Consider the following 70,710-nt stretch of genomic DNA (forward strand, 5'->3'; position numbering starts at 1 on the left):
CAAGGTAGACTCAGTAGTCTCAAGGTGGCCTCAAATTCACGTGATCCTCCTACCTCTGCCTCCTGAGTGCTGAGAAAAAGGTGTGTGCCACCACACCCGGCTCTATCTACCTCTTTCTCAGATTAAAAAAGAAAAATTAATGTGAGTTCAAGACTACAGAGTGAATTCCAGGTCAGCCTGGGCCAGAGTGAGACCTTACCTTGAAAAATAAAAAAATTAAAAATTAAAAAAAAGTTTATCCATCATAGTAAGCTTTACACTAGTATGAAAAATACACCCTGGTGTTAAGCCATTGAGCTATTTGGGTTGTTTGCTACCACAGCAGAGCCTAGCCAAATTCTGGTCATCATATAGACATTGATTGTTTTATAGCCAGGTAGCACCAAACGTACTTCTAGCTTGAGAATAAGCCTTCTTCCTTCATATTGGATTCTTTGGTATTGCCCAACCCCAATGTTCATTTCCCTGCTTTTTATCTCTCTTGATTTCTCAGCAGCATTTGTCACAATGACCACTCCCTCCTGGAAACAATTTATCTTGGTATCTGTGACATCATATCTGCTGGGTTTTCCTCTTAGGTCACTGTTGGTTTGCTTTACTGAATCTTCACGGAGTTTGTCGTCTTTAACCTCAAAAGTTTGAGGTTCTGAGCAATTTGGACTTTATTCAGGACATCCCTGGCAGATAGGGTCATCTCTTAATGTGGTGCCTCACACCTTGTTAGGTGCTCAGCGGATGAATATACATACTGTCTGCTAATTAAGGCTGTTTGCGTAATTAATGGCGTCTATAGAGATCAGTGGCAATCAAGGTCTGATCGAGCCCTGTGTGGGGGGGTCATCGGTCTATCTGTATGGAACCGACCGGGGGTAGGAGGTGACGGTTATAGACAGGAAGAGCAAGAAGCCTGAGATCAGAGGCGGCGGCTGCCGCGACTCTGTCTCTACCAACATGGCTGCGCTGAAAACCACGTGACCAGGAGCAGGAGGCGGAGCTCCGCCACAGCCTCAGGCCCCGCCCCCTCCAGGCCCCGCCCAGCTTCCTTCAGCCGGGGCCGCGCGGGTTATGAGGTGTCCGAGCCCGGCGCCTGCGCAGTGGGCTGCGGCGCGCGGGGCGGAGGCTTTATAACCACTTCGTAGCGACTGCTCAGCTTCTATCTCTAGGAGGGCTGCCGGGGCGGCGGCGGGGCCGGGGTGCCGGCTGAAGGGCGGGGGTTGGGGGGCGCTGAGGCGGGAGCTGTGGCGGCGCTGGGCGCCCCAAGCTCCTGAACCTCAGCGGAGGGCCATGGGCTCCGAAAAGGACTCCGAGTCGCCGCGCTCCACATCCCTACACGCGGCCGCGCCCGACCCCAAGTGCCGCAGCAGCAGCAGCGGCAGCGGCCGGCGCCGGCGCCTCACCTTCCACAGCGTCTTCTCCGCCTCGGCCCGGGCTCGCCGCGCTCGTACCAAACCTCAGGCCGAGCCTCCGCCCCCGGCCGTTCCACCCCCGCCGACCCCGGCTCCGACCGCGGCCCAGGCCCCTCCGCCCGACCTTCTGCCATCCGAACCAGCTGCCCAAGAGGCCGAGGTGGAGGCCGTGGCGGCGGCCGCGGGGCTCGGGTTGGAAGATGAGGAGGCGGCGGAGGGCGACGGCCCCGGAGCCGAGGAGGTGGAATGCCCGCTGTGCCTGGTACGGCTGCCGCCCGACAGGGCCCCGCGTCTCCTCAGCTGCCCGCATCGCTCGTGCCGGGACTGCCTCCGCCACTACCTGCGCCTGGAGATCAGCGAGAGCCGGGTACCCATCAGCTGCCCCGAGTGCAGCGAGCGACTCAACCCGCACGACATCCGCCTGCTGCTCGCCGACCCGCCGCTCATGCACAAGTACGAGGAGTTCATGCTGCGCCGATACCTGGCCTCCGACCCGGACTGCCGCTGGTGTCCAGCCCCGGACTGCGGGTGAGAGCCGGCGGGGGGCGTGGCCGGTGGGGGCACTTGGGGCTGCGGCCGAGGGGCGTGGTGGGGGTCTGCGGAGTCCCCGCGTGGTACTGGCCAGCCTGGAGGGCCAAGTCCTGAGCACAGCGAGGTGACCTCCCAGCCCCCAGGAGCAGGGGAGGATGAGCAGTGGAAGGGAAAGGAAGGTGGCGGGATGTTTTCGGGTACCTGAGCATCCTTACAAAGCCTAGCAGGTTGGTCTGGAGACACCCAGCATCATCTCATCCTGCTCAGGAGCTTGGGGTGGGGGCCTGAACGGAAGGGAACTGTCCATCTAGTCAGTTAACCTGGACAAGCAGTTTTTTTTTCTTGTGTGTGCGTGGGGGGGGGGGTTCCGGTTAAGGTCTCCAAACAGAGATGGGGAGTGTGTCTCGTAAGGAAAGGGGAGTGGGTACTTAGCAAAGGAGGGAATGAGAATGTCATCCTGAAGGGGCAGCGCTTCCGAGGGGTGTGTCCATTTGGCAAGGGGCGCCCTAGCAGCATTGCAGGAGAGGGGCGTGTCCTTCCTGACCACCGCTACTGAAAGTTGAGATGGAGATGATGAGAACACTAGGGCCGAGGGCAACTCACTGACTGGCAGAGAGGTCTTAGGGGCACTCTGGGCCCCGCGAGCAGTGCCATGCTATTGGGAAGCATCTTGTAACTTCACGCTGCTGCTTTGGGCAGGGTGAGAAGTGGACAGACTCTTTGTTCAGAGAATCAGTGGGGCACTGAGACGACGAATGCCCAGAGGTTGATGTGGTAGAGAAAATTAGTTCACCAGCCGTTTTGATCTGATGACAGTTTTTTCCATGTACTATGTATGCTTGATTTCAAAGGTCAGTGAGTTAAAATATGCTTACGTCTGCAGAACAGTAATACCAGATTTCCATATCTGAAGCGCTCAATGTTTCCTAAAGCCCTTCCCTTAAAATGTCTGATTGCCAGTTGTCAGCTCATCCAAGGTGCAGACAAGAGGGGGCTTCTCTAAGTGATTGAGAGCCAGACTGCCATCCCCTATTCTGTGGCCTTGGACAGATACATTTTATTCTTGTGTGTCATGTTTGGGGGCAGAAGATGCTAGGGACTCCTTGCAGTGCCGTGTGTAAATGCAATGCTAGTAAAAAGCTGTGTGATACTTTGCTTCAAAGGATTTAAGAGCTTTTAATTGTAGTCTCTGTGCTAAGGTGGTTTCGAGCTTTCCCTGATGCTGTTTTAGAGTGTCTGGGAATGCCAAACTTGTTGAGAAGTAGGGTATTTAATCTCAACACCTGAGATTGGATTTCTAAACTGCTTTAAGTGCTGTGGTCAGAGGTACCCAGTTTATGGTAAATCACTTTCACTTTCAGTTTAATATGTGCCAAGAACAACTTTGTAGGCTTTTGGAAAGGGTCTGCTCCAGGTTATTTTATACGGCATTCAAGTTGTCTGACATTGTTCATCTATTTTCTGAACAAAAGTAATATTAAGAAGAAAACATTAATTTTGAAGTTGTGTATTAAGTCCTATTTTATTTTATTTATTTATTTATTTATTATTGTTTGTTTGTTTTTTCGAGGTAGGATCTCACCCTAGCCCAGGCTGACCTGGAATTCACTGTGGAGTCTCAGAGTAGCCTCGAACTCACAGCGATCCTCCTACCCCTGCCTCCCGAGTGCTGGGATTAAAGGCGTGTGCCACCACACCCAGCCTAAGTTCTATTTTAGAGATGAGAGTTAACATGAATTTTTAAAATATTTTTTAAATTTTTATTTATTAGAGACACAAAGAGAATGGGTGCCCCAGGACCTCTAGCCACAGCAAATGAACTCCAAACACATGTGCCACCTTGTGCATCTGGTTTACATGTGACCTGGAGAATTGAACCTGGATCCTTAGGCTTCACAGGCAAGCGCCTTAACTGCTAAGCCATCTCTCCTGCCCTTAAAATGAATTTTAACAAATAAATATGGCTTCCCTGAACATCTTCCTGGGAAAGCCCCCCTCTTTTTTTAAATTGCTCTGAAGTCAGTCTGGTCTTCACTTGCACCAATAAAAATGGAGAGAAATTAATTTGGAAGCTTGGCGACAACTCTACACCATTACTGAGTTAAAAGTTATTAAAGAATTAGGCCATTTTCTTAATCTAGCCAAATATTGGGATAGTATGATTCAGATATAATGGTCAAAATAATTATATTATATATATGCTTTTTTTCTTTTTATCTGTGGCTCGGGTATGTCCTTAAAGAAGGTAAAGTTCAGAGCTGGGCGTGGGTGGCACACGCTTTTAATCCCAGCCACTCCGGAGGCAGAAGTAGGAGGATTGCCGTGAGTTCGAGGCCACCCTGAGACTACATAGTGAATTCCAGGTTAGCCTGGGCTAGAGTAAGACTCTACCTTGTAAAACCAAAACAAAGAAAAAGTAAAGTTTGGGGACAATGCAAAATGGCATTGGAAAGCCTATATGCCAGCCATACATAATTTGATCTTTACAACATTGTGAAATTGATTTGATATAGTTTCATAGATAAGAAAATTGGACTTTTAAGGAAGAAATTCATTGATTTGTTCAGGGTCATATAATAATTTTGCATATGGTGAAACTAGTCTTGGAACTCTGGTCTTAACTCCAAGGCCAATAATTCTTTCTAATTGTTCTTTGTTCTAAAACCATTACTTTTCAACATAGCCCCAGTATTGGGAATGCTACTGTTCAGGGCATGTTCTAAGTGTGGCTTAAGAACATTAAGAGAGCCAGGGATGCTAGACTCTAGTTTGTTTTCTGAGCCTCTTACCTACTTTATTTTTCTTAACTGAGATAGGCCTAATCCTTTCCTGACTTCAGAGGCTTAATTAGTTAATGTTTCCAAAGAGTTTTGAAATATTCCACTGAAGGTAGTTAGGTAAACCAAGGAGTTGCTTTAAACTTCATGTAGGTTCAAATGATTGCCTGAGTCCATCCACCATGACAGATTTGCCCTTTTTCTTTAATAAAAATGGAAAAATAGCTTCTTGCCGGGTGTGGTGGCACACACCCTTTAATTCCAGTACTTGGGAGGCAGAGGTAGGAGGATCGCCGTGAGTTCGAGGCCACCGTGAGATTCCATAGTGAATTCCATGTCAGCCTGAGCTAGAGTGAGACCCTACCTCGAAAAGAAAAGAAAAAGAAAAAGAAAAATAGCTTCTGTTTTCTTAATAGATCTTGTGGTTCCCTATTTTGTTCTTGTTTTGTTGAGACAGTTTTTCATAGCTCAGGCTGGTCTCAGATTCCTATGTAGCTAAGGATGACTTTGAACTCTTGATCCTCCTGCCTCTACTTTTGAGTTCTGGGACTCCAGGTGTGGGCCAGTCACATAGTTAATGAGGTGCAGGAGTTCAAACCTAGGGCATCATGCATGCATCCTACTAAGCTGACATCTCCAGCCCTGGTTTGGTTTAAACTGTCCTGTTTTTCTGGGTCTGGTTAAAAAACACATTGGAAAAGCAGCCCTAAGTCCCTGTTATCTTTCCCACACCTGCTCATGTGTACTGCCTACAGATTGTTCTTGACAGCCAGATTTATCAAGTCTTTCCCATGTCTGTACATATGTGTATGCATACTTTTCAGGATGAGGGATCATGTAAGTAATCTTACAGAGTTTTTTTTTTTTTTTTTTTTTTTTGAGGTAGGGTCTCACTCTGGTCCAGGCTGACCTGGAATTAACTCTGTCATCTCAGGGTGGCCTTGAACTCATGGCGATCCTCCTACCTCTGCCTCCCGAGTGCTGGGAGTAAAGGCGTGCGCCACCACGCCCGGCTTTTTTTTTTTTTTTTTTTTTTTTTTTGAGGTAGGGTCTCACTCTATCCCAGGCTGACCTGGAGTTCACTCTGTAGTCCCAGGCTGGCCTTGAACTTACAACAGTCCTCCTACCTCTGCCGCCCAAGTGCTGGGATTAAAGGCATGTGCCACCATGCCTGGTTTTATAGAGGTCTGATTTTATTTTTTTAATTTTTTTTTTTTTTTTTTTGAGGTAGGGTCTCTAGCTCAGCCTGACCTGGAATTCATTCTGTATTCTCAGGGTGGCCTTGAGCTCATGGTGGTCCTCCTACTTCTGCCTCCCAAGTGCTGGGATTAAAGGCATGTTGGCGCCACACTGGACAAGAATGATTTTTTAAAATATTTTTACAAAATATTTGTAGGACAAAACAGAGCTTGAATAATTCTTTTCTCTTATTTGAGCATGATTTTATTCATAAATAAAATAATTTCAATGGAAAAATACACATTATTTGATATACTAACTACTGCATTAACAAGTCCAATTTATTTTAATTTTTTGTTTATTTATTTATTTGGGAGTGACAGACACACAGAGAGAAAGAGGTCAATAGATAGAGAATGGGTGTGACAGGGCCTCCAGCCACTGCAAATGAACTCCAGATGCATGTGCCCCCTTGTTCATCTGGCTTATGTGAGACCTGAGTAATCAAGCTTCAAACTGGGGTATTTAGGCTTCACAGGCAAGCACTTAACAGCTAAGCCATCTCTCCAGCCCCCAATTTATTTAAAAACATTTTTATTTTTATTTATTTGACAGAGAGAGAGATAGAGATTGGGTACACCAGGGCCTCCAGCCACTGCAAATGTGCTCCAAACGCATGCACCCCCTTGTGCATCTGGCTAACCTGGGTCCATTGGCTTTGCAGGCAAACACCTTGACCTCTAAGCCATCCCTCCAGCCCAAACAAGTCCAATCCTTTTAAAAATATTTTATTTATTTATTTTGGTTTTTTGAGGTAGGGTCTCACTCTAGCTCAGGCTGACCTGGAATTCACTGTGTAGTCTCATGGTAGCCTCAAATTCATGGCAATCCTTCTACCTCTGCCCCCCAAGCACAGGGATTAAAGGTGTGTGCCACCACGCACGGCCTTTATTTATTTATTTGAGAGACAGAATGGGCGTACCAGGGCTTACAGCCACTGTAAATGAACTCCAGACGCATGCACCACCTTGTACATCTTGCTTTACATGGGTACTAGGGAATCAAACCTGGGTCCTTTGGCTTTGCAGGCAAGTGCCTTAGCCACTAAGCCATCTCTCCAGCCCAACAAGTAGGAAGAGGAAGAGAAAATGGACACATTTAGGGCCTCTTGCCATGACAAATGAACACCAGATGTGTGTGATCCTTTTTGCATCTGACTTATATGGATGGCTTGGGAATTGATCATGGGTTGGCAGGCTTTGTAAGCACCTTTAACCTCTGAGTCATCTTCCTAGCCCTAAGAGTGTGCCTTTCTGAAGCCTACCTCAACCTCCCTCCCTCCCCTCCCACTGGTGCTGGGTTCTGAACTCAGGTTCTCAGTACATGCTAGGTAAGAGCTTTTACCACTGAGCTGCATCCCTGAAGTCCTCAACCTTTTAATTAGGTCCTTCCCTTTTCTATAATTTTCTCTTCATCTATCCAAGTTCCCCATGCCCTCCCAATCTATTGATTAAGTATTTTTCTAGTAGAATTTTTCAAGTTTTTTGAGGTAGGGTCTCACTCTAGTCCAGGTTAACCTGGAATTCATTCACTATGTAATCTCAGGGTGGCCTCAAACTCATGGTGATCCTCCTACCTCTGCCTCTGAGGGCTGGAATTAGAGGCGTGTACCCTAGGTGCTTGGCCTAGTAAGAATATTTCTATTATTACCCTGCTTAAAACTATTCAGCCAAGCCGGCTGTGGTGGCGCACACCTTTAATCCCAGCACTCAGAAGGCAGGTAGGATTGCTGTGAGTTTGAGGCCACCCTGAGAATGCATAGTGAATGAATTCCAGGTCAGCCTGAGCTAGAGTGAGACCCTACCTCAGAAGACAAAAAACAAAACCAACTATTCATTGATTACTGACCTATAAGATGACTTTTTGTGCCTTTCAAAATTCACTTATTTTTCAGGCATGGTGGTACATGCCTTTAATCCTAGCACTCAGGAGGCAGAGGCAGAAGCAGAAGGATCACCACAAGTTTAAGGCTAGCCTATTGTACATAGCAAGTTCCAGGCCAGTCCGGACTACATAGTGAGACCTTATTTTCAAAAACAAAGCAACAAAAAATTTACTTATTTGGTCAATTCATTTTTTTTTTTTTTAGCTGACAATGATTTATTTCCTTATGTGTATGTTGTATAGATTAGTTTATTATTATTATTTTGTTGTTGTTGTTACTGGGTGTTAAACCCAGGGCCCATGGGCCCTTCCACCCCCACCACCTCCTTGCTGCCCCCCCCTCAGTTCACACTACAGAAAGAGAGAGCCCTAACCTATTATTTGGTCAATTATTATTTTAGGCTCTTTTATAGTCTCCAACCCTTCAATCATCATTTTTTTTTTCAAGGTAGTATCTCACTGTAGCCTAGACAGACTTGGAACTCACTGTGTAGTCCCAGGCTGGCCTTGGACTATTACAGAGATCCTCGTACCTCTGCCTTCTGATCGCAGGGATTAAAGTCATGTACCACCATGCTTGGTTCTTTCTTCTTGAGATAGGGTCTTATTATGTAGTCTAGACTGACCTCAAACTTGAGATCCTCCTGCTTCAGCCTCTCAAGTGCTAGGGTTACAGGCATGTGCCACCACATCCAGCTCAGACCGGCTTTGAACTCTTGATCTTCCTGCCTGCACCTCCCAAGTGCTGGGATTATAGTTGTGTGCGCACACACACACAGACACTTGTATTTATTAGGGAGAGAGAATGAGGGCACGGGGGCCTTCAGCCATTGCGCACGAATTCCAGATGCATGCACCATCTCATGAGTGCTATGAGCAAATGTGTGGAGGCATGGAAATAATGGAAGTGTGGTTTGATTAGTTTCTAAGCATATTGTAGGGATTGGGATCTGAAAAGTGGTAAGAGATCAGCTTGAAAATGTAGACTAGATTCAAGTTAGTAGATACAGTGTAGCTAAGTGTAAATAAGGTTAGGGTTGGAGGTGGATTTTTTTTTTTGTTGTTGTTGTTTCTTTCCCAGAAGTAGGATCTTACTGTAGCCCAGGCTGACCTGGCACTCACTCTGAAATTTACAGTGATCCTTTTACCTCTGCCTTCCCGAGTGCTGGGATTAAAAGCATACCACTATGCCCGAGGTTTTATGGTTTTTGTTTTTTGTTTTTTTTTTTTTTGAGACAGGATATTAACTATGTAGCCCAGGATAGTCTTAAATTCATAATTCTCTTATTTGAATGCTGTGTTTATAGGAATACATCATCATGCTTAGCTTCTGTTTCTCTGCTTAAAAATTTTTTTGGCTTATTTTTATTTATTTGAGAGTGGCAGAGAGAGAGAGAGAATGGGTGCATCAGGGCCCCCAGCCACTGCAGACGAATTCCAGATGCATGTGCCATCTTGTGCATCTGGCTTACATGGGTACTGGGGAATCAAGCTTCAAACTCGTGTCCTTAGGCTTTGATTAACCACTAAGCCATCTCTCCAGGCCTCCTTTGTTTTTTGAGGCAAGCCTAGCAGACAGTCCTTTTTTTAAAACGAGAGAGAGAATATGAGTTGGTATTCCAGGGCCTCCAACCACTGCAATCAAATTCCAGATGTGTGTGCCACTTTGTGCACATGTGTGACTTTGCACCTTGCATACTTAATCACTTAATCACTTTGTGCATCTGGCTTATGTGGGATCTGAAGAGTCGAACATTGGTCCTTAGGCTTAGCAGGTAAGGGTCTTAATCGCTAAGCCATCTCTTCAGCCCTTTTCCTTTTTTATTAATTTTTATTTTTTTTAACTTTTTAAAAATTTTCATTCATTTATTTATTTGAAAGAGAAAGGAAGAGGCAGAGAGAGAGAATGGGCAAGCCAATGCCTCCAGACACTGCAAAGAACTCCAGACACATATACTTCCTTTTGCATTTGGCTTATGTGGGTCTTGGGGAACTGAACCAGGGTCCTTAGGTTTCACAGGCAAACGACTGAACCACTAATCCATTTCCCCACCCTTTTTAAAACTTTTTAAAGATTTTTTTTCTCAATTTTATTAAACATTTTCCATGATTATAAAAATTATTCCATGGTAATGCCCTCCCTCTCCCCCCTTTTCCCTTTGAAATTCCATTCTCCATCACATCCACTCCCCATCTCAATAAGTCTCTCCTCTATTTGGATGCCATGATCCTTCCCTCCTCTTATGATGGTCTTGTGTAGGTACTGTCAGGCACTATGAGGTCATGGCTATCGAGACCAGTTTTTTGTCTGGAGGGAGCCGTTTGTAAGAAGCCCAACCCTTCCTTTGGCTCTTACATTCTTTCCGCCACCTCTTCCACATTAGACCCTGAGCCTTGGAAGGTGTGATTGAGATGTTACTCAGTACTCTAGTTACTTCTTTCCAGCACCATGATACCTTCTGAGTCGTCCTAAGGTCACTGCCATCTGAAAAGAGAAGATTCTCTATCCAAAGTGAGAGTAGCATTAAGATAAGGGTATGAATATTAAGAGAAGTGCTTACTGGGCAGTTTGATAAGCATAGTATATACACTTATCCAGACAGCAGAAGATGTTACAACCGTAGGGCTCATGACTACCCCTGTTTTAAGTTTTCAGTATCAGGGATGTATTCCCTCCCTTGGAGCGGGCCTCCAGTCGAGACGTGCCAATATTGCACCCGTTGGCTCATTTGGCCTGGCTGGCCAATTATAAGGCTTGCAGTGTCCACTGTTGAGTATCTTCACTGGTGGTGTATCTTTCCCCCATTGAACTGCATGTAGAATGGCTTCTCTTCTTTAAAAAATATATTTTTTTAATTTATTTATTTGATAGAGAAAGGGAGAAAGAATATGTATGGGTGCACCAGGGCCTCTTTGTGCATCTGGCTTTACATGCAAACTAGGGAACTGAACCCAGGTAGGCAGTCTTTGCATACAAACACCTTTAACCACTGAGCCATCTCCCCAGTCCTCTTTTTCTTTTTTATTTATTTGAGAGTGACAGAAAGAGGCAGAGAGAGGGGGAGAGAATGGGTACACCAGGGCCTCCAGCTACTGCAAAGGAACTCCAAATGCGTGCGCCCCCTATTGCATCTGGACATGGGTCCTGGGGATCCAGCCTCTAACTGGGTCCTTAGGCTTCACAGGCAAGCACTTAACCGCTAAGCCATCTCTCCAGCCTCTTTTTTTCTTTTTTATTGAAGGATGTTGAACAAAAGGGTAACCTCATGGTAGTCTACCTTCTGGAATGAAAATTGGATAAGAGTAAAGAATAGGGAGTCCAGATAAGGAGGCTCTTACAGTTATCTAAGCTTAGAAATGGATCCCAAATGGGGTGGGGGGCGGAGAAGGAAAATAAAGGATATGGCTATTTTTATCATTTTGGCCCATGTTTACAACCCTTAAACATTCTCAAGGTCCATTTGTAAGTGGATAATCTTGTTAAAGTTACATGACTTGGAGAATGGAAACACAGACATAGGCATATTTTTTTAACCACTGGGGTCTGTTGCAGCATAATTACATTTATACTAATGGAAGATTTCTTTCCAGGGCTAAAATTAAAGTAGCATGTGAACTGTGATGTTTCTGAAGATTTAGGAAATTATTAAGATGAAGTAAAAATTATATGAACTTGTGGGGCATGTTCATGTTTGAGGCAGAATGTAACTTATACCCTCCTTTTAGTTTCTAATTTCTAATTAGCACACCTGAGGGCATGTTTAAACTAAAATAGCATAATTGAAAGGAAGCTCCTCCCTCCCATGTAGAGTTTGGGACAAAGAACAACACGCTCATGTCAGATCTGGTCCCATGAGTGAGGTTTTCTCACAGTGTGGGAAGACTTTCCTTTTTAGAAATTAGGTGCTTTACCCTTAACATGGATTTGTATGAAATACAATAAAACAAACACAAAAGGATAAGTTTGAGGCCGGGTGTGGTGGCATGCACCTTTAATCCCAGCACTTGGGAGGCAGATGTAGGAGGATTGCTGTGAGTATGAGGTCAACCTGAGACTACATGGTGAAGAGCTAGAAGCCCTGGGAAAAGCCAAAGTACCAGAGTAAAAGAAGTTCCAAGCTGGGCGTGGTGGCACACGCCTTTTATCTCAGCACTTGGGAGGCAGAGGCAGGACTATCACCATGAGTTCAAGGCCACCCTGAGACTACAGAGCTGTTACAGTCCAGTTTGTATTACTGGTAGAAATCACCCAACCAAGAGCAGCTTTTGGAAAAAAGAAATTTATTTTGGCTTACAGGCTCAAAGGGAAGCTCCATGATGTCAGGGAAAATGATGGCATGAGCAGAGAGTGGACATCACCCCCTGGCCAACATAAGGTGGACAATAGCAACAGGAGAGTGTGCCAAACACTGGCATGGGAAACTGGCTATAACGCCCATAAGCCCACTCCCAACAATACACTCCCTCCGGGAGGCATTACTTCCCAAATATCTATCAGCTAAGCTAGGAACCTAGCATTCAGAACACCTAACTTTATGGGGGACACCTGAATCAAACCACCAGAGGAGTGAAGTCCAGGTCAGCCTGAGCTATAGTGAGACAAAACAAAACAAAACAAAACAAAAGTTCCTTATCATGCATTCACCACAGGTCTGTTGAGCATGAGTCCAGGGTGGGACAGGCAAGCACATAAACAAGTGACCATCTGTGCTATAACTGCATTAGCTCAGATAGGCAACCAGCCACCTGGAAAAGGGAAATAGGTCTTCAGAGAAGATGACATTTGATCTGGTTCTTTTTGTTCTGTTTTTTTTGTTGTTGTTTTTAAGATAGGGTCTTGCTCTTAACTCAGGCTGACCTGAATTGACTATGTAGTCTCAGGGTGGTCTCAAACTTATGATGATCCTCCTATTTCTGCCTCCCAAGTGCTGGGATTCAAGGCCTGCATCACCACACCCAGCTTGTTTAGCTATCTTGAATGTGGCAAGCACCTATACCTTCACTAGAAGCTAAGAGATAGAGATTTTTTAATTTTTCTATTAAGTAAAAACTTTATGAATACATCATATGTTGGTACCATCATTTCCCTCCTCTGAGAGTCCTTCTTAGTGGGATTGCTGGTATTCGTGGGGTTGTTGGTTATTTGTTGTGAGAACAGGAGTCAATCATTGTGGGGATGGGAGGGCAATGCCTCTGGATATTATCTCCTACCCTGTGGTTCTTAACATTCTTTTTGCCCCCTCTTCAAAATTCCCTGAGCCTTAGTGGGTGTGCTTTAAGTCTACTTCAGTGTTGAGCTCTCAACAGCTTCTGGATTTCTGCTTTGGTGCATTTTGAGTATCCTCAGTGTCTGCTGTGGAAGCAGTACTCCTGCTGTTCACCAGTTCCTCTGGGCCCTAGCTGCTGTACTAGGGGTAGTTCATCTCCTGCCAGAGTCAACTCTGTTGTCTTGTTGACAGATTTTGCTTGTTGTCATTTTACTGTTTTCTGCCTGCCTGAGTACACAGACCCCAAACATGCTGACGCCCCCTGCATTTAGAGATTTTCTTTTTTCTTTTTTTTTTTTTCGTTTTGGTTTTTCGAGATAGGGTTTCAATCTAGCCCAGGCTGACCTGGAATTCACTATGTAGTCTCAGGGTGGCCTTGAACTCACAGCGATCCTTCTACCTCTGCCTCCCGAGTGCTGAGATTAAAGGCGTGCACCACCATGCCGTCTTCATTTAGAGATTTTCATACTGTGTCATATGGTATGAATCAGAACCCAGCCTGGGCACCCCAAAACAGGAATTCCAAGTCTCGTGCTCTGAGTAATTCTGTGTCATAGTAATAGAATGCTGTGAATTCATGAATATTTGGGGTTATTTTACTTTCTTAGGACTAAATTGGCTCTCCTAAAATTGGCTTCTTGTTGTTTGCTGTGCCAATTCATGCATGCTGTATCACCATACCTTTAAAATTAAGGAAGTCAAGGGCTGTCTGCTCACAGTTAGGTAAAGGATATATACCATATCTGTCAGAATAAAGAAAAATAAGGATAATGTGAAGTTTAAAGTTCAGTGCAGAAGAAACTTATACCTTGTTCAGCATACACAAGGAGTAGGCAGGGAAACTGAAGCCAGTCTTTGCTCCAGGCACAACAGTGTGGAAACTGAAATGAACCAGAAATACTAATGAGAACAGTATTAATTTTTTTCTTTTTTTAGATTTTCAAAAAGATGGAAAGTGGGTGATCTGGCTCAGTGGTGTTATATGAACTTGGGTTTGTTTCCCAGAATCCCTTCAAAAAATATACATATTATGTATATATATATTTGGTTGTTTGAGGTAGGGTCTTTAGCCCAGACTGGTCTGGAATTCATTATGTAGCTTTAGGGTTGCCTTGAACTCCCATTGATCCTCCTATTTCAGCCTCCTGAGTGCTGGAATTAAAGTTGTGCTCTACCATGCTCAGCAAGCAGAGTAGTAAATATTTGCACTATGTGAGTAGAGAATATTTAATTTTTATTTATTTTATTTTTGAGAGAGAGAAAGGCAGATAGACAGAGTGAATGGGCATAATAGGGCATCCAGCCACTTCAAACGTGTGCGCCCCCTTGTGCCTCTGCCTTAGGTGGAATTCCTGGGGAATCTAACCTGGTCCTTAGGCTTTGCAGGCAAAACCTAAGCCATCTCTCCAGCCCGTATTTAATTTTTGTGTTTTCAAGGTAGGGTTTCACTCTAGCCCAGGCTGACCTGGAATTCACTATGTAGTCTCAGGCTGGCCTTGAACTCCAGGTGACCATCTACCTCTGCCTCCCCAGTGCTGGGATTAAAGGCACGTACCACCTCATTTGGCTGGTATTTAATTTATATCTTCAGAATGTGGCCTGTTATTTTTCAGAGGTCATCTACCACCTTCCCCATTTAACACAAAATAGCAAACGAGTCACTTTCTTCAGAGGTACATGTTTAGTAGCTGTTTTGCAGGTAGGTGGGGTAAATTTGCTCAGAGCTCCTGCAGGATATGAATCATTTGCATTCACACATTGACCTATTCTCACTTTGTTCTTTTTTTCCTTTTTTGTCTTCATTTTTTATTGACAATTTCCATGATTGTAAACAATATCCCATGGTAATTCCCTCCCTATCCCCACTGTCCCTTTTGAAACTCCACTCTTCAACAAATCCCCTCCCCCTCTCAATCAATCTTTTATTTTGAAGTTATTATCTTTTCCTTCTATTATGATGGTGTTGTGTAGGTAGTGTCAGGCACTGTGAGGGTATGAATATCCAGGCCATTTTGTGTTCTAAGGAGTTCTACCCTTCCTTTGGCTGTTACATTCTTTCTGCTACCTCTTCTGCATTAGACCCTGGGCCTTGGAAGGTGTGATAGAGATATTGCCGTGCTGAGCAGTCCTCTGTCACTTCTTCTCAGCACCATGTTGCCTTCTGAGTCATCCCAGGGTCACTGCCATCTGAAGAGAAGGCCAAATATAAGGCTTGCAGTGCCCACTGTGGAGTATCTTCACTGGTGATTTCTCTCTCCCATTGAACTGCATGCAGCGTGACTTTGTCCAGCTTTCTGTCAGCTGGTGTACATGGAGGAGATTTTTCAGCTCAGTTCCAGCAGGATTTCTCAGTGACCTTGTAGCCCAAATATGTGGAGTCTTCAGCAATAGGGTCTTACCATCTATTCTGGGTGGAAAACCAAGTGCTTTGGCAAGGCCTGTAATGTTTTGGGGGCATCAGGGACCTCCCTGGCCAACAATTCACTGGAAGGTATCCCATCTCTGGCACTGAAAATTTTCTTGTAACAATCTATGGCAGTATTCTCAAATCAATTTGCACAATCTATGGTAAACTTGAGAATTCAAGCTATTATGAACACTGAGTAAATATTCAAATAAACAAGCAGACTATAAAAATAACCCAGAAAACCTTATTAGACATTTACAAAGTTGTTTGAGGTCTTTTTGATATTGGGTGAGTATAGACTAGGGGATACCAAAGCACAGATGGCTACATGTAAACTTGCATTCATTGGTCTGTTTAAAAATTATGGTGGGCTGGAGAGAAGCCCAGGAACTCAGGTTCGATTCCCAGAACCCATGTAAGCCAGATGCACATGGTGGCACAAGTGTTTGGAGTTCGTTTGCAGTGTCTAGAGGCCCTGGTGTGTCCATCCCCTCCTACCTCTCACATAAATAAAAATAAATTTAAAAAAATTTTGTGGTTATGAACCAGGCAGGTGGAGGCAGGAGGATCAGCAGTTCAAGGTCATCCTACAAAGAATGGGCGTGCCTAGACTTCCACATGTGCCACTTTGTGCATCTGGCTTGAATCTGGTCCTTGGGCTTCTCAGACAAATGCCTTAAGTACTGAGCTGTCTCTAGTATACTGTTATTTATTTATTTACTTACTCACTTATTTTTTTTAGAGGTAGGGCCTCACTCTAGCACAGGCTGACCTGGAATTCTCTATGTAGTCTCAGGGTGGCCTTAAACTCATGGCAATCCTACCTCTGCTTACCAAGTGCCGAGATTAAAGGCATGTGCCACCATGCCTGGCTAGCCTACTTTTTGAATTTTAATTTGATTTGTTTTGCAGTGAGAGTGATCAGACTTTGCACCTTCTACATGGTAGGCAAATGCTCTACTGCTGTGCTGTATCTCTAAGCTCCTTAATTTAATTTTTGTTTTGTTTTGTTTTTTTGAGGTAGGGTTTCACTGCAGCTCAGGCTGACCTGGAATTCACCATGTAGTCTCAGTGTCAGGATGGTCTCAAATTCATGGCTATCTATCTCTGCCTCCCAAGTGCTGGGATTAAAGGTGTGCACCACCACGCCTGGCTCAATTTAATTTTTTAAAGTCAATTAATTAATTTTTTTCTTTATTTTGGTTTTTCGAGGTAGCTTCAGGGTGGCCTTGAACTCGTGGTGATCCTCCTACCTCTGCCTCCTGAGAGCTGGGATTAAAGGCATGCACCACCATGCCTGGCCTTTTTTTTTTTTTAAGGCACTATTTTACTGTAGCCCAGACTGACCTGAAACTCACTTTGCAGCCACAGACTGGCCTCAAACTCACACTAATCCTATCTCAGCCTTCTGAGTGCTGGGACTAAAGGTATGAGCTGCCATACCTGGCTTCCTTTCATTTTATTTTAAACAAATGTCTAGTTGTCAGAGAAGTCCCAGCATTCAGTTGGCATATTTAGAATTAATCAGAACAGCTAATAGTTATAGATAATTAAATTGCTTACAGGAGACTAATTCTTGGGAAACTGACAAAAATTACAAGAAATGGTTGATGCTAGTGCTAGGAAAGTCTGAATTGAGTTCTTTGTAGCATATATGTCTGTAGAAAGAAAGATGAGGCTTTATGCTGCCTTAAGGAAAGATAGTACTGGGTTTTTTGAGACAGTTAAGCAGAAGGACCCTAAAAGATACAGAATTAAATTTGGAAAATGAAAAGAGACATAGAAAGATAAAAATGAGCTTTCAGCATATCTGTCACACCTTCCAAGGCTCAGGGTCCATTGCGGAAGAGGTGTTGGAAAGAACATGAGAGCCAAAAAAGAATAGGACTATTTACAGTGCAATTGTCCAGACAGAAATTGGCTTTGATATTCACAACATCACCGTGCCTAGCACTACCTTCACAAAACCCTCATAATAGGAGGCAAAGATAATGACATCAAAATAAAAGAGAGAGTATTGAAGAGAGGGAGGGTATATGATGGAGTATGGATTTGTGAAGGGGAATGTCGGGGAGAAGAGGGAATTATCATAGTTTATTGACTGTAAGTATGGAAACTGTCAATAACAAATAAAATAAAACAAGGGGGGGGGGAAGCTTTCTATAGGAGAAGCTGACTACAGTCCCTTTCAGACTGCTGTCTCAAGCTGTGGCTGACCAGCTCTACTATGGAACTTGATAAAAAAGTATAGTTGCTTTAATTTTTGCTATAGCTCTTTATTTTACAACTCCTCTGTCCTTCCATGTAAACAAATTCTAATCTTTCTAAACGTAGCAAACCATCGAAAGGAAATTGTTTTGTACCCTATTATTTATGAAACCAGCTGTGGCAAACCACTCTTAAAGCAGCTTAAACTATGATTGAATAAATGCTTGGAATTCAAGCTGGGTACATTTTCTTCTTCTTCTTCTTTTTTTTTTTTTCCCAGGAAATAAGCTATTTTTGTTTTTGAAATATCCAAAAGAAATCTACTTGTTCACACAGAGGTTACAGTTAGTCTGGCCTTTGTATTTATGTGTGTGTGTGCATGCACACACGCGCACAAGTGCACATAGACTTTGCGTCATAAGTTGTGATGCCAAGCAGCATGTAAGCGCTGATGAATAATGTCTGTCTCGGTTAATTTATTCTTACCTTACTGGGATCTTTTCCTGTTTCCTTATCCAGTTATGCTGTTATTGCTTATGGTTGTGCCAGCTGTCCAAAGCTAACCTGTGAGAGGGAAGGCTGCCAGACTGAGTTTTGCTACCACTGCAAACAGATATGGCACCCAAATCAGACCTGCGATATGGCTCGTCAGCAGAGGGCACAAACTTTACGAGTTCGGACCAAGCACACTTCAGGTCTCAGTTATGGACAAGAATCTGGACCAGGTATAAGTTGGCATTATCTCATCTCTAGTTGGTATCTCGTAATGTGAGCCTAGAAGTGGAAAGGGCTATCTTACTATATAAAACTGGTATTCCTGAGGTCAGAGAGTAGAAAATATCACTTAGCATTTTTCTGAGTAGCTGGGAGTACAGGCACATGCCACTATGTCTGATTTACTTATACTTGCTATATGGCCTCCTGCTGACCATTATAGGTTATTCAAGCCATGAATACAATAATTGAATTTTCTTTTTTTGAGGCACAGTCTAAGGCCCAGGATGGTCCGGAACTCATTATGTGTTGCCCAGACTGGCGTGGAACTCACAGTGATCCTCCTACTTCAGCCTCCCTAAAGACATATATCACCACACCCTGCCTAACAACTGAATTCTCAAGTTACTGTCTTAATATTTGTCTTAAGTTGAAGAGCAGTTATATCCTTTCACTCGGGGCAGAAGTATATCTCATTAGCTTTAAACCTGTACTTCTTACATTCTAGCTTTAAGAGCATTACTGCTTTTGGAAATGGGATTTAAGAAAAGGAAATGATAATAATGTGGATTAACGATTAACCTTAAAAGGAGAAATGTCAGATAGTCAGTTTCAAACTTGATTGTTAAAGGAAATCAATTTTAAAATGTCAGTGGATTTATTGCCTCTTATACTGTATTTCACTAGTGCCATTTGGGAGAGGTTTAGTAGGAAAGAAATTTTGTCATTTACTTGGCCCTGGCACATCTCCTAAATTGTTATCTTGATAGGATAGTTTGTAAATTTCTGTGAAAATTGCCAGGTGCATGCTACATAACATACACAGTTGGTTTTACATTTTTGATTTTTAAAAAAATTTGTTTATTTTTATTTACTTATTTGAGAGCAAGAGAGAGAGAGAATTGGTGTACCAGGGCCTCCAGCCACTGCAAACGAACTCCAGATGCATGCACCACCTTGTACATCTGGCTTATGTGGATCCTGGGGAATTGAGCCTCGAATCCAGGGTCCTTAGGCTTCACAGGCAAGCGCTTAACTACAGCCCACATTTTTCATTTTGAAAGAAACATGGGAAGGGATTATCAATTGTTTTAAAAGTAAATCAAACTAATATTTGTTGAATTTGAGAAAATAATTTCCTGAGTAATAGTTATCAAAATTTAACACTGACTTCAGGCTTCATTCTTGTTGCTGTAGGATTCTGATTTTAATCTCAGTGTGTTGGCTGTTGGAAATTCATTTTTCTTGGAGCTTTCATTATTTAGGGAAGTCTTGCTCAGAGTATGACTCAAGTGCTGTACGAGATGCCAGTTACGAGACTGGGCAGCTTAGTGTGAAACAGGATCCATTTTATGAAAATTCCTGAGGTCTAGACATTGCCAGCCTTCCAGTAAAGTGTTGTGCAATTTGGAATTCTCAGTCAAAATCTCTTGACTGCCTCTTTCTCATTTCTTATATATAACTTAGGAATAATGAGGTTAAACTCAATTAACTTGGGTTATTTTTCAACCCATCTTTCTACTTTTGTTAGCAGATGACATCAAGCCATGCCCACGATGCAGTGCTTACATTATCAAAATGAATGATGGAAGCTGTAATCACATGACCTGTGCAGTGTGTGGCTGTGAATTCTGCTGGCTTTGCATGAAAGAAATCTCAGACTTGCATTACCTCAGGTAAGCTGGGAAATATATCTGTTGCTTTTGGAGTGTTAGTCTGTTACAGAAAAGGATGTCAACATTGCTGAGCTTTATTTACTGAACAAAGAAACTGTAAAAGATTCCTTTAGAAGGAGCTTTAAATTAAAGGCATGGTGGCCTTTAATCCCAGTGCTCAGGAGGCAGGGGTAAGAGAATTGCCATGAGTTTAAGGCCATCCTGAGACTACAAAGTGAATTCCAAGTCTGCCTAGGCTAGAGTGAGACCATACTTCAAAAAGAATAAAATACATAAATAAATAAAATGAAAGTTCCTTTGAAGCATTCTTTTGGGCTGGAGAGATGGCTTAGCAGGTAAGGCAATTGCCTGTGAAGCCTAAGTACCTATGTTTGACTCCCCAGATGCCACATAAGCCAGATGCACAAGGTCGCACATGCGTACAAGGTGACACACATGTCTGGAGTTCGATTACTGGGGCTTGAGGTCCTGACACACCAGTTCTCTCTCTTTGATCATGTTTTCTTCAGATCAGAAACTTCCAATGACTCTCTTCATTACTGTCTCAATCATGTCTTACTCCACAGTGTGGTCCTAGTGTACTTTCCTAATCATACTACAGTGCACATAGTCTGAGCTTGCTGTTCCCTGTCTCTTTAAATACTATTTTGCTTTCATACTTGTCCATATTATTTTCTTTGCTTGAAATATTTTCTAATCACCTAAACCTCCCAGTATCCTCCTTTTAAAATTTTAGTTATTTATGTGTGGGTGTGCATGTGTGTGCACACACCCTAGGGTCTCTTGCCACTGAAAAAAAATGCCAGATGCTTCTTTCACTTTTTCCCCCCCCCTCTGAGATAAGGTCTCACTCTAGCCCAGGCTGACCTGAAATTCACTATGTAGTCTCAGAGTGGCCTCAAACTCACATAGATCCTCTTACCTCTGCCACCTGAGTGCTGTGATTAAAAGCATGGACCACCACACCCAGCTTGTTTTGTTTTTGAGACAAAGTTCATCTGTAACCCAGCCTGGCCTCAAACTTGACATCCTACTACTTCATCCTCCCAAATGCTGAGATTATAGGCATGTGCCACCAAGTCTAACTTGTACAGTTCTTGCTTACACTTTAAGGGCAACTTAGATGCCATTTCATCCATCTTGCCTTCTCATTTTCTGCCTCATTCTTCATGATATTCCTTTGTTGCTTTCATTAAAAGCATCACTGCTTAGTGTATCATGTACATGTCTGATTTTACTACACTGTGACTTTTCATAGTTTCTGTCGTGTATGTAGTATATTTCTAAATAATTGAGTAAATAAAAAAATTGTCCTAAGAGTTAATATTTACCAATAAACTTCAATGTATAGCATGCATTCATTGTGAAAATAAAACATCTTTTTCCCAATATAGTGAGCCTTTGAGTACTTACATAGAATAGTCAGGAACTGGAGACACAAGGTAGAGTAAGACATGATGCCTACTTTTAAAATTGCTAATCATGTTGAGTTGAGATGATTGCACAAAGAAAATGAGGGAAAAGGATTACGCACAGTAGAGTCAAGGGTCAGAGTAGCCAAACTCAGACTAACAAATGGATTTAAAAGATGTAATGAAGTCTCTTTATATCTTTTCCAGGAATGTGGTTTGTGGTAACTATTAGATATGGCAGGACTTAGGCGTGGAGACTGTACAATTGGCATGTGCATGAGCTGCAGGGCACAGTACATTTAGGTGAGATGTCAAGTAGTCAAGCTGTGCAGGGTCCCAAGTAGTTGTCTCACTAAGTTGGATCTGTGCTGGAAAGTCAGGGCAGAACACACCTTCGCAGAGCTTTTAAAGCCGGTGCGGTGGTGCACACTCTTAATCCCAGCACTCGGGAGGCAGAGGTAGGAGGATTGCTGTGAGTTCAAGGCCACCCTGAGACTACATAGTAAATTCCAGTGAAACCCTACCTCAAGGAAAAAAAAAAAAAGCCTTGACCAACCTTGTCCTTTGTGTAATGTTCATGTTCTGCAACCTCTCATAACTAATGGACGAGAAGGTTGTTGCCCCTTACTTATCAAGCCCTGTGGTAACAATATCTGTGTCTATAGTATTGACATTAACTTCAGATGCTTTTCTTGTAGCCCCTCTGGCTGTACATTTTGGGGCAAGAAGCCATGGAGTCGTAAGAAGAAAATTCTTTGGCAGCTGGGCACTTTGATCGGTGCTCCAGTGGGGATTTCTCTCATTGCTGGCATTGCCATCCCTGCCATGGTCATTGGCATTCCTGTTTACGTTGGAAGAAAGGTAAGTAAGACATGCTGGGTTCTGTGCTGGTTTCAACATTAGCTTTGTGGGCAAAGATTTGAAGGAAAAGGAAAGGAACTTACTTTTCAGAGCTGCCTAAAAACAGCTAGTTCTTAGATAAAAATAACTTTAATTTCTTTAATGGATTTTTACAAACTCCCATGAGACCTAAAAGTCATTAACATCCTCGGTCTGGCTTGTCTCCGTGACTTAAAGTGAAATGCCTAGTTTCATTCTCCTGAGCTATTTTGTCTCTTGGGTTAACTTTTTCTGCATTCCTTTATATTTTCCGGGTCTGAGTTAGGTTAAAATTTGAGGAAGATAACTCTTTAGGGTCTAGGATATATTTTAATTTAAGTAACTTACAAGTGTATATTTTTGCCTCTTTTCCTCCGGAAAAATACTGATGTCCTAACCTGATGACCTGGACCTGGATTTTCTTCTTATTCTTAGATTCACAGCAGGTATGAGGGAAGGAAAACCTCCAAACACAAGAGGAATTTGGCCATCACAGGAGGAGTGACTTTGTCAGTCATCGCATCCCCAGTGATTGCTGCTGTTAGCGTTGGTAAGCTTTTCAGGACTTGAGCTCCACTTTTAGCTGACCATAGCAGTTTAGCTAGCTAGCCATATGCTTTATCATGGAAACACTCATATTTTTTGCTAACTCCATCTTGATAGCTAACTTACAGGCACATTACTATGATGATTTTTCAGCTGTACTAAATTCTTAGAATGTATGTTAAGCTAGTACCTACAACTCAGAAAAGAGAATTAAAGAAAACTAAGTTTTTGCCTTCATCTTCCTTCATTTACCACTGGACTCACGACCATTTTTTCTGTTTATTTACAGTATTCACAATAATTTGGGAGGCATGAGAGTTTGTTTCAGAAAAATAGTGTTAACCAAGTGTGGTGTATTCCTGTAATCCCAGGACTTGGGGAGATGTAGATAAGGAGGATCAGCAGCCCAAAGCTGGCCTTAACTACATAACAAGATGAGGCCATCCCGGGATGATACATGAGACTCCTTCTCAAAAAGAGGATGGGGTGGAGACTAGGAATGCAGTTCCGTTATCAGAGTATTTGCCTTACATACATTAAGCTATGGGTTTGATCCTCCAGCATGACAAAAATTGGGTGTGGTGGTATATACCTGTAATCCCAGCACTCAGGAGGTGGAGGAAAGAGATCAGAAGTTCAAGATCATCTTTGACTAGCTAGCAAGTTTGAGGCCATACTGGGCTACATGTGATACCCTGTTTCAAAACAAAACTCCCAACTCCCCCTTCTGAAAAAAAAAAAAGAGAAATAATATGTAGTCAACATGTCATGAGTTTCCATGTGCAGGGATGATTCTGAGTGTTTCACATATTTTATTTCATTTATTCACAGTTCTCACAAAAATAGCATAATTAAAGAAAGGTACAGTGATTATTTCAGGGTCACTTCACAAGGCCATAAATCAAGGCAGTCTTACTTCAGATCTTATGCTGTAAGCAACTAAGTCACTTTGCTGCACACAACAGTGTGACTTTTTCCCTTTTTAAAAATATTTTAAGCTGGGCCTCGTGGTGAACACCTTTAATCCCAGCACTCAGGAGGCAGAGGTAGGAGTGCCATGAGTTCAAGGCCACGCTAAGACTACATAGTGAATTACAGGTCAGCCTGGGCTAGAGTGAAACCCTACCTCGAAAAACAAAACAAAAAACAAACACAATTATTTATTTATTTGAGAGAGAGAGGCAGGTAGAGAGAATGGGCATACTGGGGCCTCCACCGACCACAAACAAACTCCAAATGTATGCACCACTTTGTGTATCTGGCTTTATATGGGTACTGGGGAAATGAATCTAGATCCCTTGGCTTTGCCAGCAAGTGCCTTAACCATTAAACCATCACTCCAGCCCTTTTTTCTTTTTTCTAGGATCTCACTGTATGCTGACCTAGAATTCACTATGTAGTCTCAGGCTGGTCTCATACTCACAGTGATCCTCCTACTTCTGCCTCCTGAGGGCATGTACCAGCAGAGAGAGAATGGGTACACAAGGGCCTCTAACCAAATGCAATGAATTCCAGATGCATGTGCCACTCAGTGCATATGGGTACTGGGGAATCAAACTGGTCATTAGGCTTGGCAAGCAAGTGCCTTAACTGCTGAGCTCTCTCTCTAGTCCCGATTTTTGAATTAATAGTCTGGGAGACCCTAAACCCCTATAGTCACTTATGTAATGTTTGATTCTTGATTGGTTCTTTTTTGAGGTAAGGTCTTACTCTAGCCCAGGTTGACCTGGAAATCATTATGTAGTCTCTGGCTGGCCTAGAACTCACAGTGACCCTCCTACCTTGGCCTTCCCAATTGATGGGACTAAATGGGTGGTACCACCACACCCGACCTGAATTAGTTCTTGAGTTAGCACTTCAGCAGTGAATAGTGTAGGGTGAGGAATGCCCAAGAAAGCAACATACATTCACTGTGTTAGACATTACACATAGATTCTCACTCCTGAGAGGATTCCATGATCAGACTTAGAGGCAAGATTCTAATCCAAACCTTTCTGAGTGCATCTAATCATCATTTAGTTACATCAGGCAGCCTCTTTGGGATAGTCCAGTCTGTCTGTCTTTGGCCTTTATGAAGTACTTTGTCCATGCCCAGTCTGGAAAGGACAGATCAAGATAGGAAGGAGAATTCAGGGCAACTGCAACCTGCTGACCTGCTGACATGTTTCCATCTCTTCACTCAGGTATTGGTGTCCCCATTATGCTGGCATATGTCTATGGGGTTGTGCCCATTTCTCTCTGTCGTGGAGGTGGCTGTGGAGTTAGCACAGCCAATGGAAAGGGAGTCAAAATTGAGTTTGATGAAGATGATGGTCCAATCACAGGTAAAGGAAGGAATTTTCTTTTCATTTGAGTTACTGGGACATAAGATAGAAATCAGTAAAATTTAGCACAATTTTCAGAGAGGTTGTTACTGAATTACTTTGGCTAATTACTTTGTTATGGGGTAAAGTATTTTTAGCCTTTTTATTCCAGATTATTAGGTTAATTCCTCTGATAGTTGCTTACGTGTGGCAGGACAAACTAGTAGGATTCCAAGTAACTCCAAGTATGCTAGTGGTTGTAGTGATGGTAATGAGGCCTTGTATCTATCTGCTTAGTACTTTATAATTTTCAAAGGACTTTACACAGTTATTATCTCCCTTGCTTTTTATAACAGCTCTCCAAAGAGGGAGGGCAGGGGCTGTTATTATCCATTTAAATAGGAACTTTTTCTTTAAGTTTCAAGAGCTTTTGAAGAATAGTCTTCTGACTGCTACTTGAACATTGCTTCTATTCCACCATCTTTTTTTTTTTTCTTTTTTCTTTCTTTTTTTTCGGTGAGGTGGGGTCTCACTCTAGTCCAAGCTGACCTGGAATTCATTATTTGGTCTCAAGGTGACCTCGAACTCATGGCGATCCTCCTACCTTCACCTCCCAAGTGCTGGGATTAAAGGCGTGTGCCACCACACCCGGCTTCACTCTATCTACCATCTTAACTGACCTGGGCACAAAGCTTCCCAGAGCTTTAAAAACTTTTAAAACTAGAGTCTGTACATGCATTTTGAAATTTTTAAGCTAAGTGTGGTAGCACATGTCTATGATCCCAGCATTGTGAAGGCTGAGACAGGAGGATCAACTTCAAGGCCAGCCTTAGCTACATGAGACCATGCCATGCCTCTCCTCCTCATTCCCTCAGCCCCCCCAAAAAAGAGTTGGGCCTGGTGACACACACCTTTAATCCCAGCACTGGGGTGGCAGAGGTAGGAGGATCGCCATGAATTCAAGGCCACCCTGAGACTACAGAGTGAATTCTAGTTCAGCCTGAACTACAGTGAGACCCTACCTTGAAAAAAAAAAGACAAAAAAGCAGCCACAGCGTAATGGAACCAATAGAGGACTTGGAATCACTTACTTGGACAAGTCCTTTAGTTTTATATTCTAATTTCTACATTTAAAATAATAGATAGCTGGAGAGATGGCTTAGCAGTTTAACGTTTGCCTATGGAGCCTAAGGACACTGGTTCGAGGCTTGATTCCCCAAGACCCACATAAGTCAGATGTACAAGGTGGCACATGCATCTGGAGTTCGTTTGTAGTGGCTGGAGGCCCTGGTGCACCCATTCTTTCTGTCTTCCCCTCTTTCTCTGCCTCCTTCTCTCTGTCTGTCTGTCACTCAAATAAATAAATAAAAATAAACAAAAAAATTTAAATAACAGATATAGGAGAAGAACAAAAAAAATGTGACAAAAAAAAAAAAAAAAACCCAGGAAGAGCTACCATGGAAGAGGAGGGTCTTCAGTGAAAGGGAGTGGAAAAGAGAGGACAAAAGACAGTAACATGTAGGGAACATGACCATTTTACAGTGTGTTCATGTTAAAGCACCCAATAATTTTATTTACATTTTAAAAAATTGCCGGGCGTGGTGGCGCATGCCTTTAATCCCACCACTCGGGAGGCAGAGGTAGGAGGATCGCCATGAGTTCAAGGCCACCCTGAGACTATATAGTGAGTTCCAGGTCAGCCTGGGCTAGATTGACACCCTACCTCAAAAAACAAAAACAAACAAACAAACAAAAATATTTGTAAGCACAAAGAGAGAGACAGACAGAGAGAGAATGGGCACACCGGGCCTCTGGTTACTGTAAACAAACTCCAGATGCATGTGTCCCTTGTGCATCTAGCTTATGATGGTCCTAGGGAATCGATCCTGGGTCTTTTGCCTTCATAGGCAAATGCCTTAACCACTAAGCCATCTCCCCAGCCCAATTTATTTTTTTTTTGTTGTTGTTTTTTTTTTTGAGGTAGGGTCTCACTCTAGGCCAGGCTGACCTGGAAGTCACTATGTAGTCTCAGGCTGGACTCAAACTCACTGCGCTCCTCCTACCTCAGCATCCTGAGTACTGGGAGTAAAGGTGTGTGCCACCATGCCCAGCTCGTTTATATATTTTTTTTAATATTTATTTGGAGAGAGAAAGAGGCAGATCAAGAATAGGCATGCCATGCCAGGTGTGGTGGCGCATGCCTTTAATCCCAGCACCTGGGAGGCAGAGGTAGGAGGATCGCCATGAGTTCAAGACCACCCTGAGACTACATGGTGAATTCCAGGTCAGCCTAAGCTAGAGTGAGACCCTACCTCGAAGAAAAACAACAACAAAAAAATTGTTCTATGGTGGCTGCACATAGTAGCTATTCATTAAATGAAGACTGGTACTTTTCTACATGACCATCCACTGTTCCAAAAAGTTGTTGAGGAGAATGCATGTTTACAAGACAGTTTTGATGCTGTACTGTCTCACATGGAGATGTTCGGTTTCTCCCACAGTGGCAGATGCCTGGCGAGCCCTCAAGAATCCCAGCATTGGGGAAAGCAGTATTGAAGGCTTGACTAGTGTGTTAAGCACCAGTGGAAGCCCTACAGATGGACTCAGTGTTGTGCAAGGCCCTTATAGTGAAACAGCCAGTTTTGCAGCCCTCTCAGGAGGCACATTGAGTGGTGGTATCCTTTCCAGCGGCAAGGGAAAATACAGCAGGTAAGCAAATACTCAGTTTCTCCAGACACATGCACCACCTTGTGCATCTGGCTTTTTACGTGGGTACTAGGGAATCAAACCTGGGTCCTTTGGCTTTGCTGGCAAGCACCTTAACTGCTAAGCCCCCAAATACACAATTTCTGATAAGCAGTTGGAATCATAAGAAAAGTAGCACATTGAGCTGTCTGTACCAGGGGTGTCCCGCATATCATCTTTCTTTATTTTAATCATGAGTGATATTTTTCTTTTGTCAAAATTTTAGGCTCTTTTCACTTCACCTTAGCAGTTTCCTTATAATGAATAATCTTGACTTCAGACCTTTCCTCTTCTACATTATGTTGTCTGCTCCAGGGAGGACAGCAGAAGGCACTCTCCATTTTGTCATTGGCTTTTAGTTGAACAGCATTAATCTCTATTATATTACTTTATTGGTACTATGAGCTTGATAACCTTCCTGTTCCCACTGGATAGATCAAAAAATCAATTCTGTGAATTTGTATGGATAATATGTAAAGTTTTGTGACCAAAAAAGACTTGCTTGGTCATTTCACAGGTTAGACATATCATAATACTATAATATTAACCTAACTGATGTTAGAAGAGAAGCAATTAAAGCTGGGCATGGTGGAGCACACCTTTAATCCCAGCACTTGGGAGGCAGAGGTAGGAGGATTGCCATGAGTTTGAGGCCACCTTGAGACTACATAGTGAATTCCAGGTCAGCCTGGGCTAGAGTGATACCCTACTGTGAAAAAAAAAAAAAAGAAGAAGAAGAAGAAGAAAAGCAATTAGTTGACTCCCATGGAGAAGAACAGCCTGGTGGAGCAAATCAGGCAGGGTGGTAGGGGACATATCTGCCTTCAGACGCCTGAGTAGCCCGCACCTGGGAGAAGGATTAGTCTTCTGTGACTCAAAAGGAAGATGAATATGACCAGGAGACAAAAGTCTATACTGACTTTGGTGCAACGGAGAGAGTACAGGGTAAAGTTACAGAATGCCCAAGAAGGAAAGCGACCTTCCCAGATCTTGAGCTGCTTTTCCCTGCAGTAGTTTAATGTGAGACCAGATGGCCATTTGGCTATTAAAAGGATTCAGGCCACAGATGGCAAGTAGACTGGATCTGTCACCTTTGTGCTCATCTGTCGCCTGGAAGCATTTTAAAAATAGATTTTAGGAGCTGATTTCCACAATTAATAACTTGTACTCTCCAGGGGTGGCACCTAAGGATGATCTATGTTTAGAAAAGCTCCCCAGGTGATTCCAATGCAGCCACTGCATAAGCCAATATCTGGCAACCACCAAAGTAAGTAGCCTGGTGGTCTTTGAGCAAGGCTCTGCTCACCAGAAGTGATCCTGCAGCAGAGCTGGAGACACAGGCGAGATCTATTACTTGGAGCACTTTCCTTGCACTGTCCTCATTTTGCTAGGCCTCGGCACACCCTTAAAGGGTATCTAAGGCAGAGCAGAGCAAAGCAAAGGCACTGGTGGCAGGATGGAGGCTCCTGCTGACCTGGCTGTGTCTCATGACTGGTGTCTCTTGTTTGGGGATCCCTGCCCCCACATGCTAGAGTATTCACTGCTGTGCTCTCAAAGCCACCTCCCCTGAAATGAGCCGACAGACATAATTGGAGAGTGACTTGCTGAAACTGCAGCTTAGCCAGTCCAGCTGTTCCAGTTCTGTGAAAGCCTTTCTTTTATAGGAAGTGAATGAGTCAGATGGGTTTGACTGTGAAACCCATTATGAGGAAATACTAAAGTGTGTATAACAAAATGGTGTTGGAGCCAAGAAAGGAAATAGTAATGGGTTCTCAGCTTTGAGACACCACTGGGAAAGTGCTGCTATACAGGGAGGGAGGAGGTTGCCTCCTATATGTTCTTCATTCTTAATAGCCTAGAGGTACTCTGACTGCTATGTGTTTTAAGTTCTTCCTACTTCTAAGGCAGGAAGGATAAAGCGTGAATGAGATGTGGTCTCTCCTTTTGTGGAGCTCACAGAGGAGTGAGAGATGTATGAATTGATGAAAGGTAGGGTGCTTAGTTGAAAGTAACTGAGCTGCCAGAGGATAATGAGAGGAAATACTATTTCCATTGTTGTTGGGTATAAGTTTGTCAAACAGAGGAAGGGAAACTTCCAGCAAGGCCATAGCATGCAGTCATAGAGGCATATAGTGTTAATTCAGAATGATTATGGTTTTGGATCCACAGAGAGCTTGTAGATCAGGAAGACCACAAGTGCCTGTTAGCAGGAAAGGAGGCAAGAGTTAGAGGATTGTAGGGTGATTGGGCTTTGTCCACATTGGCACTGCTCTGGAGGTGTTTGACTCGAACTTAGAGACTACTGCAGAGGGAGCCCAGTGGCAATTAATTATCCAGACAGGAGATGTTGAGGGCTTGAAGTAGAAATGGTGGGGATAGAAAGGAGGGGACGATGTCAACAGACATTTAAGCGAGAAGCTGTGTGGGCATGGATTTGAGTTGTTTGACAACTAGGTATGATCCAACAGATCATCACAGTTCACAAGACAGTAATGGAAGAGATGTGTACCAGGAAGCAGTCTGTCTCAGAACACCCAGGTCTCATATTAACTTGAACGTCCCCTCTTTACACAGGTTAGAAGTCCAAGCCGATGTCCAAAAGGAAATTTTCCCCAAAGACACAGCCAGTCTTGGTGCAATTAGTGACAACGCAAGCACTCGTGCTATGGCCGGTTCCATAATCAGTTCCTACAACCCACAGGACAGGTATGTGAACAGTCAGATGTCTAGGAGAGGTGTTACTGTTCAGTTGGGGACTAGGTTTTCAGAAGTTCAATGCCTCATATTAGAGGTCTAGAGGCCATCTTGTGGAACATGTGGTATGCTCAGTGAATTCACTGGGCAAGTTCATAGTACCGAACATAGTGTTTCACATCTCTTGAGTCTTGTTAGCTCTTGGTACCTGGAGATTCCCTTCTTCTCTTTTTCTTTCCCCCCTTCCCACCTCTTAGAGATAGAGTAACAGTGTGTATTGCTCATGTGGAACTTACAGAGCTAGTTGCTGGGGTTGTGTGAACGTAGGGTTCTGTTTGCTTTTGCTTGATCTGGTTCCCAGAGCCTGTTTCTCTTTGATTTTTTAATGTATCTGGTATGCACGATTGTGGGTACTCCTTACTGTAGAGAGTTAGGGGTTTTAAAATAGTGGCACAGTAGTAAACACTAAAAATCTTTACTTTCATATCTGGAGTAAGATAGTATCAGATTCATAGTTGAATTTTTGGAAGGTCTTTTTAAGATGCTTTAAGGAGATTGAGGGTATGTGTGTTTATATGCTGGAAAAATTAAGCTCTACTCCATCTTTACCTTTTTTGCATGTGTATTTGATGTTTGTATATTTGTGTATGCATATGTCTGGGTATGCATGCATGTGGATGCCAGAGTTCAATGTTTGCTCTCCACCTTACTTTTTGAAAAAAGATTTATTTTTGTTTATTTATTTATTAGAGACAGACAATGGGGAGAGAGAATGGGTGCACCAAGGCCTCTAGCCACTGCAAACAAACTCCAGACACACGTGCCACTATGTGTTTCTGGCTTATCTGAAGCCTGGAGAATTGAACCTGAGTCCTTAGACTTTACAGGCATGCACCTCAACTGCTAGGCCATCTCTCCAGCCCTCCACCTTATTATTATTTTGTTTGTTTGTTTTTTTGTTTTTCGAGGTAGGGTCTCACTCTGGTCCAGGCTGACCTGGAATTAACTCTGTCATCTCAGGGTGGCCTTGAACTCATGGCAATCCTCCTACCTCTGCCTCCCGAGTGCTGGGATTAAAGGTGTGCGCCACCACGCCCGGCTCCACCTTATTTTTTTGAGATAGCTGTCTCTCACTGAATCCATAACTTACCAATTTAGCTATACTAGCTAGCCAGCAAACCCCAGGGATCTTTCTGTCCACCTCAGCATTAGGATTAAGGTTTATACCACTATACCCTGCTTTTACTGAGTGCTGAGTATCCGAACTCAGCTCCTCATGCTTGTTTAGCAAGTACCTTTTTTTGTTTGTTTGTTTTTTATTTATTTGTTTGAGAGCAACTGACAGAGAGAGAAAGAGGCAGATAGATAGATAGAGAATGGGCACACCAGGCTTCTAGCCACTGCACCCCTTGTGCATCTGGCTAACGTGGGTCCTGGGGAATTGAGCCTTGAACCGGGGTCCTTAGGCCTGACAGGCAAGTGCTTAACCACTAAGCCATCTCTTCAGCCCACAAGTGCCTTTTTTGTGTGTATGGTTTTTTGAGGTAGGGTCTCACTCTAGCCCAGGCTGACCTGAAATTCACTAGGTAGTCTCAGGGTGGCCTTGAACTCATGGCAGTCCTCCTACCTTGCCTCCCAAGTGCTGAGATTAAAAGCCTGCACCACCACACCCAGCTACCTATCTTTTTTAACTATCTAAGGTTGAACCCAAACTGCTTTTACCAATAGGTATAGCAGGACCCATGTGTGCATGACTCAGCCTGATGGATTTTGTCTCCACAGGGAATGCAACAATATGGAAATCCAAGTGGACATTGAAGCCAAACCAAGCCACTACCAGCTGGTGAGTGGAAGCAGCACAGAGGACTCACTCCATGTCCATGCACAGATGGCAGAGAATGAAGAAGGTAGTGGTGGTGGTGGTGGCAGTGGAGGTGGCACTGGCAGTGAAGAGGAACCTCCCTGCAGACACCAAAGCTGTGAACAGAAAGACTGCCTGGCCAGCAAAGCTTGGGACATCAGCCTGGCCCAGCCTGAGAGCATCCGCAGTGACCTGGAGAGCTCTGACACGCAGTCAGATGACGTGCCAGATATCACCTCAGATGAGTGTGGCTCCCCCCGCTCCCATACTGCAGCCTGCCCCTCCACCCCTAGAGCCCAAGGTGCACCGAGCCCAAGTGCCCATGTGACCCCCTCTGCCCCCACGGAGGGACAGACTGTCTTGAGGCCAGAAGGTGCAGAAGCCAGAGTGTGAAGTGGAATGAGCGCTCCTGTTCTGAGAAGCACACCTGTAACTGCATCTTTTGGAATCTCTTTTTTTTTTTTTTTGGAGAAGGGTGGGGGGGAGAGGATGGGAATTTATGTATTTTATTTCAAAGATTTTCTGGTCAGGGTTCCCCAGGGAAATTCTGAGAAATTTGCAATTTCTTACCAGATAAAACATGAAAATTTGCCCTCAGTCTCCCTCCCCTTACCCCTTCACTTTTAGTTTTAATTTATTGGTCAAACTGATGTTGGCAATCTGTGAGGTGTGTCAAAGAATGTACATATGTATGTGTGTATATTGTATGTATGCTAACATATTGATGGACACATTTTAATAAAGATTTCTGTTGTAATTCACCTCATCTCATTTTCCTTGGCTTGAATAGTCCTACAGAGCCAAGTGTTTGATTAAAAAAGAACATTGTCTTGGATAGTCTCTGGACCTGAAGTTTTCTAACTCTAGGGAAGGATTCTGTTCAGTTCCTACTGCAGTGGAGTCATCTGTAAACCAGTGACTCTCCTAGCTTGACAGGAAGCAGAGCCAGGCTTACTTTGGATTGTAGTCTGACTGAGGAATTACTGGCTGAGTCAGCTGGATAGGCAGCAGTAGATTGATGTGAACTTTGTTTGCCCTCTAGAGGCAGCCGCACAGTCTTCTGTTAAAACTTGGCCTTTTCTGCATTACAGTGACTGTTAGTCCATATGTCAGAGAAAGGAAGGGGAGGGAGCAGGCTCAGTAGAGGTGTTGGTGAACATTGCCCAATTACAAGTTGGGGAACAGAGTATTCTTTCTCTTTTCTGTCTTCAATCGGTGCTGGGGACCAAACCCAGGACCTTGTGCATGCTGTGCAGGTTCTCTACCTCTGAGCCCCACCTCAGCCCCAGGAGCAGAGGAGTCTCACTGGAGGAAGACTCTGCATGATCACCAGGCAGTAGCACCAGTGCTTGCTGTGCTCTCAGGTACATGCTTCCTGTTCCAGAAACCTTTCTCTTTTACCAGGCTAGTTTAATAAGAAGTATGTTATCTAGGCATATAATGAAAGGGGATGTCACCAAAATCATTGACTATGTCTAATTCACCTAACTGTAAAAATTCTTCAGAATTGAGCTGTTAGTACTAGAATTTGGGCACTACCAAGAATAATGGAGTGTGTGCCACTAATCCCAGCACTCGGGAGGCAGAGGTAGGTGGATCACTGGGAGTTTGAGGCCACCCTGAGACTACATAGTGAATTACAGGTCAGCCTGGGCTACTGCAAGACCCTACCTCAAAACACCAAAAAAAAAAAAAAAAAAAGAAAATTATAAAACAATAATTTCAGGCTGGAGAGATGGCTCAGCAGTTAAGGGGACTTGCATGCAAAGTCTAAGGGCCCAAGTTCGATTTCCCAGTACCCACTTAAAGCTAGATGCACAAGGTGATGCGTACATTTGGAGTTCATCTGCAGTGGCTGGAGGGCCTGGTGCTCTCATTTTCTTTCTTTCTCCCTCTGCCTCTTTCTCTCTCTAAATAAATAAATGTATATTAAATAAAAGAATCATATATGTCCTTACCAGGAATGTAGTTCGGTGCTGGGTAGAGCACTTGCCTGGGTTCATTGCTAGTAGCACCTTAGGAATGCAAGCTCATGCAAAGACTAGGAAAGTCAACAACAGCTCCTGAGACTTGCAAGATTCCAAGTCTGACAGTAACTTGCTTCATTTGTTGACCTTGTGAGTCAGTTACTCCACATGCCCCTACTTTGCCTCAACTCTCAGACTGTTCAGGCAGCTTGTGGTACCAGATTTCTCCTTCACCTTAGCCCCTTAGTCCAGCGGAAGTAAGCATGTCTCCCAGAGCTCTGAGCGCCAGCCGGCTTTCTGTTTACTTTCACAGATGCGTCTGCTCTCTGGCTTTGGGCCCTGTGCTGGACTGCAATGAGGAGGAGTCCAGACAACAGCCAACGTGGAAGATAATTAGTGCTTGGGCATTGCAGTCCAACTTACATCTCCTTTTACCTGGGACAGGAAGTGCTCTTTGTGGATTTGGGGGAGGTCTCTGAAAGAAAGTACCCAGAGGGTTGTCCCTGTGTGACTAAAGGAACCTGTTGGAAAAAGGGCAGACCACTTGGAGACCTCTGAAATGCAAATTATTCACTCAAGATTTGCGATTCTCTTGAAGCCTCATCAAGAAAGCAATTAACTTGGATAAAAATCAAAGAAATCTGTTGAAGGAGTGTAGTTTACAGGCAAACCTGTATTTGTTATCTGGGTTGACTTCAATGCTATGGAATTGGGCAGCTCACTCTCCTGAGTCTGTTTTCACTTAGCTAAAGTGGGATAATGAGCCTAATTATGAGTCTTCAAAGATTAAGTGAGATGTATACTGGAAATTTCTTGGGGGGGGCCGCTGGGGATGTAGTTTAGTTGGTAGAGTGTTTGCTTAGCATACATCCACAAGGCCCTTGGGCTTGATGAGCACTGCATGAACCATGCATGGTGGTACATGCCTGTAATTTCAGCACTCAGAAGGGATTTGAGACAAGAGGTCAGAAGTTCACGGTCATCATCCTCAGATACATAGGCCATCTTGGGCTAGAGACCCTGTCTCAAAAATAAAAAGAAGCCAGATGTGGTGGCACACGCCTTTAATCCCAGCATTTGGGAGGCAGAGGTAGGAAGATCACTGTGAGTTCAGGGCCACCCTGAGACCACATAGTGAATTCCAGGTCATCCTGGGCTAGAGTAAGACTCTACCTCCAAAAACCCCTTAAAAAAAAAAAAAAAAGGAAAAACGATTCTGGTAAAGGCCCACGTCTTTACCTCCTATAGTCATAAGAACTAGCAAAAGGAGATCTTGGTAACACCTACGAAGGGAATCCTGGAACTCTACCAAAGTCTTATCCCTTGTTCTTAAATCCTGTGTAGCCCTTTTCCAGAACTGATGAGGTCCATTAGCACCACCTGGAGGATTAAATAAGTAACAATTGAGGGAATTCATTCAGCACTCATTCATTGTGAAATGCCAAGTATGGGATACAGCACTGACGAGAACACAAAATGCAATACATATCCTGTGGAGGTTGCACTCCAGTAAAGCAGACAGATCTCTCCATGAGAGACTGCTGCTTTTGTGGCCAGTGTGTTACTCTACAATCACTGTGACAAAACATTGTTCAGCTTATAAAGAGAGAATGTCTATTCTGACTCATGAGTCAGAGATTTCAGTTCATGATCCTCTGGTTCCATTGCTGTGAGGCCTGTGAGGTGGAACATCATGGCTGGGAATAGAAGATGGTGGGCCCAGAATATCCCATTCAAGGGCATCCTTCAGTGACCTAATTTCTTCCAACAAGGCACCACTTCTTAAAGGTTCTGCCATTTCCCAATTACCACTAGCCTGAGGACCAAACCTTTAACACCTTTGAGAGACATTCCAAATCCAAACCACATAGTTCTCTGGTAGGGTACATTTTATGAAACCTGTGAGGAAAAGAACTGTATGACTAGGGGTGGCTCACTAGGTGAGGAAGCACAAAGGCCTTTAGATGCAGTGCCTTTGGTGTGCTTTTCAAAATGAAAAACCACCAAGCATGGTGGTGCACACCTTTAATCCCAACACTCAGGAGGCAGAGGTAGGAGGATCACCATGAGTTCCAGGTCAGCCTGGACTAGAGTGAGACCCTACCTCAAAACAACAACAACAAAAAAGAAGGATTTGGCCAGTCAAGGTGCAGGTTTTTGTTTTCCTATAGGCTTTTTTTTTTTGTACTTTTTTTGAGGTAGGGTCTCACTGTAGCCCAGGCTGACCTAGAATTTGCTATGTAGTCTCAGGGTGGACTTGAACTCACAGTAATCCTCCTACCTCTGCCTCCTGAGTGCTGGGATGTGCCACCACACCCAGTTTTAGGCAGTTTTTTGTTATGAAAGTGGCAACAAGCAACAAATCCCCTTTAGATTAATTATAACTAAATTGGGTTTGAAGGAAATGAAGATCCCATTGCCTTTGGATATGGTAAACTGGTAGGCAAAGGTTGATAATGTCAGTCACCTGAAATGCAGTGTCTTTTGGAGGAAATACTGGTAAATCGAGTGGCTACAATAATAGACCACTACATAAAAAATGATAGAGCTTGAGAGATGGCTTAGCTGTTAAGGTGCTTGCCTGTGAAGCCTAAGGACCAAGATTTGGTTCCCCAGCAAGCCAGATGCACATGGTGACACTTGTGTCTGGAGTTCATATGCAGTAGCTAGAGGCCCTGGAGCACCATTCTCTCTATCTGTATCTTCCTCTCCCTCAAATAAATAAATAAAAATAAATTAAAAACTAAAGGTTTAGGGGCCAGGCAGGGTAACACACATCTTTAATCCCAGCACTCAGGAGGATCGAAGTGAGTTCGAGGCTACCCTGAGACTACATAGTGAATTCCAGGTCAGCTTTGGCTAGAATGAGACTCTACTTCGAAAAAAAAAAACCTGAAGGTTTAAGCCAAACGTAGTGGCACGTGCCTTTAATCCCAGCATTTGAGAGGGAGAGGTAGGAGGATGGCCACAAGTCCAAGGCCACCCTGAATTCACATAGTGAATTCCAGGTCAGCCTGGACCCTACCTCAAAAACCCCCCAAAAAAGCTAGGGCTGGAAAGATGGCTTAGCAGTTAAGGTGCTTGCCTGTGAAGCCTAAGGACCCATGTTTGGCTCCCCAGATCTCATGTAATCCAGATGCAATTTTACCTTCTGTATCTGCAAGGCTGATGTATGTGAAATGGGGTCTCATGTGAAAATCAAGGGATAATTTTACCAGAGCGAGGGGACCCTGAGATAAGAAACGGGGTTATTTGCTTGAAGTTGGACTAATCCTATGTAGACCCACTGACTCCACTTAGCTTTTCTTGCCATCAGGATCAGCCCTTCTGCTCTGGAGACCATGGGGTAACTGTCTTGGAAGGGAATGGCCATCCCCATGGCCTCGTCACAGCCAGCGCCTCAGCTAGGCTGAGTCCTATGCTGCTGGAAGGCAACAGACTGAGCTGAGAGATTTGCAGAAGGACTGTAGCATTTTGCCAGTGGAGAAACCTAGGGACTGTGTGTGGATTTGATTCTAAGGCACAAAGAAGAAAGGATTTGTAAATTTATTTGCATTTTGGTTGAATTATGTGGGCATACTAGAGATTTTGTTGTTGTTGTTCTTTTTTTTTTTTGAGGCAGGCTGACCTGGAATTTATTATATAGTCTCAGGGTGGCCTTGAACTCACTGCGCTCCTCCTACCTCTGCCTCCTGAGTACTGGGATTAAAGGTGTGTGCCATCACCCCTGGTTTATGCTAGAGATTTTGGATTTAATATATTTACTGGTTTGAGCACCTAAATTGTCTGGAGCTTAGTTGGTTGGAAGAAACCTGGACTTAAAGAGGCTTTTATTCAAAGAAATTGAGATGCCAAAATTTCCTTAGTGTAAGAAGAACCCAAAACACAATGATAGAAGCATTGATTATTTACTTATACGTGTGACCTCTTTATCCTGGTTTTGTCCACCAAAGTTACCTAGTGCTATTCCTTTCATCGTGGAATTGGAATACACAGAAATAAAGGAAACACTTCTTTTTCTTTTCAGTGCTGGGGATTACTCTCAGAGCTTCAGGCCATGGAAGGCAAGCACTTGCCCACTAAATTACATCCGCACAACTCCTGATCTTGTACACAAGTGCAGGGTCGGTCTGGAGGGATGGCTTAGCGCACAAGGTGCTTGCCTGCAAACCCAAAGGACACAGGTTCGATTCCCCAGGACCCACATAAGCCAGATACACAAGGTGCTACATGCATCTGGAGTTCCTTTGCAGCAGCGGGAAGGCCCTGGTGTGCCCATTCTCTTTCTGCCCCTATTTCCCTCTCTCTCTCTCAAATAAATACATATTTGTTTTTTTTTTTAAAGTGCAGGGCTGAAGAGATGGCTCAGTGGTCAAAGGCGCTTGCTTGCAAGGCTGGAAATAAAGCTAAGAAATGTGACCATTGAAACGAAATCTCTGATTTCAGTAGGGTTGGTGGGAACCTAAAGGGATAGTACCAAGTTAGCAAGCTAAACTTCTCCTTGGTTTACATAACAAAACAAAACCAATTAGAAGCTGTTTTAAGCCACCAAAATGAAGTTATAGGCATTCAGTTTTCAGAGCTGAGGCCCTTAAATAACAAGTACCCTGGAGGAAGCACTCAGTAATACCACCAAAAATGCATCAGAAACCACGCCTTTAGTTCCAGCATTTGGGAGGCTGAGATAGGAGGATCACCAAAGCCACCTTGAGACAACATAGTGAATTCCAAGTCAGCCTGGGCTAGAGCAAAAAGCCTCCCCCCCCCAAAAAAAAAAACACTAAAGAAATCTAGTTTTCCCAAATGAATCTTAAGGCATTAATCTGTGCTCCTATTCTTAGGGAGATAGAAATATTTGGGTCTTTAGGGATTACCTGGAGTCTGACCCTAAGATAACACAAATTACAAGAGATCTAGAAAGATTTGAGGGGCTGGGGAGATGGCACAAGTGTTTAAAAGCATTTGCTACACAAGCCTGAGTTCCTATCTCCAGAGCCCACGCAAAGCCATATGCAAGTAGTGTGAGCATCTGTAATCCCAAGGTGCCTATGGCAATTGGAGCTGGAGTCAGGAGAAACTCTACCTTGAGAAACCCAAAAAAGAAAAAAGAAAAAGAAAAGAAAAGAAAAACAAAAAGACCTGTCTCAAGGTAGAAGGACCCAAAGTTGTCTCTGAGCTCCATATGTGTATAGTGGCACATGTGTGCCTGTCTATACACAAACATAAACATACACCACACACACACACAGGACAAGAATATTTTTGTGGGGCTGGAGTGATGGCTTAGCAGTTAAGGCACTTGCCTATGAAGCCTAAGAACCTAGGTTCAATTCCCCATACGCCTGTGCCAGTACATTTGTAGTGGCTGGAGGTCCTGGCATGCCCATTCTCTCTCTCCCTCCCTCCCTCTCTATCTCTCATAAAAAAATAAAATTAAAAAATATTTTTGTGGTGGCTAATGCCTTTAATCCCAGGACTTGGGAGGCAGAGGTAGGATTACTGTAAATTTGAGGCTAGCTTGAGACTACATAGCGAATTCCAGGTCAGCCTGGCCTAGAGTGAGACCCTACCTCGAAAAATCAAAAATCAATACATTTTTTTTTTAAATTTTTATTTTTGTGGCCTGTCACAGTGGCATGTGCCTTTCTCTGTCCCAGTGCTTGGGAGGCAGAGATAGGATTGTCGTGAGTTTGAGACTGAGACTACATAGCGCCAGATCAGCCTGGATGAGAGCAACACCCTACCTCAAAAAAAAAAAAAAAAAAAAAAAAATTGTGGTCCACTCCTTAGTATAGACACTTTTGGGACATTACAGACTGAACTGTGCTTCCCCAAGGGTGTATGTTGAAATCTTAGTCCCCAGTAACTCAAAATGTGACCTTGTAAGTAGGGTTATTACAGGTTTAACGAGGATGAGCTTATACTGAGATGGGGCGACCCTCTAGCCCATTATAACAGGTGTTATAAAAGGGGGAAACTGGGGTCAGTGGTAAAATGCTTGCCTAGCATGTGCAAGCCCCTAGATTTGATACCCAGCACTGAGAGGGGATGAGGGAGTAAGGGAGAGAGGGAGTGAAAGAAAGAGGAAGAAATGAAAAATCAGACAGACCTACGCATCTGCTGAGCACCGTGTGGCGGTGGAGACTGGGGCGATGCCGAGGTCAGAGCGCCAGCGATTACAGGAACTTGCTTGTCCTGAAACAAGGGGAGCGAGGAACAAGCTCTCCCTGGAAGTCCTCAGCAGTCCAGACCGGCCTCCAGAACTGTGAGATGGTGGTTTCTGTTGTTTGACACACTCAGCTTACGGTGTTTCATCAGGCAGCCCCACAGACTCATACCCAGAGGCCAGGTAGGCAAAGAAGTCTGGGACTGAGTCTATCTCACACCCCCAGTTTGTGGCTATCTTCCAGCTCCTGTCGGCACAGTTGTAACAGACACATTTGGTAACTGCTAGAAATCTTCACACTGACCCGTGGAGTGAAAGCTATTGTGGTAAAAACAGCAAAGGAAACCACTGAAATTGTCCCTTACCCTCTACCCCCCCCCACCGCCCCTCACCAAAAAAATCATCAACCAAAAAAGCAACTCTCAAGGGAATGAAATCAAAGATGCAGTCCAGGAGTTACCCACATGTAACTCACTTGATCAGCTCACGTGGGACTTGACTGTAGCTGTTACTGCAGACATAATCTCTTTATGAAGCAAGCTCACTCCTACTCCTGGAACCTACATAATATACTGCTTTCTCCAGCCTGGTTTGCAGAAAACAAGCAGAGTCCACCCATCTGGTCACCAGTACAGCCCTCCACTCTGCATTTAGGTTATATGGCCTCTCCAGCTCTCCCAGAACATCACCACAAGTTTCTTGGTCTATTAAGCAAGAAGTAGCAGGTATCTAATGCCTTGACAAAGCCCGGGTCTAGAGGATAGGAGGTAGTGTGGGAACTAAGGGAATTTTCAACTCCATGAGTGACAGATGAGCTGTTGGCTGTACCCCCTGACCTCCGCACCCCCCCCACCCCCATGAGCATTCGATAGGCTTCTATTTGGTGGCAATGCACTAACGTGTTTACCCGTTAACCTGGAAGCTGCTAGCTTTGACGAGCCCAAAAGAAGAGCAATCATCAAGAAGTACAGGTTGTGGTGCTCGAAGTTTGCAACCTAGCAAGTCTTTGGCAAATGAGGATGATGTGAGCCATGTATACAAGTTCCCACACACAGCCACAGCACAGGGCCTTTAGCCTTGATGCTTTCAGCAATGATTGTGTTCTTTTCACAGCTGATGGTGGCTTCACCTGAGCCCCATGTTCTAGGGGCACCATCTTGGCACTCAATAACAACTGGATTACATCACGTCCCTTCCATCTCAGAGAAGGCCAGGATTTATTCCTCACTGGGAAAAAACAAAACAAAACACTCAAGCTGGCACTTGGAAGGCAGAGGTAGGAGGATCGCTGAGAGCTCAAGGCCACCCTGAGACTACATAGTGAAGAGTCACATAGTCAGCCTGAGCTACAGTGAGACCCTACCTTGAAAAACAAACAACAAAAAAACGCTGAAAATATAGATTATTTTCAAGTTGTAGATTATTTTAAGCACACCACGCCTAAAATGTTCACATACAGTATTTTTTTTTTTAAATTTGGTTTTTTGAGGTAGAGTCTCACTCTAGCCCAGGCTGATCTGGAATCACTATACATCTTATGAAAACAGAGATGTCCTTCCCCTCAATTATTCTAAATTTGATTATATGTTCACTTTAAGAAGCCTAGTGGTTAAGAGGATAGTTTCTGGAGCCAGAAGCCTGGGTTGGAATTCCAATTCCACCATTTAAGTAGTTTATGACCTTGGGCAAATTTTAACCCCTTGATCTCTAGCTCCTCACATGGGATTGTGAAGATTAAGTAAATACCTGTGACGGTACCTGGACAGGCAACATTGTGTTTCACTTATTCTCACAATCATCTTCATTATTATAATTACACATGAACTGTCTGAGTGCCTTCTATTCATCCAATATTTCATACAATATGCTTCTCACTGAGGGTGGCGCTGGGCTTAAGACCCCACAGGTCATTCCAAAGCCTTATGGCCTTATGACACATTTATGGCACCAGCTACAGACATCTTGTCAAGTTCAAGTTCCTGTCCTATAGGATCAGGTTTTTGTTCCAACAGTGCATAGGGTGCTATTTGTTTCATCATCAGAATATATGGGTCCAGAAACCAAAGGGCGTAAATGGGATAATGGAATGTCTTACCAACTCCTCTAGTAACCAACTCACAAAGTTTTGCTCCATATCTCTGAACCTTTAGTCTTCATTAGCTTATTTGAGGTAGGGTCTCACTCTAGCCCAGGCTGACCTAGGACTCACTATGTACCCCAGGCTGGCCTTGAACTCACAGTGATCCTCCTACCTCAGCCTACTGAGTGCCAAGATTAAAGGTGTGCCACCAGGGCTGTGGAGATGGCTTAGCAGTTAAGGCATTAGTCTGTAAGCCTAAAGACCCAGGTTCAATTCCCCACTACCCACATAAGTCAAATGCACAAGGTGGCATGTGTGTCTAGAGATGGTTTGCAGTGGCTAGAGGCCCTGGCATGCTCATTCTATCTGTCTCTTAAATAAATAAATAGGGCTGGAGAGATGGCTTAGTGGTTAAGTGCTTGCCTGTGAAGCCTGAGGACCCTGGTTCAAGGCTCGATTCCCCAGAACCCACGTTAGCCAGATGCACAAGGGGGCACACACGTCTGGAGTTTGTTTGCAGTGGCTGGAAGCCCTGGTGCGCCCATTCTCTCCCTCTCTCTCTATCTGCCTCTTTCTCTCTCTGTCTGTTGCTCTCAAATAAATAAATAAAAATAAAAAAAATAATAAAATAAATTATTTTTTTATTTTTCAAGGTAGGGTCTAACTCTAGCTCAAGCTGATCTGGAATTCACTCTGTTGTCTCAGAGTGGCCTTGAACTCATGGAGATCCTCCTACTTCTGCCTCTCAAGTGCTGGGATTAAAGGTATGTGCCACCATGCCCAGCATAAATATTATTTTTTATAAGTTGTAGCATTTTTTTTTGCAGAAGAATTCACACTTATTGCTTCAAATACAGTACCTAACATTTGCTAAACATGCATTTCACACTAATTGATCACATTTCCACAGGTAATCAACTCATAAAACAAGGCCCACCCCTTGCCAGCATAGCCTTTTCTTTTATGTTTTTTGTTTTTTATTTTATTTATTTATTTATTTATTTTTAAGAAATGAGGTTCTTCTGATAACTTTTTTTTTAAATTATTTATTTATTTATTTGAGAGCGACAGACACAGAGAGAAAGACAGATAGAGGGAGAGAGAGAGAATGGGCGCGCCAGGGCTTCCAGCCTCTGCAAACGAACTCCAGACGCGTGCGCCCCCTTGTGCATCTGGCTAACGTGGGACCTGGGGAACCGAGCCTCGAACCGGGTCCTTAGGCTTCACAGGCAAGCGCTTAACCGCTAAGCCATCTCTCCAGCCCTGTTTTTTATTTTTTGTTTTTCTTTTTTCTTTCTTTCTTTCTTTTTTTTTTTTTGAGGTAGGGTCTCACATTAGCTCAAGCTGACCTGGAATTCACTATGGAGTCTCAGGGTGGTCTCAAACTCATGGTGATCCTCCTACCTCTGCCTTTCTTCTGTTTTTTAAAATACTTTATGTTTGTTTATTCATTTGAGAGAGACAGAGAAAGAAGCAGAGAGAGGAAGAGAGAGAATGGGCACTCCAGGGCCTCCAGCCACTGCAAATGAACTCCAGATGCATGTGCCCCCTTGTGCATCTGGTTTACGTGGGTCCTGGGGAATCCAACTAAGGTCCTTTGGCTTTGCAGGCAAATGCCTTAACCACTAAGCCATCTCTCCAGCCCTATTTTTTTTTTAATTTTTTTTTATTTACAACTTCCATGATTATAAAAAATACTCCATGGTGATACCCTCCTACCCCAATTACCCCTTTGAAACTCCACTCTCCATCAAACCCCCTCCTCATCTCAATCAGTCTCTTTTTTACTTTTGATGTCATGATCTTTTCCTCCTCTTATGATGGTCTTGTGTAGGTACTGTCAGGCACTATGAGGTCATGGATATCCAGGCCATTTTATGTCTGGAGGGAGCATGTTGTAAGGAGTCCTACCCTTCCTTTGGCTCTTACATTCTTTCCGCCACCTCTTCTGCATTAGACCCTGAGCCTTAGAAGGTGTGATCGAGATGTTACTCATACTCCAGTCACTTCTTTCCAGCACTATGATACATTCTGAGTCATCCCAAGGTCACTGCCATCTGAAAAGAGAAGATTCTCTACCCAAAGTGAGAGTAGCGTTAATATAAGGGTATAAATATTAAGAGAAGTGCTTACTGGGCAGTTTGATAAGCATAGTATATACATTTTTCCAGACATCATAGGGCTCATGACTACCCCTGTTTTAAGTGTTCAATATTAGAGATGTGTTCCCCCCATGGAGTGGGCCTCCAGTTCAATTGGAGGGCAGCTGGTTTCCACCATGACAGACATGCCACTATTGCACCCATTGGCTCATTTGGCCTGGCTGGCCAATTATAAGGCTTGCAGTGTCCACTGTTGAGTATCTTCACTGGTGGTATCTCTTTCTCCCATTGAACTACATGTAGAATGTCCAGCCCTATTTTTAAAAAGGTATGCCACTATAGCTGGGCATGGTGGCTCACACCTTTTAACCCCAGCACTTGGGAGGCAGAGGTAGGAGGATCACCACAAGTTCGAGGCCACCCTGAAACTACATAGAGAATTCCAGGTCAGCCTGAGCTCGAGTGAAATCCTACCTTGAAAAAAAAAAACACAAAAAAAGGGGGGTATGCCACTACACCTGGCTTAATTTTTTTCTTAATAATTTTTATTTATTTGTGTGAATGTATGTATGGGCATGCATGTCACTGTGTGTGTGTGGTCAGAGGACAACTTTGAGGTGTCTGTGTTCCACCTTTTTTGTGAGAGTGCCTCTTGCTGCAGACAAAGTGCCAGACTGCACAAAATGAATGTCAGACTTCTAGCTGCCCTTGAACTGTGGATCCTCTGAGCTCTGCCTTCACTTATAGCATCACAGATGCATGTGCCATCTAAAAAAGTTTGTTTTTCAAGGTAGGGTCTCACTCTTGCCCAGGCTGACCTGGAATGCACTATGTAGTCTCAGGGTGGCCTTCAACTATAGTGATCCTCCTACCTCTGCCTTCTGAGTGCTGGGATTAAAGCCATGCACCACCATGCGTGGCACTTTGGAGCTATTGTGTCTGTTTGTGTCCCTACTTTCAACTCTTTTCAGAATACAACCATGAAGTTTCCAGTCATGTTATGATTGTTTTATTTATTTGTTTACTTATTTGAATTTTCAAATTAGTCTACAGCCACACCACTCTGAACACACCCAATATTGTCTGAATTTTTATTTTATTTATTTTGGTTTTTCGAAGTAGGGTCTCACTCTAGCCCAGGCTAACCTGGAATTCACTATGTAGTCTCAGGCTGGCCTTGAACTCACAGTGATCCTCCTACCTCTGCCTCCCAAGTGCTGGGATTAAACACTTGGCTCATCTGAATTTTTTTTTAAAATTTTTTTGGCTTGTTTTTATTTATTTATTTGAGAGAGACAGAGAGATAATGGGCACACCAGGGCTTCCAGCCACTGCAAACAAACTCCAGACGCGTGTGCCCCCTTGTGCATCTGGCTAACGTGGGTCCTGGGGAATCAAGCCCCGAACTGGAGTCCTTCGGCTTCACAGGCAAGCGCTTAACCGCTAAGCCATCTCTCCAGCCATGATCTGAATTTTTTTTTTTTCAAATGTCAATCACTGTTGAATTTTTAAATTAATTCATTTAGATGTGTATGCTTGGATACATGCATTCCATGCATACACCACTTTGTATCTGGCTTTACGTGGGTGCTGGGGAATTAAACCTAGGTCTATAGGCTTTATAAGCAACGCCTTTAACCATACATGGAACCATCTCTCCAGCCCTATTTATTTGTTTAATATTTTTACTTATTTATTTATTTGCAGAAGAAAGCATGGATATGCCAGGGCCTCTTGCCACCACAAACAAACTCCAGACACACTTTGTGTGTCTGGCTTTATATGGGTATTGGGGAATTGAACTCCGGTCTAGCAGACTTTGTAAACAAATGCCTTTAACCACTGAGCATCTCCCCAGCCCCCTAGAACTCATGTTTTAGCCCTGGCTGGCCTTGAATTCATGAAGATCCTCTTACCTCAATCTCCTGAGTGCTGGGATTATAAACATGAGCCACTGCACCTGGATCATTTATTTAGGACAGGGTCGTACTATGTAGCCAGGATTGATCTTGAGCTTCTGATCCTTCTGCCTCCACTCCCCAAGTGTTGGGATTATAGGGGTGCACAATGCACCTGGTATAGAGAAGCATCTTTTCAAGTGCTTACTGGATATTTGTATACTTTCTTCAGAGAAATGTCTATTTTAATCCTTAGCCCAATGTGCACAGCTAGCTCAGTCAATAGAGCCTGAGTCTCTTAATCCTTAGCCCATTTGTTAGTTAAGTTGTTTTTTATAGTTGAGTTGCATGACTTTATATAGTCTAGACATAAGTATTTTAACAGGGTTAGAGAGATTGCTAAGTGGTTAAGGAACTTACCACTTACTTATTAACCCTCTATCAGCTATATAGCTGGTGAAGATTTTTTCCCATTCTGTAGGTTGCCTCTTTGCTTTATTCACAGTGTCCTTTGCAGTGTAAAATCTTTGTAATTTCATGAGGTCCCAGTGATTAATCTGTGGTTTTATTGCCCGAGCAATATTGGTTGTACCTTAAGAAGCAATGGTGTTAGCTCTTCCTTGAAGGTCTGGTAAAATTCAGCAGTGTATCCATCTGGGCCTGGGTTGTATTCAGAAAGTCTTTGCCAAGACCAACATGTTGAAGGGTTTCCCCTACTTTTTCCTCTAGCAGTTTGAGAGTTTCCGGTCTGATGTTAAGGTCTTTAATCCATGTGGACTTAATTCTTGTGCATGGAAAGATAGAAGGATCTATTTTCATCCTTCTACAGATACATATCCAGTTTTCCCAACACCATTTGCTGAAGAGGCTGTCTTTTCTCCAGTGAGTATTTTTGGCATTTTTATCTAATACCAGGTGGCTATAGATACCTGGACTTACATCTGGTTCCTCTATTCTGTTCCATTGATCTACATGTCTGCTTTCATGCCAGTACCACACTGTTTTTGTTACTATGGCTCTGTAGTATAGGTTAAAATCAGGTATGGTGATACCACCAGCCTTATTTTTGTTGCTCAGTATTATTTTAGATATTCAAAGGGTTTTTTTTTATTCCAAATGAATTTTTGGATTGTTTTTTCTATTTCCATGAAGAATGCCTTTGGAATTTTAATGGGGATTGTATTAAATGTGTAGATTGCTTTTGGTAAGATTGCCATTTTCACAATTTTGATTCTTCCAATCCAGGAACAAGAGATGTTTTTCCACTTCCTAGTGTCTTCTGCAATTTCTTGCTTGAGTGTTTTAAAGTTCTCATTGTAGAGATTCTTTATTCCCTTTGTTAGGTTTATTCCAAGGTACTTTTATTGTTGTTGTTGTTTATTTATTTATTTGAGAGTGACAGAGAGAGAGAGAGAAAGTGAGACAGAGAATGGGCACGTTAGGGCCTCCAACCACTGCAAACGAACTCCAGATGTATGCGCCCCCTTGTGCATCTGGCTAAAATGGGTCCTGGGGAATGGAGCCTCAAACCAGGGTCTTAGGCTTCACAGGCAAGTGCTTAACTGCTAAGCCATCACTCTAGCCCATACTTTATTATTTTTTTTGTTTTTGTTTTTTTTTAATTTTTATTTATTTATTTATTTGAGAGCGACAGACACAGAGAGAAGGACAGATAGAGGGAGAGAGAGAATGGGCGCGCCAGGGCTTCCAGCCTCTGCAAACGAACTCCAGACGCGTGCGCCCCCTTGTGCATCTGGCTAACGTGGGACCTGGGGAACCGAGCCTCGAACTGGGGTCCTTAGGCTTCACAGGCAAGCGCTTAACCGCTAAGCCATCTCTCCAGCCCTATTATTTTTTTTTATGCAATTGTGATTGGGAATAATTATCTGATTTCATCCTCTGTGTGTTTGTTGTTAGCATATATGAAGGCTACTGATTTCTGTGTATTTATTTTGTATCCTGCTACGTGGCTATAGCTTTTTATCAGCTCTAACAGTTTGCTAGTAGAGTCTTTAGGGTCCTTTATATATAGAATCATGTCATCTGCAAATAATGATAACTTGATTTCTTCCTTTCCAATTTGTATTCCTTTTATGTGTGTCTTTTGCCTTATTGCTATGGCTAAGACTTCCAGAACTATATTAAATAAAAGTGGGGGCAGTGGACACCCTTGTCTTGTTCCTGATTTTAGTTGAAAAGCTTCCAGTTTTTCCCCATTTAGTAATATGTTGGCTGTAGGCTTGTCATAAATAGCCTTTATTATATTGAGATATGTTCCTTCTATTCCCAGTGTCTGTAGGACTTTTATCATGAAGAGATGTTGGATTTTGTCAAATGATTTCTCTGCGTCTAATGAGATGATCATGTGATTTTTGTCCTTCAATCCATTTATATGATGTATTACATTTATAGATTTGCGTATATTGAGCCATCCCTGCATCTCTGGGCTAAAGCCTACTTGGTCAGGGTGAATGATCTTTCTGATATATTCTTGTATTCTGTTTGCCAATATTTTGTTGAGAATTTTTGCATCTATGCTCATGAGGGAGATTGGTCTGTAATTTTCTTTTTTTTTGTTCTATCTTTGTCTGGATTTGGTATTAGGGTGATGCTGGCTTCATAGAAGGAGTTTGGTAGAACTCCTTCTTTTTCTATTTCATGGAAAACCTCAAGAAGCAATGGTGTTAGCTCTTCCTTGAAGGTCTGGTAAAATTCGGCAGTGTATCCATCTGGGCCTGGGCTTTTTTTAGTTGGGAGATTTTTGATAACTGTTCAGATCTCCATGCTTGTTATAGGTCTATTTAAGTGATTAATCTCATCTTGATTTAATTTAGGTAGGTCATATAAATCAAGGAACTCATCCATTTTTTTCAGATTTTCATACTTTGTGGAGTATATGCTTTTATAAAAAATATATTTTTTAATATTTTACTTCATTTATTTGAGAGAGAGAAAGAGGCAGACAGTGAGAGAAAGGTTGTGCCAGGTGTTCCAAAGTGTTCCAGGCACTTCAAATGAACTCCAGACACTTGTGCCATACTGTGCATCTGGCTTACATGGGTACTGGGAATCAAACCTGGGTCCTTTGGCTTTGCAGACAAGTGCCTTAACTGCTAAGCCATCTCTCCAGCCCCAATAAAAGTATATGTAGTGCCGGGTGTGGTGGCACACGCCTTTAATCCCAGCACTAGGGAGACAGAGGTAGGAGGATTGCTAAGAGTTCGAGGCTACCCTGAGACTACAGAATGAATTCCAGGTCAGCCTGAGCCAGAGTGAGACCCTACCTCGAAAACAACAACAACAAAAAAAAGTATTTGTAAATAACCAGGTGTGGTGGTGCGTACCTTTAATCCCAGCACACCCATTCTCTCTATATATATATCTGCCTATTTCTCCCTCTCTCTCTCTCCAATAAATAAGTAAATAAAAAAATAAATAAGTAGGTCTCTTAACAAATAGAAGTTAGTTAGTACTTTTCTAAAATGCTTAGGTCCAAAACAGTTGTGATGACTTTTAGTAACGTGGGCCATGGTAATGACACAGACAAAGTGAGGCCATCAGGGGAAACAGGTCCCTGGAGCAGAGGAACAATGACAGGTCTGCATGTGCTCGGGTGCCCCCCACAGCAGATAGCCCCACTCAGGCCTGGCTCCCATCTTAGCTAGCTTATTCATGGCAGCACTTGGCTCAAATCTGAGCCAGCTTCAGTAAGGCTGCCAGGGCTGGCTTCATGGCATTATGTGACCTAGATCATGTGACTCCCGAGGCATTAGCAGCTGCTCTGGAGGTGACTGAGGGAGCTGAGGGCACGCAGCTCCATGGTTTCTGTTTTCCTCCTGTGCCTCAGCTTCCTTCTCTGTCAAATGAGGGCTGCAGTGGGTTATCTCAAAGTCACTTTCAATTCTGGATTCCTATTGTTATGCCCAGTTCTCGGCACCCCCGGTGACCACCAACGAGAACCAAACACGTATGCAGGGGCAAGGAGCTTTATTTCGGGCTGAAACTCAGACTCGACTTCACCAACACAGTGAATCCGTACAAGAGCCCCGAATGTCAGGAGAACAGAGCTTTTATAGGAATTTGAACATAGAAGTAGGGGATGGTTACGTGATTGGTTGTTTTAAACAGTAACTGTATTGTATTCTCCTGATTGGCTTAGGCTATTGGCAGGCAAAATTGGCGGGCAGGGGATATGGGAGTGACAGGTAGATTAGGTAACCTTTATTGTGATTGGCTGTGTGGGTTTGAGGAACTTAAGCGACACTAAGCAATTTATCTTATGATCATAGGAATGTATGGCATAAGCAGCTTATGTTTTTTTTCAGTAACTGTTAAACTCTTACTTAAACCTTGCTGGGAAACAGAAACTTAGGCCTACTGGTGACTCTGAAGCCTGACATGGCAGCCCTCTGGTTCCTGAGTCCTTCACTAGTAGGAATTTGTTATGCTGACAGTTTGGCCATCAGTTCTTCCAGCGCGATGTGATGTATCACTACTCTTAAGTATTTGAATTGTTCTGATTATCAGGGATCTTTCACAGGAAACAGAAATCACTTTGATATTTTAAGCAGAAAAAGTTATTTCTCCAATGTTGAGGCTTGAACCTAGGGCTTTGTGCGTGCTGAGCAGGTGCTATACCTGAGCTACACGACCAGCTCCCAGAACAGGGATATGGTACAAGAGATTAAGGGTTTTTTGTTTGTTTTTCCAAGGTAGGGTCTCACTGTAGCCCAGGCTGACCTGGAATTCACCATGTAGTCAGTCTCAGGGTGGCCTCGAACTCATGGCAATCCTCCTCCCTGTGCCTCCTAAGTGCTGGGATTAAAGGTGTGCGCCACCATGCCCAGCTGTTTTCTTTTTTTAATGTAGGGTCTCATTCTAGCCCAGGGTGACTGGGAACTCACTCTGTAGTCCCAGGCTGGCCTCAAACTCACAGCCATTTTCCTACATCAGCCTCTCAAGAGCTGGAATTAAAGATGTGTGCCACCAAGCCTGGCCCAGTTTGTTTGTTTTTTGGGGTTTTTTGTTGTTGTTGTTGTTGTTGTTTTTACTGTGAATATGTCAGTCTGTGTGTGTGTGTGTTTGATATATTTGCCCTTGCCATGTCCCATACCCTCAGCTGCAGTGGGGGGAGCTCATCCAGAGTGGAATGAGGGGTGTCTTGCTCCATGCTCTGTCACTCTTCCTCCTGGTCTGGTTTTGAGCCTTTGATAGTTAAGGTGTTGTCAACTTGATCTGTGTAGTAACCCACATAAATCCCTTTGGGGTGGGTCTTGGAGCTTGCTTCCAGGAAGAATCAATTGAAGAAGAAAGTCCTTCCCCCTGAGTGAGCCCTTCCCCTAGAGCAGGTGGCCCCGCTCAGAGGGAGACTTCATATAAGGAAGCTCTGGGTGAAAAGAGCCCCTTCCTTCCACTTGGCTGCCAGAGTTGCTTCCTGTCTTCCAGCGTGGATTGAAGACCAGCACCGACTGAAGACCCACGTCAACTGAAGACCGGCTTGGATCAAACCCCAGTGGCTCCTCAGGAAGCCTCCAGGCCTTCCAGCGCCATCTGCAGAGCCAGATCAGGACTGCTGAGGCATCTGGCCACATGGACTGAGCAACTACGAGGTTCCTTGATTCTTGGGCCTGCAACTGCTATTGGACTAACGAAAGCTAATCCAATAAATTCCCTTTTTAAGATAATTCATTCTAGCAGTTCTGTTCCTCTAGAGAACCCTGACTAATACAGAGCTCAAGTCTCCTATTACCAATTCCCTGAGCTTACAGGGTTCTGAAGATTCTAAGGTCTCTGCTCCCCTGCTGGACTGGAGTTATATAAGCACACAGCCATGCCCCAGCTGTTTTATATAGGATCTGGAGATTTGAACTTGGGCAGATCTCAGGGCCCCTCAGACCCTCATGCTTGCTCAGGAAGCGCCTTAACTCTTGAGCCATCTCTGCAGTCCTTAAGCCCTTTTGCTTACAACTGAAACTCTAGGAAATGGAATTAACAGGCATGCAGTGAGTTTAGTAGTCATGCTTATTGTTCTGCTGTATTTTGGCCAAACTAACCTTTCTGAACCATTGTCATCCACTTTATCTTGCCCACAATTTCACTTGGGGGGGCCAGTCCTTGAAGATGTAAAGCCAAGCTGTCCAGGAACCACTCCTAACTGTTTCTACATTTCTTTTGAGCCAGGGTCTTCCTGTGTAGCCCCGGCTGGACTGATCTTCCTACCTCAGTCTCTTGGGATTACAAGCATGTGTCACCATGTCTGGACCATCTGCTTATTTTTCATATGGCTTTTTTGAGTTGGATTTTCACAATCCTCTTTTGAGCAACAAAGACAACATGCTTCCCACTGAACCTTTTCTTCAATTCACATACTAGTTGGACTTGGAGTTTTCTGGAAAGATTTCATTTGAGGGACCAGAATAAAGACTTTAGCTTGCCAACCACCACCAACTTCAGTTTTCTTGGCTGCCATCCTGCTTAGTTCTATAGCCCACTGTGAGTACATGTCCACCCAGTCCTAGCAGCGCCTGGGTGGGAGATGCTGGCCTCCAACCCATCAAACTGCTCGCCTCTGGGTTTCATAGTCAAGATACAAGGCCACTGAGGACACTGTACCAAATTATCTCCAGGCTCTGTGTATAGGAAACAAACCAGTTTTACAACTGTGATTTTCTGGAGATCACATAGCCACATCAGAAAAGAAGCAGGCTACAGACCGACCCAGCTTTGAAATTCCAGACATCACGCTTTTCCCACACCAACACAGCTGTCCCCCGCACTGAGAGGGGGCTTTGTGGGTGGAGGTGCTGACACTGTGTGCTTGAGTTTTGAGGCCTGAGCTGGAGAAGCACAGAACTGACGCCCACAGAAGGACCAGTATGGAGGGGAGCTGGCCCCTCTCCAAACCTGCCCTGGAGACACCACTCAGGCTCACTTTTGGGATCTGCCCATGTGTGCGGTTGAGAGATAGCTCCCCGTGGTGCCTCTCCTCAGGCACCTGCCTTTGAGGAAATTGTTCTGCTACTCACAGGATACTTACTGCTGGCTGCTCTGTACCAGGCTTAGTCAGCTTGATACCTGAGACCACTTACCCTTTAAAAAACTGAGGTTTGCCCGGTGTGGTGGCGCACATCTTTAATCCCAGCACTCAGTAGGCAGAGGTAGGAGGATCACTGTGAGTTCAAGGCCATCCTGAGATTACATAGTGAATTCTAGGTCAGCCTGGGCTAGAGTGAAACCCTACCTCGAAAAAACAAAACACAAACCAACAAAATCCCCTGAAGTTTATTTCTCTTCCTTCTTCTTCTTGTTTTGTTTTTCAAGGTAGGGTCTCATCCTACAGGCTGGAATTCACTATGTAGTCTCAGGGTAGCCTCTAAGTCACAGTGATTCTCCTACCTCTGCCTCCTGAGTGCTAGGATTACAGGCACGTGCCATCGCGCCTAGCTTCTGAGATCTAGATCTTATGCTTTTGGATACTGGGAAATTCAAGGCTGAAGAATCCATATGGGGCAAGGGCTCCCTGGCCGTGCTGTCTCATGGCAGGCTGCAGGAAGGCGTGAGAGTGTGATCATATATGTCTATGTGATGAGAGAGAGAACAAAGTCACATCTCCAGCCCCTTATAATCAGCATTATTGTCTTTTGTAATTTTTAAAATATATTTTATTTATTTGAGAGAGAGAGAATGGGCACGCTAGGGCCTCCAGCCACTGCAGTTGAACTCCAGACACAGGCACCATCTTGTGTGCATGTGCAACCTTGCATGCTTGCATCACCTTGTGAGTCTGGCTTACATGGGATCTGGAGAGTCAAACATGGGCCCTTAGGCTTCACAGGCAATTGCCTTAACTGCTAAGCCATCTCCCCAGCCCTTAATTTTTTAAATATTTTGTTTATTTTTTAATAATCAGCATTATTTCTCATGAAGGCAAAGCCTACAGGACCTTATAATGGGCCCCACATTGGTACATTAGACATTGTTTCCAACATATTTTTGTTGGGGGTTGAGGACGCTTTGAACAGGCTTTGTACTGAGGCACAGAAATTCACCTGGCAGTGGAGATCAGGCCATCACTCATGAAACACTGCTGTGTGAATGGGAGGGGAACCAGCTTCCTCCTCATAGCAGCCTGTAACCAATAAGGGCAGAGAAAGGAGGAAAGGGAGGAGATTCCAGAGTGACCTGCACCCTAGAAGCCAACCTGGGTAAGGACGCCAACAGGGAAGCTGTCAGGGCCGCGCCAGCAGAAGACTGGATTTATCATGAGGAAAGTAACTGGTATCTTAAGAGAGAGCAATTTCAGGAGAGGACCTCACAGAAAATTGATTTCCTTCTGCTGAGAAATGAGTGGGAGGTTGAGGAGGTGGAAGTGGTGGCCAGCCCTCTGCTAGAAATGGAAGCTTGTCATTTAGTGGAAGATACTTAAAAGACACAGGGCCGGGCGTGGTGGCGCACGCCTTTAATCCCAGCACTCGGGAGGCAGAGGTAGGAGGATCGCCATGAGTTCGAGGCCACCCTGAGACTCCATAGTGAAGTCCAGGTCAGCCTGGGCCAGAGTGAGACCCTACCTCGAAAAATCAAAAAAAAAAATAAATAAATAAAGACACAGGAGGGCTGGAGGGATGGCTTAGCAGTTAAGGCACTTACCTGCAAAGCCAAAGAGGCCAGGTTCAATTCCCCAAGACCCATGTAAACCAGATGCATGAGGTGGTACATGTGTCTGGAGTTCATTTGCAGTGGCTAGAAGCCCTAGTGTGCCCATTCTCTCTCTATCTGCCTCCTTCCCTCTCTCTCTCAAATAAAGAAATAAATTTTTTTTTAAATTTTATTTATTTGAGAGCGACAGACACAGAGAGAAAGACAGATAGAGAGAGAGAGAATGGGCGCACCAGGGCTTCCAGCCTCTGCAAACGAACTCCAGACGCGTGCGCCCCCTTGTGCATCTGGCTAACATGGGACCTGGGGAACCGAGCCTCGAACCGGGGTCCTTAGGCTTCATAGGCAAGCGCTTAACCGCTAAGCCATCTCTCCAGCCCAAGAAATAAAAATTTTTAAAAAAAAGATACCAATAGGGCTGGACATAGTTGCACATGCCTGTAATCCCAGCACTCGTGTGGCAGAGGTAGGAGGATTGCCATGGGTTTGAGGCCACCCTGAAACTACATAGTGAATTTCAGGTCAGCCTGAAACCCATACATAGAGGCTGGAGAGAGTGGTTAAGGCACTTGCCTGTGAAGCCTAAGGACCAATGTTCAACTCTCCAGATCCCACATAAGCCAGATGCACAAAAAGTGAGGAAAGTGCAAGGTTACACATGTCCAGTAGGTGGAGCAAGTGTCAAGTTTGATTGCAGTGGCTGAGGCCCTGGTGTGCCAATTCTCTTTCTCTCTGTCCCTTTTCTGTCTAACACACACACACAAACACACACACACACACACACACATTTATTTATTTATTTGGGGAGCAGAGACCTAAGACTCACCAAGGCTCTTGAAACCACCAAAAGCTCTGGAATTAGTAGAGACTCATATGAAGGAAACAAGTGGAGGGGATCACTTGACACTCTCCTCTGGCCTCGATGCATCTGCACACATACGCTCACTACCACATCGCCCCTACTGCACACATGCATACACACAGAAACAAAAGGAAGAGGGCTGGAGAGATGGCTTAGCAGTTAAAGCGTGTGGTGGTTTGATTCAAGTGTTCCCCATAAACTTAGGTGTTTTGAATGCTAGGTTCCCAGCTGATGGAGATTTGGGAATTAACACCTCCTAGAGGAAGTGTACTGTTATGAGTGGGTCTATGGGTATTACAGCCAGTTTTCCCTTGCCAGTGTTTCGCACACTCACCTGTTGCTATTGTCCACCTGATTTGGCTAGCCAGTGATGTCCACCCTCTGCTCATGCCATCGTTTTCCCTGCCATCATGGAACTTCCCCCTCAAGCCTCTTACTCAAAATAAGCCTCTTTTTGCCCACAAGCTACTTTTGGTTGGGTGATTTCTACCAGCAATGCGAACTTAACTGCAACAAGGCATTTGCCTGCAAAGCCAAAGAACCCAGGTTCAATTCCCCAGGACCCACGTTAGCCAGACACACAAGGGAGTGCACACGTCTGCAGTTCACATACAGTGGCTGGAAGCCCCGGCATGCCCATTCTCACTCTTGTTCTCTCTCTGACTGTAATAAATAAATAAAATTTAAAAATATTTTTTAAAATAAATGAAAATTTTAAAAAAGCATTAAAAAGAAAGAAAACAGGGCTGGAAAGATAGCTCATGATTAAAGGCACTTGCTTGCAAGGTCTGAAAGCCCATGTTCAATTCTCCAGTACCCATGTAAATCCAGATGCACAAAATGGTACTTGCCGCTGGGCCCCAGCACTTGAGAGGCAGAGGTAGGGGATCCCCAGTCCCCTTTCCCCAAAGGCTCACCTCAATGGGGTCTTGATGTTCAGTGCAAACTTATGCCAACTTTTGCCCAGCATGGTAGTACATGCCTTTAGTCCCAGTATGGAAGGTAGCGAGATAGGAGGAGGATCACTGTGCATTCCGGGCCACTCTGAGACTACATAGTGAATTCCAGGTCAGCCTGGATTAGAATGAGACCCTACCGCAAAAACCCGCCCCCCCCAAAAAAAATTGTGCTTGCATCTGGAGTTTATTCTGGGACTCATCTATATCTATCTCTCTCCCTATAAATAATTTTTTTTTTTTTTGAGGTAGCATCTCACTCTAGCCCAGACTGACCTGGAATTCACTATGTAGTCTCAGGGTGGCCTTAAACTCATGGTGATCCTCCTACCTCTGCCTCCCAAATGCTGGGATTAGAGGTGTGTGCCACCATGCCCGGCTCTAATAAATATATTTTTTTAAAAATATATAAGAGAAAACAATGCTGGGCATAGTGGTACACATCTTTAATCCTAGCACTGGGGTGGCTAAATTTGGATGATCACCATGAGTTGAAGGCCAACCTGGAGCTACAGAGTGAGTTCCAGGTCAGCCAGGTAGCAAGGTGGAAGTAAAGGGGGAAAAAGGAACCAGTTGAATGTCTGGTCCCATAACTCAGGTGTTTTGTTAATATTGAGTTTAGTACTTCAATCTCTGGTGACAAAGTCCTGCTGGGAAAGAGAAATATGTCAATGAGGCGGATCTTGTTGTCCAGTCCTACAAAAGTGTGAAAAGAGCAGCTTGGAGCTCTGGCTGTTTGGCAGTGTCTCTCTGCTAGCATCTGTGGAAGCAAGCCAGCTTCTTCGGCCATTGATGGTGTTCCCCCAGAATCTGTAAGCCTGAAATAAACCCCTTCCTCCCATAAGCTATTTCTGGTCCAATGTTTGTCCCAGGAATGAGAATCTAGCTGTAACAGGGCGTGACAGTGGAAACAGAGAGAAGCTGTTCAATTTAAAATACACTTTGAGAGACTAGGGCTTTAATTCAATGAATTCAATCCCCAGCAAAACACACACACATGCATGCACACATGCATGCATGCATGCACACATAGGATGAGAAAAGGGAGGAATTGGGAATGGCCTTTCTGCTTTTGACTTGAGCAACTAGGTAGATGGAGGCAGCATTTAATGAGATGAAGACTGGAGGAGGAATTAGTTATGGGAATCTTAGCACTGTTCTTGGCCATGTTTAGTTGAGCATTAAGCATTCAAACAGAGATAAGTTGAGCACACAGGCTTGAGAATTAGCAAGATCAGAGCTGATATGTATATGACACATATCTGACATTCACTGACCCTGTAAAAGTCAAGGGGGGATGGGATGGAGAGATGGCTGAGTGGTTAAGGCACTTGCCTGAGAAGCCAAAGGGTCCAGGTTCATTTCTTCAGGACCCATGTAAGCCAGATGTACAAGATCTGGAGTTTGTATACAGCAGCTAAAGTCCCTAGCATGCCCATTCTCTCTCTCTCTAGCTTGTTCTCTCTAGCTTCCTCTATCTCTCTCTCTCTTTCAAATAAACAAATAATAAAATAAACCAGGTGTGATGGAGCATAGCTTTAGTACCAGCACTCAGGAGGCAGAGGTAGGAAGATCTCTGTGAGTTTGAGGCCATCCTGAGACTACATAGTGAATTCCAGATCAGCCTGGGCTAGAGCAAGACCCTGCCTCAAAAAACAAAAAACAAACAAACAAACAAAAAGGCACATGGCGATGGTGTGTGCCACCACAGCTGGTAATAAATAATTTTTTTAAAAAAAGGAAATTTTTAGTCAGGCATGGTACATGCCTTTAATCCTAGCACTCGGGAAGCAGAGGTAGGAGGATCACTGTTTGAGGCTACCCTGAGACTACATAGTGAATTCCAGGTCAGCCTGGACTAGAATGAGGCTTTACCTCAAACACACACACAGACACACAGACACACACACACACACACACACACACACACAAAAGGAAAATTTAGGTGATATTGTCTACATTAATGGAAGTTATCAATAAAAAAATTTTTAGGGGTTGAGCATGGTGGCACACGCCTTTAATCCCAGCACTTGGGAGGCAGAGATAGGAGGATTGGATGAGTTCAAGACCACTCTGAGGACTATATAGTGAATTCCAGGTCAGCCTGGAATAGAGTGAGAGACTTACCTCAAAAAATATATAAAAATAAATTTAAAATAATTTTTGGGAGGGCTGGAGAGATGGCTTGGCAGTTAAGACATTTGCCTGCAAAGCCTAACAACCCAGGTTTGATTCCCCAGAACCTACGTAAGCTCGATACACTAGGTGGCACTTGTATCTGGAGTTAGTTTGCAGTGGTTAGAGGCCTTGGCATGCCCATTCTCTCTCCCTCTATCTGCCTCTCCCCCTTCCTCTCTCTCTCTCTCTCTCTCTCTCTCTCTCTCTCTCTCAAATAAATAAAATACTTAAAAATGGAAAACTTGGTTGCAAAAAAAAAAATGATGGCTGGAGAGGTGGGTCATCAATTAAAGGCACTTGCTTGCAAAGCCTGATGGCAGCTCAGGTTTGATTCCACAGTACCCACCTAAAACCACAAAGTGGTGCATGTATATAGAGTTCTTTTGCAGTGGCAGGAGGTCCTACTGTATTTATTCTCTCTCTCTCTCTGTCTCAAGCAAATAAATAAGAATAAATGAATGAATGGTTACAGAAGTAGGACGAAAATCTGAAACGTATGGGATTATAAAAGAAGACCATTGTTTTTAGATAGGGCCTCACTATCTTGAATTTGTGACCCTCTTGTTTCAGTCTCTTAAGTGCTGGAATATGTGTGTGCCACCATGCCCTACTTACTTTCTTCTTTCCTTTCTTTCTCTCACTCCTCTTTCTCTTTTGTTTTTTTCTTTTTTTTTTTAAAATTTTTATTTATTTATTTATTTGAGAGTGACAGACACAGAGAGAAGGACAGATAGGGGGAGAGAGAGAATGGGCGCGCCAGGGCTTCCAGCCTCTGCAAACGAACTCCAGACGCGTGCGCCCCCTTGTGCATCTGGCTAACGTGGGACCTGGGGAACTGAGCCTCGAACCGGGGTCCTTAGGCTTCACAAGCAAGCGTTTAACCGCTAAGCCATCTCTCCAGCCCTGTTTTTTTCTTTTTTTGAAATTAGATATCATCATATTGTCCAAGCTGGCTTTGAATTTCTGGGCTGCTGAAGTAATCCTCCTGCCTCAGCATCACAAGTAGATGGGAAAATATGTGCACACATCACTGCACCTGGCTTTGCCTATTGTTTAGCAGGGTTGTCTTTTTTAAAAATATTTATTTGTTTTTTATTTATTTAAGCCGGGCATGGTGGTGCATGACTTTAATCCCAGCACTTGGGATGCAGAGATAGGCTTGCCATGAGTCCAAGACCACCCTGAGACTACAGAGTGAATTCCAGGTCACCCTGAGACTACAGAGTGAATTCCAGGTCAGCCTGAGCTACAGTGAGTCCCTACCTCAAAAAAAAAAAAAAAAAATTTAAATTTATTTGTTTATGAGAAAGGGAGAGAGAGAATGGGCATGGGCATGCCAGGGCCTCTAGACACTGCAAGCAAACTCCAGGCACATGTGCCACCCTGTGCATCTGGCATAAGTGAGTTCTGGGGTGTTGAACCTGGGTCCTTAAGCTTCAGAGGTAAATGCTTTAACTGCTAAGCCATCCTGGGTTGTCTTCTATTAAAAAAAAAACTTTTTTTGTTCATTTTTATTTATTTATTTGAGAGTGACAGAGAGAGGAAGAGGTAGGTAGAGAAAGAGAGAGAGAATGGGTGAGCCAGGGCCTCCAGCTATTACAAATGAATTCCAGAAGCATGCACCCCCTTGCATATCTGGCTAACGTGGGTCCTGGGAATCAAGCCTCGAACCCGGGTCCTTAGGCTTCACAGGCAAGCACTTAACTGCTAAGCCATCTCTCCAGCCCCTGGTTGTCTTTTTGCTGTCAAGTTACAAGGCTTCTTTATGTACTCTGAAGACTAGACTACTACCAGATATCTATTGCAGTTCTTCCCCTTCAGTGGGTTACTTTTCCACTTCTTCCCCCACCTCCTCCCCACCCCTCCCCGCAGGCAGGCAGGGTCTCACTCTAGCCCAGGCTGACCTGGAACTCACTCTGTAGTCCCAGGCTGGCCCCAACTCACAGCAATCCTACTTCAGTCTTCTGAGTTCTGGGACTAAAGGTATGTGCCATCATGTCAGGCTTTCTTTTCACTTCTTCATAAAGTCTTCTGAAACACAAAAAGATTTTAATTATGAAGAAAATACATTGATCTTGTTTCTTGTGCTTTTGGTGTCATAACTAATAAACTCTTGCTTAATCCAAGGTCATAAAGACTTATGTGCTTTCTTCCAGGAGTCTTATAATTTTAGCTCTTACATTTAGTTTTGATCAGGCTCACTTAAATTTTGCATATGGTTTGAGGCAGGGGTCCAACTTCGTTCTCTTACATATGAATATCCAACTGTCTTAGCTTCATCTGTTGAGGAATCACCCCTTGAGTCATCTCCACACTCTGGTTGAAAATTTGAGGGCTGGGGAGATGGCTCAGCAGTTAGAGGCACGGCTGAATCCAGTGAAGGAAGCAGAAGGGATGGAAGAGGAGTGGGGAGGTACTCAGTCCCTAGCACCCTATAATCCAGGTGTGGTGACACTTTCCCATAATTCAAGCAGTGGCAGGTAGAGGCAAGGGGATCAGAAGTTCAAGGTCATATCCTCCACTACATGGTGAGTTTGAGTCCAACCTGAACTACATAAGACCCTATCTCAAAAAATAAAAAAAATAAAAAAACAAAAACACCACAGCACTCAGGAGGCAGAGGTAGGAGGATTCCCATGAGTTCAAGGCCAACCTATAACTACAGAATGAGTTCCAGGTCAGCCTAGGGTGAGACCCTGTCTCACAAAAAAAAGGGGTAGAGGAAGATGAGGAGATGGCTCAGCAGCTAAAGGTACTTGCTTGCAAATCAATCCCCAGTACCATGTAAAGCAACTCTCTCTCAAATGAATAAATAAATGAAATATTTTTAAAAGTCACTGGGTGACTGGGCAGGGGCTTTGCCAAAGGGGGCTAAAACCACATAGTGGTGGACTGAGGAGGAAGCAGAATGGGGCCTGTGGAGCCAGTTGAGACCCTGGCAGGAGTAAGGAAGGGAAGGGTTTAGAACAGTGTTTTCCAGATTTTTTTTTCCAATTTCTGTTGACAACTTCCATAAATATAAACAATATACCATGCTCATAATCCCTTCCCATCACCTTTCCTTTCCCCTTCCTAAATCCCCCTCCAGCAAATCCCTTCTTTGTAATCAGTTTCTTTTATTTTAATGTCTTTGTTTTTTTCCTCCCTATTCTGTGTAGGCAGCATCAGCTACTGAGAGGTCAGCAGTATCTTTTTTTTTTTTTTTTCGAGTTAGGATGTCGCTCTAGCCCAGGCTGACCTGGAATTCACTATATAGTCTCAGGGTGGCCTCGAACTCACAGCAATCCTCCTACCTCTGCCTCCTGAGTGCTGGGATTAGTGGTGTGTGTCACTACGGCCTACCTGAGGTCAGGAATATCAAGGCCACTTTGTGTCTGGAAGACAGCATTGTGAGCTCTCCTCCCTTTCCTTTAGCCCTTGCATTCATTCTGCCACATTTTAGGCACAGATCCCTGAGCCTTGGAGGGTGTGATAGGGATGTCTCATTTAATGCTGAACACTCCATTGTCGCTTCCCAGCCCTTTGGCAAGTTAGAGAACACCCCAGTAGTCATCAGGATCTGAAAAGAAGCTTCTCTAACCAAAAGTGAAAGTAACATTAATAGATGGGCATAAACATAAGTATTTAGAGGGCAGTTTGGTGGGCCTAATATATCCATTTAACCAGATAAAAGAAGTAATTTCCCCTCTAGGGTTTATGATCTCACCAGCCATGGGGTGGACCTCAAATCCCATCAGAGAGCAGTTGTTTCCCCCATAACAGACATGCCCCCATTGTACCAGTTGGCACATTTCACCTGGCTGGGCAACCATTTAGCTTGCAGAGTCTAATGCTGGTTAATACAGTTGATGACTAGAGTGAGTATTTCAAAAAGCAAACAAACAAACAAAAAAAGTAAAACAGCCCCAATTTAGCCAGACGTGGTGCCACACACCATTAATCCCAGCACTCAGGAGGCTGAGGTAAGAGGATCACTGTGAGTTCAGGGTCAGCCTGAGACTACATAGTGAATTACAAGTCAGCCTGGACTAGAGCATGACCCTACCTTAAAAAGCAAAAATAAAATAAAAATAAAAAGGGGGAAGCTGTTTGTTTTTGCAAAGATTTTGCTATTTGTTTTATTTATTTATTTACTTATTTACTTTTTGAGGTAGGGCCTCACTCTAGCTCAGGTTGACCTGGAATTCACTATGTAGTCTCAGGGTGGCCTTGAACTCATGGTGATCCTCCTGCCTCTACCTCTGGAGTGCTGGGATAAAAAGCGTGCACCACCACGCCCAGCAGCTTTTTTTCTTAATTTAACTATTTTATTTTATTTTTCTTTTCAAAATATTTTTTAAAGTATTTTATTTATTTATTTGAGAGTGACAGACACAGAGAGAAAGACAGATAGAGGGAGAGAGAGAGAATGGGCGCACCAGGGCTTCCAGCCTCTGCAAACGAACTCCAGACGCGTGCACCCCCTTGTGCATCTGGCTAACGTGGGACCTGGGGAACCGAGCCTCGAACCGGGGTCCTTAGGCTTCACAGGCAAGTGCTTAACCGCTAAGCCATCTCTCCAGCCCTCAAATTTTTTTATTAACAACTTCCATGATTATAAAATATATCCCATGGTAATACCCTCCCTCCCCCCACTTCCCCCTTTGAAACTCCATTCTCCATCATATCCCCTCCCCATCACAATCAGTCTCTCTTTTATTTTTGATGTCATGATTTTTTCCTCCTCTTATGATGGTCTTGTGTAGGTAGTGTTAGGCACTGTGAGGACATGGATATCCAGGCCATTTTGTGTCTGGGGGGAGCACGTGGTAAGGAGTCCTGCCATTCGTTTGGCTCTTACATTCTTTCTGCCACTACTTTCACATTAGACCCTGAGCCTTGGAAGGTATGATTGAGATATTACAGTACTGAGCACTGTGGTCACTTCTTCCCAGCACCATGATACCTTCTGAGTCATCCCAAAGTCACTGCCATCTGCAAAGAGAAGATTCTCTACCAAAAGTGAGAGTATCATTAATATAAGGGTATGAACATTAAAAGAAGTGCTTACTGGGCAGTTTGATAAGCATAGTATACACATTTAGCCAGACAGCAGCAGATGTTACACCGCTAGGTCTCATGACTACCCCTGTTTAAAGTTTCCAGTATCAGGGATATATTCCCTCCCATGGAGTGGGCCTCAAGTCTAATTAGAGGAAAGTTGGTTTCCACCATGACAGATGTGCCACTATTGCACCCAATGGCTCATTTGGCCATTGCTGGCCAAATGTAGCGCTTGCAGTGTCCACTGTTGAGTATCTTCACTGGTGATTTCTCTTTCTCCCATTGAACTGCATGCAGAATGGCTTCTTCCAGCTTTCTGTCAGCTGGTCTACATGGAGGAGGTTATCAGCTCAGTTCCAGCAGGATTTCTCAATGGCTGTGAAGCCCAAGTATATGGAGTCTTCAGTAATAGGGTCTTACCATCAATTCCTGGTGGGAAACCAAGGGCCTCAGCACTGCCCTTTAATGTTTTGGGGGCATCAGGGACCTCCCTGGCCAACAATTCACTGAAACGTAACCCATCTCTGGCACTGAAAATTTTCTAACAATAATCTATGGATCCTGAATGTTCCATTGTCCAAAAAAGTAGGTTTCCATATGATTTATTTATATCCTCTTAGATTTTGATTAGCCCTCCCTCCACCTTTCCTTTACTCAATCTCTTCCCCGGACCTCACTTAGGCCTTTTCACCCCCATTAATCTATTCTACCTACATATATACAATACCATCCTATTAAGTAAACCCCTCCCTTCCTTTCTCTTCCCTTTATATCTCTTTTCTAGCTTACTGGCCTCTGCTACTGAGTTTTCTTCCTACTCACACAGAAGTTCAGTCATCTGTAGCTAGGTTCCACGTATGAGACAGAACATGCAACGTTTGACTTTCTGGGCCTGGGCTACCTCACTTAGTATAATCCTTTCCAGATCCATCCATTTTCCTGCAAATTTCATAACTTTATTTTTCTTTACTGCTGAGTAGAACTCCATTGTATAAATGTGCCATATCTTCATTATCCACGCATCAGTTGAGGAACATCTAGGCTGGTTCCATTTCCCAGCTATTGTGAATTGAATGGCAATTAACATGGTTGAGCAAGTATCTCTAAGGTAATGAGATGAGTCCTTAGGATATATGCCTAGGAGTGCTATAGCTGGGTCATATGGTAGATCTATTTTTAGGTATCTCGTGAACCCCCACACTGATTTCCTCAATGACTGGACCAGATTGCATTCCCACCAACAGTGTAGAAGGGTTCCTCTTTTTCCATATCCTTGCCGGCATTTATGGTCATTTGTTTTCATGATGGTAGTCAATCTGACAGGAGTGAGATGGAATCTCAACGTAGTTTTAATCTGCATTTCCCTGATGACTAGGGATGTAGAACTTTTCTTTAGATGCTTACATGCCATCCATATTTCTTCTTTTCAGGTCTCTCTATTTAGTTCCATAGCCCATTTTTTAATTGGCTTGTTTGATTTCCTATTATTTAATTTTTTGAGTTCTTAGTGTATCCTAGATATTCATCCTGTATCAGATGTATAGCTGGCAAAGATTTTTTCCCATTCTGTAAATTGCCTCTTTGCCTTATTCACAGTATCCTTTGCTGTACAAAATCTTTAATTTCATGAGGTCCCAGCGGTTAATCTATGGTTTTATTGCCTGAGCAATTGGGGTTGTATTCAGAAAGTCTTTACCAAGACCAATATGTTGAAGGGTTTCCCCTACTTTTTCCTCTAGCAGTTTCAGATCTGCTGTCAAGGTCTTTAATCCATTTGGACTTAATTCTTGTGCATGGAGAGAGAGAAGAATCTATTTTCATGGTTCTACAGATACATATCCAATTTCCCCAGCACCATTTGCTGAAGAGGCTGTCTTTTCTCCAATGAGTATTTTTGGAATTTTTATTGAATATCAGGTGGATATAGCTACCAGGACTTATATCTAAGTCCTCTATTCTGCTCCATTGATCTACATGTCTGCTTTTGTGCCAGTACCATGCTGTTTTGGTTACTATGGCTCTGTAGTATAGGTTAAAATCAGGTATGGTGATACCACCAGTCTTAATTTTGTTGCTCAGTATTATTTTAGATATTTGAGATTTTTTGTGATTCCAAATGAATTTTTGGATTGTTTTTTCTATTTCCATGAAGAATGCCTTTGGAATTTTGATGGGGATTGTATTAAATGTGTAGATTGCTTTTGGTAAGATTGCCATTTTCACAATATTGATTCTTCCAATCCAGGAACAAGGGATGTTTTTCCATTTCCTAGTTTCTTCTGCAATTTCTCACTTGAGTATTTTAATGTTTTCATTGTAGAGATTCTTCACTTCCTTAGTTAGGTTTATTCCAAGGTACTTTATTTTCTTTGATGCAATTGTGAATGGGAATGATTCTCTGATTTCATCCTCTCTGTGTTTGTTGTTAGCATATAGAAAGGCTACTGATTTCTGTGTATTTATTTTGTATCCTGCTACATGGCTATAGGTGATTATCAGCTATAACAGTTTTCTGGTAGAGTCTTTAGGGTCCTTTATGTATAGAATTATTTCATCTGCAAATAATGATAACTTGATCTCTTCCTTCCCAATTTGTATCCCTTTTATGTGTGTCTTTTGCCTTATTGCTATGGCTAAGACTTCCAGAACTATATTAAATAAAAGTGGGGACAGTAGATACCCTTGCCTTGTTCCTGATTTTAGTGGAAAAGCTTCCAGTTTTTCCCCATTTAGTAATATGTTGGCTGTAGGCTTGTCATAAACAGCCTTTATTACATTGAGATATGTTCCTTCTATTCCCAGTCTCTGTAGGACTTTTATCATGAAGGGATATTAGATTTTGTCAAATGCTTTCTCTGTGTCCAATGAGATAATCATGTAATTTTTGTCCTTCAGTCCATTTATATAATGTATTACATTTATCGATTTGTGTATGTTGAACCACCCCTGCATCTCTGGGATAAAGCCTACTTGGTTGGGGTGAATGATCTTTCTGATATATTCTTGTATTCTGTTTGTCAATATTTTGTTGAGAATTTTTTTTTTTTTTCTAGGTAGGGTCTCACTCTGGTCCAGGCTGACCTGGGATTAACTATGTAGTCTCAGGGTGGCCTCGAACTCATGGCAATCCTCCTACCTCTGCCTCCCACGTGCTGGGATTAAAGGCGTGCACCACCATGCCCGGCTTGTTGAGAATTTTTGCATCTATGTGCATGAGGGAAATTGGTCTGAAATTTTCTTTTGTTGTTGTATCCTTGCCTGGCTTTGGTATCAGGGTGATGCTGGCTTCATAGAAGGAATTTGATAGGATTCTTTCTTTTTCTATTTTATGGAAAAGCTTAAGAAGTAATGGTGTTAGTTCTTCCCTGAAGGTCTGGTAAAATTCATCAGTGAATCTGTCTGGGCCTGGACTTATTTTAGTTGGGAGATTTTTTTTTTGTTTTTTTTTGTTTTTTTTTTTTAATTTTTATTAACATTTTCCATGATTATAAAATATATCCCATGGTAATTCCCTCCCTCCCCACCCCCACACTTTCCCGTTTGAAATTCCATTCTCAATCATATTACCTCCCCATTACAATCATTGTAATTACATATATACAATATCAACCTATTAAGTATCCTCCTCCCTTCCTTTCTCCACCCTTTATGTCTCCTTTTCAACTTATTGGCCTCTGCTACTAAGTATTTTCATTCTCATGCAGAAGCCCAGTCATCTGTAGCTAGGATCCCCATATGAGAGAGAACATGTGGCGCTTGGCTTTCTGGGCCTGGGTTACCTGACTTAGTATAATACTTTCCAGGTCCATCCATTTTTCTGCAAATTTCATAACTTCATTTTTCTTTACCGCTGAGTAGAACTCCATTGTATAAATGTACCACATCTTCATTATCCACTCATCTGTTGAGGGACAGCTAGGCTGGTTCCATTTCCCAGCTATTATAAGTTGAGCAGCAATAAACATGGTTGAGCATGTGCTTCTAAGGAAATGAGATGAGTCCTTTGGATATATGCCTAGGAGTGCTATAGCTGGGTCATATGGTAGATCAATCTCTAGCTGCTTTAGGAACCTCCACACTGTTTTCCACAATGGCTGGACCAGATTGCATTCCCACCAGCAGTGCAGAAGGGTTCCTTTTTTTCCACATCCCCGCCAACATTTATGATCATTTGTTTTCATGATGGTGGCCAATCTGACAGGAGTGAGATGGAATCTCAATGTAGTTTTAATCTGCATTTCCCTGATGACTAGTGACGTAGAACATTTTTTTAGGTGCTTCTATGCCATTCGTATTTCTTCCTTTGAGAACTCTCTATTTAGCTCCTTAGCCCATTTTTTGATTGGCTTGTTTGATTCCTTATTAGTTAACTTTTTGAGTTCTTTGTATATCCTAGATATTAATCCTCTATCAGATATATAGCTGGCGAAGATTTTTTCCCATTCTGTAGGTTGCCTCTTTGCTTTTTTCACTGTGTCCTTTGCGGTGCAAAATCTTTGTAATTTCATTAGGTCCCAGTGGTTAATCTGTGGTTTTATTGCCTGAGCAATTGGGGTTGTATTCAGAAAGTCTTTGCCAAGACCAATATGTTGAAGGGTTTCCCCTACTTTTTCCTCTAGCAGTTTCAAAGTTTCCGGTCTGATGTTAAGGTCTTTAATCCATTTGGACTTAATTCTTGTGCATGGCGAGAGAGAAGAATCTATTTTCATCCTTCTGCAGATATTTATCCAGTTTTCAAAACACCATTTGCTGAAGAGGCTGTCTCTACTCCAAAGAGTATTTTTGGCATTTTTATCGAATATCAGGTGGCTATAGCTACTTGGGCTTACATCTGGGTCCTCTATTCTGTTCCACTGATCTACATGTCTGTTTTTGTGCCAGTACCATGCTGTTTTTGTTACTATGGCTCTGTAGTATAGGTTAAAATCAGGTATGGTGATACCACCAGCCTCTTTTTTGTTGCTCAGTATTATTTTAGATATTCGAGGTTTTTTGTGATTCCAAATTAATTTTTGGATTGTTTTTTCTATTTCCATGAAGAAAGCCTTTGGAATTTTGATAGGGATTGCATTAAATGTGTAGATTGCTTTTGGTAAGATTGCCATTTTCACGATATTGATTCTTCCAAGCCAGGAACAAGGGATGTTTCTCCACTTTCTAGTGTCTTCTGCAATTTCTCGCTTGAGTGTTTTAAAGTTCTCATTGTATAGATTCTTTACTTCCTTGGTAAGGTTTATTCCAAGGTATTTTATTTTTTTTGATGCAGTTGTGAATGGGAGTGATTCTCTGATTTCATCCTCTGTGTGTTTGTTGTTAGCATATACGAAGGCTACTGATTTCTGTGTATTTATTTTGTATCCTGCTACATTGCTGTAGGTTTTGATCAGCTCTAACAGCTTGCTAGTAGAGTCTTTAGGGTCCTTTATGTATAGAATCATGTCATCTGCAAATAATGATAACTTGATTTCTTCCTTTCCAATTTGTATCCCTTTTATGTGTGTCTCTTGCCTTATTGCTATGGCTAAGACTTCCAAAACTATATTAAATAGAAGTGGAGACAGTGGACACCCTTGTCTTGTTCCTGATTTTAGTGGAAAAGCTTCCAGTTTTTCCCCATTTAGTAATATGTTGGCTGTAGGCTTGTCATAAATAGCCTTCATTATATTGAGATATGTTCCTTCTATTCCCAGTCTCTGTAGGACTTTTATCATGAAGGGATGTTGGATTTTGTCAAATGCTTTCTCTGCATCTAATGAGATGATCATGTGATTTTTGTCCTTCAATCCATTTATGTAATGTATTACATTTATAGATTTGCGTATGTTGAACCATCCCTGCATCTCTGGGATAAAGCCTACTTGGTCCGGGTGAATGATCTTTTTGATATACTCTTGTATTCTGTTTGCCAATATTTTGTTGAGAATTTTTGCATCTATGTTCATGAGGGAGATTGGTCTGTAATTTTCTTTTTTTGTTCTATCTTTGCCTGGTTTTGGTATCAGGGTGATGCTGGCCTCATAGAAGGAGTTTGGTAGAATTCCTTCTTTTTCTATTTCCTGGAAAAGCTTGAGAAGCAATGGTGTTAGCTCTTCCTTAAAAGTCTGGTAAAATTCAGCAGTGAATCCATCCGTGCCTGGGCTTTTTTTAGTTGGGAGATTATTGATAACTGCTCGGATCTCCATGTTTGTTATAGGTCTATTTAAGTGATTAATCTCATTTTGATTTAATTTAGGTAGGTCATATAGATCAAGGAA

The 70,710-nt window shown here is 43.3% G+C and overlaps 1 protein-coding gene across 3 annotated transcripts; it reads left to right on the forward strand.

Annotated features, from left to right (window-relative positions):
• Positions 1–1,195: 1,195 nt before the first annotated feature.
• Positions 1,196–33,310, forward strand: Rnf19b (ring finger protein 19B). 3 transcript variants are annotated; one of them, XM_004665257.3, is made up of 9 exons: positions 1,201–1,934; positions 18,239–18,444; positions 19,965–20,109; positions 22,220–22,382; positions 22,836–22,950; positions 25,130–25,270; positions 27,751–27,958; positions 30,569–30,700; positions 32,471–33,310. In XM_004665257.3, the coding sequence occupies exons 1-9, from the start codon at positions 1,285–1,287 to the stop codon at positions 32,940–32,942; spliced, it is 2,232 nt and encodes a 743-aa protein (XP_004665314.1). In that variant the 5' UTR covers positions 1,201–1,284; the 3' UTR covers positions 32,943–33,310. The 3 variants fall into 3 exon arrangements, with proteins under 3 accessions (XP_045005564.1, XP_004665314.1, XP_004665315.1); XM_004665258.3 differs by having other exon boundaries at positions 1,202–1,934; positions 19,968–20,109; XM_045149629.1 differs by lacking the exon at positions 30,569–30,700 and having other exon boundaries at positions 1,196–1,934.
• Positions 33,311–70,710: the final 37,400 nt, after the last annotated feature.

Source organism: Jaculus jaculus, chromosome 5, assembly GCF_020740685.1.
Source record: "Jaculus jaculus isolate mJacJac1 chromosome 5, mJacJac1.mat.Y.cur, whole genome shotgun sequence".
Classification (NCBI taxonomy): Eukaryota; Metazoa; Chordata; class Mammalia; order Rodentia; family Dipodidae; genus Jaculus; species Jaculus jaculus.

What these genes read in the sequence shown, in the direction of transcription:
- Rnf19b (XM_004665257.3), top strand. Translation starts at nt 1,285, where the DNA reads ATGGGCTCCGAAAAGGACTCCGAGTCGCCGCGCTCCACATCCCTACAC. An exon ending in TGTCCAGCCCCGGACTGCGG is followed by an intron (nt 1,935 to 18,238) that starts GTGAGAGCCGGC and finishes TTCCTTATCCAG; the next exon opens with TTATGCTGTTATTGCTTATG. An exon ending in CTGTTTACGTTGGAAGAAAG is followed by an intron (nt 22,383 to 22,835) that starts GTAAGTAAGACA and finishes TCTTATTCTTAG; the next exon opens with ATTCACAGCAGGTATGAGGG.